Genomic DNA, 72,089 nt, shown 5'->3' on the forward strand with positions numbered 1-72,089 from the left:
AAATTCACTAGGAATCAAGGGAAGACATAGACCTTTGAAATTCTAAAAAATAGGTAGAAGTTCACATGCCAAATCAAATAAAGAAAGGCAGGAATCTTTCAGACAAGTCACATGGAAGATAAAGCCAAACAAAACTCACCTGACTAATATATCCAAGGAGACACAACAAAGTGGATCATATGGTGAATGAAGACAAATGAGTCACATGCTGAATAAAACCAAAGTGGTGACTATGTTGTTAGTTTCAATAAATCAAAATATAAAAAGTTTATTGTCTTGTAATAAGAACCTTATCTTTTAATTTTATATATTTTAGTTCCGAAGTTGAAATCCACTATTTGCCTATAAAAGAGTGCAACAATGATTCATCCCACTAAAAACATCACCACTAATAGCACTAATGCATTAAAAAAGTAAAAAAAAAAAATACAACTCCAAGACCAAAACATCACATCATTAATGGTGGGACCCACTGCCACCTAATTAGTGGGAGCACTAATTAGTGCCCCCAAACATTTTTCAAAAGAGTGTGTCTATGTTTTGACATGAGACGAACACAACTCGACATCACCCCTACTGTAAACGCTTCCTTTTCTTGTCTTTAAACTAAAAGCAAAAAATTATTTGGTAAATTATTTTCATTTTCATTAGAATTGATTTCAAAATTTTTAAAATAAAAAAGAAAAAAAATATATATTGTATTTTTTTATTTGTTATGAGAATAATATACAGTAACACAAGAGCATTTGATATTTTTCCCCTTTTTAGCAACGTTTCAATTATGAAAAATTATTTGGTATTGGACAAATTTACTTGGTGTCCCAACTTGATATTTAGGCCAAGTTTGACAAGTTGTCAAAAAGTCAAAAAGTTACTCAAAAAGTTAAAAAGTTATCACTATTCACCAAAAGTCAAAAATTATAGCTGCACAACTCCCAATTCTAATTTTTCCCTACACACTAATTCATACAATTTTTTAATACACATTTTTTCATAAAAATTCAAAAAGTTAACCCAAACATTCATATTTTTTTCTCAAATTTTTAGTTCAAAAAGATAAAAAGTACACTTATTTAGGACATCCCAAACAACCCCTTAAAGGGTGTTTATGATGATCTAAATAAGTATATTTTTTGACTTATTATAAAAATATAAAAAAATAGAAATGTGATGTGATCCAAAAAAAAAAAAAAAATTTTTTTGTAGAGATGTCAAATAATGCCTTATTGATTATTGGTTAAAGGTGTAGGACTGAATACTCTTGGGCCATTTCCCAATATAAGCCATTTTTGTATCGTATTTCCAAAACTAGGCCAACTTCTGACGGAATTCTAAAACTAAGTTAAAACGCTATTACTATTCGCGCTTTCACTGTTAGGAGCGGAAAAGTAGGTGAACAGTAAAATCGCTATTACAAATAGCGACTTTGATTAATAAGTCGCTATTACAAATAGCGCTTCTAGGGTTATTTTTTTCCCAATAAAAAACGCTGTTCTTAACAGCGCTTTTCACACAAATTTTTGTTGCAAAAAAACGCTATTATCAATAGCGATTTTAACAAAAACAAATTCCCCAAAAAACGCTGTTTATAGTAGCGATTTTAACATAATTTTTTTTGCAGAAAAAACGCTATTCATAATAGCGATTTCAGTTAAAATTTTGTTCCAAAAAACGCTATTCCTAATAGCGATTTTAACAGAAATTTTTTTTTTACCATAAACTTTGTTGGAATAAAACGCTATTTTCAAGATAAAACAAAAGGAAAAAACATAAAGCAATTATCATGTTAAAATATGTTTTTTTTTTCTTTTTTTTGTTTAGAATGTGTAATTCATAAATTTTACATAATATGAAAAAAAACCTCTTCTCATATATTAATTTTACATACTATTTTTCATATATATAATTTCAAAATCATATTCATGTAGATTATTGAATTTTTTTTGGGAAAATTTTACATAGCGATTTAGCTATTATAAAAAATGTAATTAAAGCTCATTTAGCTATTATCAATAGTATATTAATTTTACATAGCGATTTTTCATTATTTCATAGCGAATTGTTTCAAGTTAAATGAGCTTTAATTACATTTTTTTAATTACATTTTTTTGGGAAAATTTTTTTTGTTAAAATCGCTATTGTTTTACAAAATGTAATTAAAAAAAAATTTTCGTCTTCACTAAAGTTGTTTTCATGTAAAATATTTTTTTGCTTATTGTTTTGTGTAATTAATTATTTTTTTTTCGCTTTACTAAAGTCGTTTTCATGTAAATTTTTTTTTTCTTTTGTCTTTATTTTGGGTTGGAATGTGTTATTTTGAAAATTATTTTGGCTTTACGAAAGCCGTTTTCATTTAAACATAAATATATATTTATTCTTTTGTTTTGGGTTAGAAGGTGAGAATGTAATTCAGAAAATCAGTTTAGTAAACCAGTTTAGTAAAACCGTTTTGTACCCGTTTTCATTTAAATTTATTTTGTTATGGGTTAGAATGTGATATGCATGCTGTACAGTTCGAAGCACACCCACACATTGTGCAACTCGACGAGCAACGACGAAGGGTGAGACGCGAAGACCACCGCGGAGTAGGCCAAGAAGACAAAGGCCACAGCGAGAGCTCCTAAAATAAATTTTCTCAACATTTTTGTAATAATACTTAATACATAATATACGAAGTCAGTACTTTACAAAATACTCTTACGGGTATGAAAACAACATAACTGAAGTTGCAAATGTAATAGTTTTCAGTTACGTAGGTAGTACAGACATAATTCTCCCACAAAAATACATTATGGACACCATGAACTGAACACACATTACATACATCCTGGACACTCTTAACTGAACACACAATACATAAACATAACAGTTAGATAGAGAAACACCTAATTCATGACCTAATATTGCATATTAGTAGCCGTAACATTTGACAGACACAATACATATACATAAACATAAACTTAAACATAAACATAACATAACATAACAGTTATACTTACTCTAACACAGACATTACATATTAATGGAAGTTGTTATATTGCCGAAGTGTAGACATTAACACCTAATTCGCGCTTAAATCGGCAGGTGGCTCAGAATCTGAACAATCCGAAAGCTCAGCGTCAGAGACAAGTTCAGGATCCTCCATGATAGCCTTGATAGCCGCAACATTTGGTTCTGTTTTGTTCTTCTGGGCATCCTTCTTAAGTATGAGTAGCTGCATATCGCGGGCCAATCTACGACCCATTTGAGAAATCTCACGTTCTAGTGTTTGACATAGTCGATCAACATTATCAGGATCTTCCTTTTGGATCTCAACAGAACGTGCTTTTGGCACCTTCAGTCCTCTTTCCCGACATAATCTTTCGTTTTGCACTCGCTCTATAAATAGTGCGGGCCACTTAAGAAGTCTAGCCTTTGCATAACCATATCCTGTTTGATTTTCTGATGGATCCTCCACCAAACCACATGGATCTCGATAGTACTTGGGCATGACGAAATGTCGCTTCCCAAACCTATCATGATAAGCACAAGAGGCATCCAAGAAAGGAAATGGTGTTTCATCTTCAGCATCGCCACTTCCCCTTCCCCCTCCTCGTCGTGAACTTTCACCCCTTTGCAAGTTCCTACCACCTCTGCGACCCCCACTCCCTCCTACGAACCATGTAGCCATGCTAATTTTTTAAAACAAATGAATAATAATTTCGTAGGGCGAAATGAGTTGTAAGGTTGTGTCTTCACCTTGAGTTGTAAGGTTGTGTCTTCACCTTTACTCGTTTATATAGTTGATTATGAACGGATAAATGAGAATCCCACATATATGCATGCTGACTGTAAGGTAAATCAGTAGATTCACTGTTGCCATGTGACTTTCTAAATTGAGAATCCCACATATATCAATACGAGATGAGTTATCACTGTAACAAAAAAGTCGAGCAAAAAATGGAGAAAACCAAAGCATGTGGACCAAGTCACATCACTTCACAATCCATCTGCATATACGAACAAAATAAGGGCATGGTGACTGTAAGGTAATTCAGTGAATTCACTGTTGCCATGTGACTTTCTAAGTTGAGAATCCCACATATATCAATAATAGATGAGTTGTCACTGTAATAAAAAAAATCGAGCAACAAATCGAGGAAACCAAAGCCTGTGCACCAATTCACATGACAAAGACCATCCATCTGCATATAAGGACAAAATAAAGGCATGCTGTTGTTAACAGATGACAAAGAATCTCACATATATCAATAACAGATGCGTTGTAATAAAAAAAATCGAGCAAAAAATCGAGAAAACCAAAGACTCTGCACCAAGTCACATGACTTCACAATCCATCTGCATATACAGACAAAATAAAGGCAGGCTGACAATAAGGTAAATCAATGAATTCACTGTTGCCATGTGACTTTCTGAGTTGAGAATCCCACATATGTAAATAAGAGATGAGTTGTGACTGTAATAAACAAATCAATAAAACCGAAGACTGTGCACCAGGTCACATGACTTCACAATCTATCTGCATATACTGACAAGTCTCTCCACGATTTGACTACTCAATGTGTGAAAAAATGAAGGTCATGAAGCTTACGACCCGCTATTTGTATTTCATTGAAAAGTATGACTATTTGAATTGTTCTTGTCATTTGGGAAACTATTCACCGACCTACCTGTTATGTTTTATGTGTTGTTGAAGGCGGTAGCTCGATTCACCGAGTTTAGTTTTTTGTCAACCCCTCATTCATTACCGGAGTCATAATTTTTACTGGACTTTCAATAATTGTAAGGTGACTCTTTCTTCTTTCCTGATGGAGATTGAAATTCGTTGTGATTTCATCCCTATTTCAGCAGCCCCAGTTAAGGGAACCTTTTCTCCGAGTTGCCTGATCTATTTTATGTGTTTTAAGTATTCACATAATTGAACATACATTAATCCATTAATTAATCCAGAACATTCATGAACAAATTGCAATTCAATAAAGAAAGTCATGAACTCATAAATGTGTACTTATAAATGTAGGTATTTCATAAACTTCAGGTGCATAACAAAAATACTTGAAATACATCCGTACGTTACACCAACAACAACGTTGTCTTACACTCCAGGAACGAACATATGAAAGATAACGGTGTTTGATTTCTTATTCATCATCTGACATGTAGTAGTCAGAGAGATATTTTTCATTGTTGAAGACATTATTTCGCTCAACCATTGTCAAATCTCTGTTGCTTGCTTCTGCCATTTCAGTGGCTAGCTGAAGCATGAAATGTCGACATCTCCGCATCAACATCCTGTTGTTCTCCTTCTTAATTCTGCTAACTGCTTTTTCATAGTCACTCACATTTCGTCTAGCCATGGTCAATGAACGACGATGAGGTACCGGTGCCCCAAAGTTACGTAGATCATTATACAATCCTTCTTGCTCCGTTACCCTGAACGCCCATTCTGCTCGGATACCAGCATAATAATCCTTCGGACTTGAGTACTTTTCGCTCTTGTAGTCATACATAAATGGAGGTAGCAGCCACACTTTCGGATTTCTTTGCTGGCGTGAACTTCCTGCACCTCTTGAAGACATTGTTAATAAAATTAAAAATAATAATAATAATAGTAATTGTATATCTATTACTATTGTTATGCCTTCAACAAACATCATACTGGGGTATTTATAGACATGATAGTGGTGCTAGGGCACTATGGAATAAGTGATACACGTGATATTATTTGATGTTGTTCATTTCATGTAATTTTGATTACCCGTGACTTTGTGTACCTGTGATGTAGTCACGGATGTGGTTGTAAGATAAAATAATAATTGTAGGCTATAGAATCACAATGCTATCCCTTCATATTCGAGCAGTGCGTTGTCAAATAAAACAAAATGCAGTGAGTTGTCACATCTGCACATGAAACTATTTTGTCATGCTTACTTTTGTAATACAATAAGTACTCACTTGGAATTGACGATTTCAGTACGTATAAGTGTTTTCGAGAAATTATAAATCAAATCGAAAAATGAAATTTTCTTTGTATTCAAGTAATATTGTTCATAAACTATCATTGTTTTTCTCACCAACATAACAAAATGGTCACCTGCTAGGTAAACACGATTGGAACGTTGGTGCCTATATTTTATCTTATTTTCAGTTAAAGAACTTCACAGTCATCCGATTTTTATTGTCATTACACAATCGTCCATCATATTTTTTTACCAACATAATAGCATTTCTGCTTCTTTTCACAGTCATAATAATGTGACTTAGATGAATTCTGAAATGTGCGGAAAAAACAAAGCATGTAAGTTGCACTGCAGAAGTCACATGCATCACGTAATGTCAAGAAACAAGTCACAACGTATACAAGCATGGCAAAGTAAGAAAGTCACATGCATTACTGCATCACTGCATAAAGTGACATGCAGCATTGCATCACTGCACAAAGTCACATGCCTCCTACGTACTGTGCCCATTGCAATTATGCACAAAGTCACAGGCATCGCTGCATCTTCGGCACAATAGCCGATGCTACAGGCCGTTGATTCGTTCATGACTGCACAAAGTCGAGTCCTGACAGCCGTATCCACTGGATAAGGTCAGTGGCATGCATGTGATCGAACAGGAAATTGCATACACACAGGTACCATGTGTGTATATGGTATAAATATCGTAGCATACCACAACAAAAGTTTTACAGCTATTTCTACCGATATGATCATGACATATACGGTGGTTGATCTATATTCAGCAATGGGTCGCTATTGGGTTGCAGATGGAGATGAATTTCAATACCCATTAAATCCAAATTTGCGTTACTCACGTGCCACCGTCAATACCATGAGAGCTGAGTGGGAATTTCGCAAAACTCGAGCAAACGTTCTCGTTGAGCTATGCCGTGAAGTTAATCTTAAATTTCCTCGCCGGTTAGCCATGCGTATGCCAACTGACACTCCACAGTTGTTGCAAAGGGCATTGCATCGTATCCGCGACGAGGTTAATCGCATGACACAACGTTTGCAGAGGTCTGAACTAATGAAGACCGCAAATGAGCGTGCCGAAGATGGGTTAATGGATGATGCACACCAGTACTACGCCTGGAGCATGGATGTTATGTATGAATCTGATATTGAGATGTCAGATGATGATGATAATGAATGAAATTGTTTGGATGAACGCCCAGGGCATTTCTGTAATGCATGCAATTTGTAATGCTTATCCATGACTTATCAATAAAACGAGATATTTCAATTATTTTTAGCCTTCAACGAACATTTTTTTTATAGCTTCTTTACACATTTTGTTCAAACCAAACGCGTTTGTAATTTATGTTCTCCTAAATTACGGATAATGAGAGAGGGGTAGAGATGTGAAACAGATTTGTGTGATTCATCAATATAAATAAGAATAAAAAATTGTGAAATGATAATTGCGAATAAATAAGTATGACACTTACATCAGCTGTACAAGTTTGACACATACAAACAAAAAAGAAAAAAATAAAAAAACCTATATAGTCCATATCGCAACCGCTAATGCCCTAACCTGCCCCCAGTCCCACAACCCCGACCGTGGATCTCCCTCCTCGGTCTCCTACGGTAGACTCTCTGAATATCTGGCACTCTCTCCCCTGCATGCTGCCCTCCACTGACTGCCTGCGGAGCCTGTGAGTGTGAGTGTGACCCCCCCTCTCCTGTATCTGATGCCCCTGATCCTGCCTGTGCCTGTAGATCATATACTGCTGTGAGCTGTGAAACTCCCACTCCCTCGTCTGGTGCAACTGTATCACGATCTGCAGCTCGACCACGACCTCTGCCTCTGCCCGCACCCCGACCTCGGCCGCGACGTCCCCCACGACCATAACCTCTCCCTCGCGCTCTGGGGGGGGGCTCAATATGGCCCTCATCATCAATGTGTGAGATGTCAGTGAGAACTGCATCATGTGTACTCCTGGGCGCGGTCGAAGTAGTCCCCATAAAAGCAGGTGATAACTGGGTGGGTGGGGTAGCAACATCATGCATGAACGGGGGGGCGGTCGAAGTACTCCCCAGAAAAGTAGGATGTAACTGGGTGGGTGGGGTAATAACATCATGTATGAAGCGGGGCGGTGACCAATCAGGGTCAGGGTCAGCATGCTGGGTAAGATGTACGTGTGGGGAATATGGAGAAATGTATGGGGTATCATGTGGTGGGGTGCCTGAAGTCGAAGGACCTGCTGTGGCTGGCGCTGAACTGGAAGACACTGACGTGGACGGGACTGATGTGTCTGGAGCAGCTGCTGCAGTGTGTACACCGTAGTCCCCAAAATGCAGACGATCTACCCGATGGGCATGCTGGATCCCCTCGTACAATAACTCTCTGATCTCTACAAGGGCCTGCAGACCAAGCTGTCCATCACGTCTGAAAATAGCATCCTCAGCCAAGTGATATGACCTCCCAGCTCGAACCACCTATCAAAAAAATAGATATATTAGGCTATAGTTGACTGAAAATAATCAATTATGATATTAACAATTATCGGAGATATAGTACGCTACTCACCAATGACTCGAGAGAAGGCCCAACTCCCTGATATCCGTCCTCGGACAGGTGGCTCGGATTACCGACAAGTAGGTGTGTATGTCGCCGATACCACAACATGTAAGGGTCGGGAGAGGGGAGGACCCCATCGCTCCAGTCAGCCTGTACAATAGTGTCGCGACGGGCATCCCACAACTGTATGTATCGCATATGATGCTGACTCCAGTCAGTGCTGCCTCGGCCACGTCTATCCGTCGCATGCAACCGCCACTCGGTGTCACATCGATCCGGCACGGGCTGGACCCGACCAAACTGTCGGAGGACACGATCAGGGAGATGCCACTCAACCACGTCATAACAAATGAGTGGTACTCTCGCCATCCATATATCCTCACCTAGGCGGCAGTAGTCTGGGAGCGTGTGCAGGACATCAGCATAAGGCTGCCAGATAAACTACAATAACGACAAGTCTATTAAAAATCGGTCATAAACGTATACAGTCCATATGACAATTAAAATTTAGGTATATAAATTTGATACCTCGCCGTCTATCATCCGGTCAAGCTGGTCTCTATACACGACCACTACGTGGGTCGATACGACCTCGTGGCTCATGTCAACCCTCCATCGGCTACCTCGAGGTCCGGCCGGCATCTGCATGTCTCCCTGCCCGATGGGAACCTCACCAGGAGCAACTACTTGCCGCCTAGCCGGGGCAATGCGAATCAATCTCTCCCACGCCCAAATCTGCAATAGTTTGAACGCAATTACAATACTGATATATGCCATACAATATGAATTGACATGTAATAAAATTCTTACTAACCTGTAGCAAGACAAGGGGTCCTCCGATCTGAGTCACACCCACCTGAGTGGCTCGACATAACATCCTATACAAGCATGCCAAAGCCGCGGCGCCCCAGCTGTACTGGCCGATGACGTCAATGTCTCTCAACAGTGGCAAATACATCAGCTTGAGCAGGTTCTGTGACTTATCAGGGAGAAGTACCCCCCCAATAAGCCACAAAATATATGTTCGCGCATGCTGCTGTACTAACTCATCTGCAGCATCATCTGGAAAATCGCCCTGAAAATGCTCCGACAGCCACCTCACCCTCACTCTACCTGCCTGTAAGTCTGCAGGTGTAGGTGCTACTCCCAATAGCTCAGCACATAGCGCTATCCACTGCTCCGTCGTCAATGATGGGTCAAGTCCAGTAACTGCTCGCCCATCAATCCGTAGACCGTATAGGACAGATACGTCCTGCAATGTGACGGTGGCCTCACCGGTCGGGAAATGAAATGTATGAGTCTCTGTGCGCCATCTCTCGACGAGAGCAGTAATGAGTGGGTGGTCCAGTCTGATATGGCCTATACGATATACACCATAGAATCCCGCGCGTAGTAGACACTGCAAGACTCTATGGTGCAATGGACGATCCCACAGGCCGGAATCTCCCCGTCGGCATGCCACCACGGTGCGTGACTGGTCCTGCATAACAGAATGAGTATTTTAAATTATAGCATTATCAAGGAAATGAAAAACAAAATGCAGTGTATTTTCATTGTACGCGTAAAGTCCAACAAACGTTATTGCATACCGGGTCCTCCCATATACTGTCAGCCCGATGTGGATGACTAAAAAGGGGGACCTCATCAGGTAGATGTGCCATGAAGCCTGTACAGTTGAAAAACAAATACATTTTGACAAACTGTATTGGTGAGCATGTAATTAAACTATATCAATTAAGCTGAAATTATTATGTACATGACGACTTGAAAAATAAATGTGGTCGATTATTTTAAAAGTATAAATTTGTGTGCCATTAACTAAAATCAAAAGTTTGCATATTATGTGCCCATTAAATATGATAAACAATTCAACATAACCTATCGTTATCTATGCTTCAGACTAATATAAAAATCTTTTACAAAGTCATTTTACGATATCAGTTACATAAGCTTAATAATGACCAATAACATGTGGATAGTTTTTGTATGTCAATATTTACAAACAAAATGGAATGATCAATTTTTTTTTTTCAAAACTTCATTATTGATTTTGGCATATTTGACATGGTGTCATTATTGATTTTGACATATTTGACAAAATTCGTTACATTTATGGCATATTCGACAACTTCATTATTGATTTTGTAATTTTTGTTTTGCAATAAAATAAAAAATTTGTAAATTACGTACATGTAATTCACAAAATTCTGTAATAAACATTTTCAATGAAGTAGAGAATAAAAACTATGATAGTTGTAAATTTCGTCAAGCAAATAAAACAATTACAATATATAAAGAATTAAACAACAGAAATGATATATTACAAATAAAAAATGTTCTATTACATGTATGGCCCCGTTTACAAATAATGAATTACAAAAGAAAATAAAATGATCTATTACAAATAAAGAATTACAAAAAGATCTATTACAATATGTAAGTATTACATAGTCTTCATCGACCAAGTCGCGCCGGACATGTTCGCCTGTCATGACCTGTCTGCTGGCACTCACTGCAACGAGCGGTCAAACGCCTATCTGATATGTCCATCTCATTCGGAATACGAGACATAGATGCACGACCCCGTTTCACTTGTCGCAGACGCAGTACATTAGGCATTAAAGTCCACTGCGGATCAGCCCAATAATCTTGATGCGGTATTGGATTGAATTTAGTTTCCCAAACTCTAATGTATACAGGAAGCCTATATACTGGATCAACGTACTCGAATGGATTGTCACCGCATTCAGACATTACAGCAAGCATATGAGAACATGGATAGTGTCGTATCTCATATTTCCCACAACTGCACGTGGGTTGATTCATCCGCACAATTTGTGTATTGCGACCTCGTCCATGGCGAAAAGATGTTTGCACCTCAAACACGCGGCGTGGCCTATAAAAAAATTATAGTAGAAACTAATGAAGTTCATGTTTTTAGGTGTAGTTAAATTGACAACATAATAACAATAATTTAATTTATATTACAAACTAACCTGTCATATGATATCAACTTGAAAGTATTTGCCCTTGCGATGCCATCCTCAATAGTTTTTTGCATTTGTCTAGGGTATTGGAACTCATTTCGTACATCTAGTTCAGCTTGGGCTCCCATCTCGTCAAAATATTTTACAAGCCGCCGAAATGTAAATTCTACCATAGCTGAGATAGGTAAGTTCCTTGCACCTTTCAAGACGCTATTGAAGCACTCTGCATCATTGCTAGTCAATACCCCCCAGCGATGCCCACCGTCATACGAAAGGGCCCACTCCTCAGGATTCATCTTGTAAACCCAAGTGATGGCTTCTTGGTCAATAGCCTGTATTTGTTGTAAGTAACCATTACACTTTCGTCGTTGATGAGCACTTCCTGCTTTCCATAGAAGTTGTTTCAGCTCCTTATTTCTGAACGTAGTGTTAAAGTTACTACAAACATGTCGAAGGCAGTGCCGATGATATCCAACAAATTGGAGCGAGGGATTCAACCAATGCCGCCTCACAGCAGCTAAAATACTCTCAGCTCGATCGGATATCAAAGTCACTCCCTGTCGGTCCATGACAATATGTTCCTTGATATTTGAAATGAAGAACGACCAAGACTCCAAACTCTCCTTGTCGACAACAGCAAATGCAAGCGGTAGTAGTTTGCCATTGGCGGTGACAATCGTTGCTACAAGCAACACACCAGTGTATTTCCCGTATAAGAATGTACCATCTATGGTTATAACAGGCCTACAATGTCTGAATCCATCGATGACGGGTTTGAAAGACCAAAAAACAAAGTGGAAAACGGGCATAATGGTTGTATTTCCGGTATATCTATGCTTCCATTGCACGATGGTACCAGGATTAGATGTTTGTAATGCATACATGAATTTAGGCAACATCATATATGATTCATCCCAATCTCCGAATACCATTCGAATTGCCTTTGCCCTTGCATGCCACGCCTTCTTGTAATGTATAGTATAGTTCATGGATTTTTTTATGTCTTCGATGACATTCTTAATGGGCATATCAGGTTCGTTCTGCATACAACAATACCTATGAGTCAGATTATTTTGGTGTGAACACTTTAAAGACACAATTTTGGTGTGAACACTTTAAATGAACAATGTGTATATAAATGTAAACATTTATTTTGTATACTCACCGCAACTTGTCCCAAAAGATGAGAAGCAATGTAACTGGAGCTAATATTTGTGTGGTCCCTATTCGTTCGTGGGTATAAACAATGGTGAGGACCCCTATACTGCTTTATTTCAAAAAGCCCATGTCTCTTACTAAGAGATGCACGCAACCACCATCTACAGTCGTGCTTGCAAGCACACACCCAAACGTCTCGCTTGGAGGTTACGACTTTGTACTCTCGATTATTTGTTGCATGGTACAATTTGACAGCATGTACGAGTTGCTTCTTATCAACGAAAACCATCCCTTTGTCCAACTCTGGATTTTCAGCATTCCAGATTCGGTTACGGGGAACGACATCGCGGTTACTAATGTCAAAATCACCACCCATGTGAATGTTTTCAAAGAAAGGGATTTCAGGTCTAGGTGGAATGGGGGCATTCTGAATATCAACGGGAGCGTCGACATCATCTTCTTCATCATCATCATCATCTGATCCGCCCAATAAATTTTCTTCATCACACATTTCATTCTCATCATTGTCTAGGGCGACATCAGGACCGTACATGTCACTATCAGCAAACTGCACAAAATTAACCGTTTCAGCCATATTACCAGCAACTTCAACTGGAGTCGTATGATGGCTATAGGTGGGCACATCTTGGGTGTTATTGTGAAATTCAGTCTCGTATCCACCATGTGAACTTGATTCTCCACCATGGCCATGAAATGTCTGTTGTGTGTAGCCAGCTGCATAACATTCATTTGATTCATACATAGGAGACTGAAATGCTGTCGTGTCAACCCCATGTGTCAGCAATGTAGTGAACGGATGCGATTCCATCTGTGTTACATTCGGAAGATTCTGTACAACCTCTTTCTGAATGTACACTTCCAAACAATTTGGTGGTTCGAAATTTCCACCGATACTTAAGATTTTGGAAAGAATAATAAGATTTTGGACAGAATAATTATGATACTTAAAATATAACTCCCGTTTATTTTTTCTCACGTTTCCAAATGCTCAACAAAACATATGAAAATTTATTGGGTGACTTGGACTATCACTTGACTATTGTCGCATTAGCAAATAATAACTCGTCTCTTAAAAGAGGGAATTGAGGAAAAATTATATAGTTTGTTTAGTTTGTAAATTCGGAATTCATATTTCAAAAAATAAAAAAAATTATTTTTATTGATTTTTTTAATATTTTAAGTATTTGTTTTAATTTTTAGATATATTTAACACAAATACTTAAAAAGTATAATATTTATGATTTTTTTAAAAAAATTTACTAAATATAAAAAAATATCAAAATTCAGTATATTTTTATATTTTTGTGTATTTATTAATTTTTTAAAATATTTTTTTCCAAATATTTTACATTTTAAATACATCTAAATAATGTATATCTAAAAAAGTAAAAAGATTACTTCAAATTTTAAAATATTCACTATAAATAAAAAAATATGAAAAATAAAAAAAAATTCAATTTTCAAAAAATTAAAGCCAAACATTGATTTCTTCTTAGCACATAAAAGTGATTCTCACCAATCACAAATTATCATTTTTTTAAAAATTATTTAGAATGATATATATTTTAATTTTTTATAAAAAAATATACAAAAAATTAAAGAAATAATGTGATAAATGATATTACTCAAATAAATACATTTATCTAAATACACTTATATCAATCATACTAAATAACTCTATAATTTTGTAAATTTTACCCATTTTTGACCAGAAGCGGGGTCGCTGCTGTGACCCCCACTGTTGTGTTCCCTGCTGTGCCTAAAACGGCACAATTTCAGCCTCTTTTTTTATTTTTTTATTTTTAATGTTCTCATTATGTTTTTTGGCGTGATAAATTACATTTTTTTAATATTTATTTTAGGATTTAGGGTTTAATTCTTAAAATTTATTTATTTTTTAGTTTAGGATTTAGGGTTTAATTCTTAAAATTTATTTATTTTTTATTTTAGGGTTTAATTATTAAAATTTATTTATTTATTTGTTTTAGGGTTTAGAGTTTAAGGTTTAGGGTTTAATTCTTAAAATTTATTTTTTATTTTTATTTTAAGGTATAGGTTTTAGGGTTTAATTATTAAATTTTATTAAATTTATTTTTTTATTTTAGGATTTAAGGTTTAAGGTTTAGGGTTTAATTTTTAATTTTTTTTAATTTTAGGGTTAGAGTTTAGGGTTTAATTCTTAAAATTTATTCAATTTATTTTTTTATTTTATGGTTTAGGCTTTAATTCTTAAAATTTATTTATTTTTATTTTAAGGTTTAGAATTTAGAATTTAGGGTGTTATTTTTAAAATTTACTTTTTATTTTAAGGTTTAGAGTTTAATTCTTATTTTTTTAAAAAAAATTTTATATTAAGATTTAGAATTTAAAATTTAAGGTCAAAAAATATTTAAAAAAAATAATCTGAGGCTGTGCCGTTTTAACCACAGCACCGGGTCACAGCAGCAGTGACCCAGTGTCCTTTTTTACCAATCGCAACACTACTGTTGCGGCACCTGACGATGATCCGGGCCAACCAATAACTTGTCGGAACTGAGGCACCTCACTCATTCCCATTCGTGGGGACTGAGCTTCCTACGCAGAAGGCGTTAGCAAATAGACTGTTTAATCACAAACAAACAAGCTCTCTCTCTCTCTCTCTCTCTCTGATTTCGTGGATCTTCTTTCTCTAGCGACGTCAAAGGCTTCATGATCGATCTTCTCCGACGATGCTGATCTTGCTTCACGCACCCACTCTTCCTCGTTAAAGGTACGATTTTTATTTTGTTAAAACTATATTTCTAGTTTTTTTTTTTTTCATAAAAATTTGGGGATTTCTGTTAATTTTGTACATTTATGTGTTGTGTATGTTGATTTGGAGGAATTTTCAAGAATTTCATGTAAGGTAGTGTGAAATTAGGGTTTCTGATTGAGTGATAGGTAGTAGAAACTCATACAATACGAGTATTTGGGATCGAATGTGTTATGATTCTGCAATTTGAGTTTATCACCATGAGAGGGCTGCTCTCTGTTAAAAAAAGCTAGGTTCATGGAGTCTCACCTGATTGGGAGTGATGCTCTGGCTGTATATTCAAGTGTGAAGTCTTTAACTAATAAAATGAAAAATAAATAAATAAATAAAATAATATTTAGAGAGTTGTTATATATTGATTCAATGTGTTGCAAGACTCAACACATTTATAATATAATAAAAGTGAAAAGCTTGACGATATTTAATTCTTCATAGAGAGTTGTGTGATACACAGCTATTTTTTAGTATAGAAAATTTATTTACAAAAATAATTTTATATTATATATATATATAATTCATTAATAATGATGTGCTGATAATATTTTTAAAATTCTATGTTATAATCATAATTGTTTTAATTCAATATGAATGAACAACAGCGAAAAAATGTCATTTTGTATGCAATACATTTGTCTAACTCTCTCAAATACCTTTCTATTTTATAAGCTTATTTAAGTTATTTAGTCAAATGCAGGAGTTATTTTTTTATAATCGGGTGTTCGGGCCAACTTATAAACAACTCAAGTAATTCTAGGAACCAATCCTACCGTCTACTTGTGAGGGTCCCATTTAAAGTCAGGGCAAATACCTTGTATGTACAGGTCCCAAGACACTTATTGCAACTAGCAAGTATTTAACATGCGACCTGAAAAGAGCATACCACCAGGCCCCAAGTAGTGTCCACTAGGCCAATTAATATCAACCCAAGTTGTGCCCAGTAGGCATAGAGTTAATATCTACCCTCTTTCTTTCTCCTTCCAACCATGACAAATGACTCGTTATAATCTTAAACGCTGGAGAAACCATCATTCCTTGACCTTCCTCAGAATTTTCCCACAATCCAAACACCAAACCCATTCCTTCTCTGCTTCCAAAATCCAATACCCAGATGCCAACTCCATCACAGTACCATTTCCCGCCACTTCTTCTCCACTCTCAGCACAGCAAACCCATGTTTCCAACAATTCTACACCCTCTGGTCAATGTAAATTCACTGACGTAATTTCATCGAACAAGATGATCACCAATCACATTCGGTCTGGTGATCTAGATTCAGCCCTCAGAGTGTTTGAAAATATGACAGCTAGAACCACAATTACATGGAATTCAATCTTGGCTGGGTTTTCAAAAAAACCTGGGAAAGTTAAAGAAGCCCGCCAATGGTTTGATAGAATTCCTGAACCAGACACTGTTTCTTTCAACACAATGTTAGCTTGTTATTTACACAATGCTGATATTGGGTCTGCAAGGACTTTCTTTGGTCAAATTCCCAACAAAGACACTGCGTCGTGGAATACTATGATATCGGGTTTTTCTCAGAATGGGATGATGAAGGAAGCCCAAGAGTTGTTCTCAACAATGCCGGTGAAAAATAGTGTCTCGTGGAATGCGATGATATCAGGTTATGTCGAGTCAGGGGATTTGGATTCGGTATTGAAGTTATTTTGGGCAGCTCCGGTTAAGAGTGTGATTGCATGGACTGCAATGATAACTGGGCATATGAAATTTGGAAAGGTTGAATTGGCTGAGAAATTTTTTAAAGAGATGCCAGTGAAGAATTTGGTGACATGGAATGCTGTGATTTCAGGTTATGTTGAAAATTGCCTATCAGAGGATGCATTGAAGCTATTTAGGAAAATGGTGGAATTGGGAGTCAAGCCAAATCCATCAAGCTTGAGTAGTGTTCTATTGGGTTGTAGCAATTTATCTGCTTTGAAGTTGGGTAAGCAAATTCATCAGCTTACGTGCAAATCTGTCTTGTGTTTGGATACAACCGTTGTGACTTCATTGATTAGCATGTACTGCAAGTGTGGAGATTTAAATGATGCATGGAAATTGTTCCTTGAGATGCCACATAGAGACATTGTCACGTGGAATGCGATGATTTCTGGGTATGCCCAACATGGGGCAGGTGAAAAGTCTCTAAGTTTGTTTGATGAGATGAGACATGAGGGAATCAAACCAGACTGGATTACCTTTGTTGGAGTTTTATCGGCTTGTAATCATGCAGGATTGGTAGACCTTGGGATTAAATATTTCGATACAATGTCAAAGGATTATGGGGTTGAAGCTAAGCGAGATCATTATACATGTATGGTTGACCTTCTTGGTCGAGCTGGTAAACTAATTGAAGCTGTAGATTTGATAAAGAAAATGCCTTTCAAACCACACAATGCCATATTCGGGACCCTTTTAGGTGCTTGTAGGATCCACAATAACTTGGACCTCGCCGAGTTTGCTGCCAAGAACTTGCTTGATCTTGATCCTATGAATGCAGCCGGTTATGTTCAACTCGCTAACGTTTATGCTGCAATGAACAGATGGGACAATGTTGCTAGAGTTCGACGATCAATGAAGGACAATAAGGTGATTAAAATACCCGGGTATAGTTGGATTGAGGTGAAGAGTGTGGTTCATGAGTTCAGATCAGGAGATAGAGTACACCCAGAATTGAAATTGATACATGAAAAATTGAATGAGTTGGAGAAGAAAATGAAGTTGGAAGGCTATGTGCCGGATCTTGACTTTGCATTGCATGATGTTGGGGAGGAGCAGAAGGAGAAGCTACTCTTATGGCACAGTGAGAAACTTGCAATTGCTTATGGGTTGATGAGGATACCGTTAGGGACTCCAATTCGAGTGTTTAAAAACTTGAGAGTATGCGGTGATTGCCATCGTGCCACCAAGTACATTTCGGCAATAGAAAGGAGGGAAATCATTGTGAGAGACACTACAAGGTTTCATCATTTCAAGAATGGGATTTGCTCTTGTGGTGATTATTGGTGAAACCTGAAAATTGAAGTTATTTCCTGAAATTTTATGGGGAAAGAGGAATTAAAATGAATTTAAATTTCATTGAGAACACTACACTAATTTGGCATTAATGCTGGGAAATGAAGGTTTTCTCAACATTCGGTTTGAACACCCTTTTTGCCCATTCATGGGCATGTGTTTGAAATGTCAGGGAGGTCGCCCCACCCTGGAAAGTTGCATCACCCGGTCTGACACAATCCTCAATGTTCGCAAGCTTTTTACCGGAGCCCAAATGGAATTTGAAAGAGAACTGAAACTGCAAACCTTCAGGTTTTTCCCTCCAACTCGGCAAGATTTTCATTGCTACTGTGAGTATTATTTACAACAAACTTTATATTGCTGCACCTATCACATGACACAAGCAATTTGGTTGTACAATTCAACTCTCACGTTGTGCAGCTAATTAAGAAAATCTGCCATTGGTTATTTACCTTATTCCATTTTTGAATAATAAGTTACATCAATCAGTGGTGCTATGTTCTTGCCTTGGTTTCTAAGAGGCCCATTATGGGTTATTTGTCCACTTTGATGATCTGATTTGTTTATATTTTCGGTTACTTAGTGCTGATCATCCATGAAAAAAAATTAAATTGATCTAGCTGCATGATTTTATCATTATTTATCTCCAAAAAATAGACAATCTACTTCAAACTCATACTCGACATTTATTTTTTTGAAGACAATTATAATAAAGTCATGTGGTTATCAGTTCAATCTAATTTTGTTAGTAAATAATTTACCACCTAGTGACCTGAAAAATGAATAGATCAAATTTTCAAAGAGAAACCCATAATAAGCCCCATGAGCCCAGATAACACCGTCATGTCCACATGGTTGACTAGAGACTTATCGATTCCTATTTCATATGTGATTTTTTACAAAACAATCCATTAACATTATTCATTAGTTCTGAAACACTGTTTCATGTGCATGTGGTATTCTTGATCAAAGAGAATGCACAAAATAAATTGAATAGGACCAACTTTATCCCCCATCCAACTGATCATTTGAAATACTACATGCATTGAGAGAAGATGATAGAACCTAATGTGCTTCTGGCCACCATCTCTAACCGTCAATAACCATCTTCGTCCACCCCTTTCACTTGTTTTCAAAACATAATTTTAAAATGGAAGTATACCAAACATGGTTTTTTTTTTCCCCAAAATTAAACATAAACATGTTTATTGTTTTCTGTAAATAAAAACAGTTTATTACAAATTTTACCAAATGGCACCCAAGCATTTCTAGTTTTTCAGCTCTCTAAACCGATTTCCTAGTGCTATGCCTTAAAATGGTGCCTTCACCGTAAATGCTTATTGGTGAATGATCATTGCCTGTAAAATTATTTTTCGAGTAAGAAATTCCATTATTCGATGGGTGCATTCGTCTATTGGGTGCTTATTAGAAATGATGTTTCACCTAAACCAAGAAATTGCGATCAAGATTTGTTGGAAATTTGTGTTAATGTATATAATATGATAGTGGTGTTGGTGAAGGATAGTGGTATGTATAGAATATGATAGTGGTGTTGGTGGTAGATAGTGACATGTATATAATATGATAGTGGTGTTGGTGAAGGATAGTGGCATGTATAGAATATGATAGTGGTGTTGGTGGTAGATAGTGGCATGTATATAATATGATAGTGGTAGATAGTGGTAATATATAATATGTAAGTGGCATATAATGGGTTATAATGATGTTTGTAATATCTCCTATATAAGGAGTGTCATTTGGTCTTGTAAGATAAGAAGTTTTGAATATAACAGAAATATATTCCTTCTTCCTCATATTTTCGGAGTTCTTCTTCCTTATATTTTCTAAGTTGTTCCTCATATTTTCGGAGTTCTTCTTCCTCATATTTTCTAAGTTGGTATCAGAGCAACAAAAAACACAGCAGCCCTAAAACCGTCATAGCCATGTCGGAAGTCACGTCCGAAACCACTTCAACCCCTGCCGTTGCCATTCCGGTGAAAACGTCCAACTCTCACTCTGTCCAAATCACCACCATCCGCCTAAATGGTGATAATTTTCTCCGCTGGTCACAATCTGTCCGGATGTATATCCGTGGGCAAGGAAAGATCGGTTACATCACTGGTGACAAGAAGGCTCCTGCTGTTAATGATCCGCTGTTCGACAGTTGGGATGCTGAAAACTCCATGGTTATGACATGGTTGGTCAATTCCATGGAGGAGGATATAAGCTCTAATTACATGTGCTATACTACTGCACAAGAATTGTGGGATAATGTTAGTCAGATGTATTCTGACCTAGGAAATTAATCTCAAGTTTTCGAATTAACTTTGAAGTTGGGAGAGATTCGTCAAGGAGATGATTCCGTTACCAAATATTTCAATTCGTTGAAAAGGTTGTGGCAGGATCTTGACATCTTCAACATATACGAATGGAAATCGGTTGACGACTGCAACCACCACAAGAAAACTGTGGAAGACAGCCGTATTTACAAGTTTCTTGCCGGCCTCAACATTGAGTTCGATGAAGTGCGAGGAAGAATTATTGGCAGACCTCCTCTCCCATCCATTGGCGAAGTATTTGCCGAAGTCAGAAGGGAAGAGAGCCGAAGGAGCGTCATGCTTAAGAAAAAAGGTACTGGTGAATCAATTGAAATTTCTGCTTTAATTAGCGATGTTGCGGCCAACAAGGTTGCAAATTACCAGCGCAGGTTTGATGATAAGCCACGGGTCTGGTGTGATTTTTGCAACAAGCCTCGCCATACACGCGAAACGTGTTGGAAGATCCATGGCAAACCTGTCAACTGGAAAAGCAGCAAACAAGGAGAGAAAAATCGTGGCTTTCCTACTGCTAATGAAGCCGATTCAGGTCCCTTCAACAAAGAGCAGATTGATCAACTCTTAAAGCTGATAAAATCCAACTCCTCATCCGGTACTCCTAGTGTTTTGTTGGCACAAACAGGTAGAAATCCTAAAGCCTTCTCTTGCCTAAACTTCTCTCCGTGGATCATAGATTCCGGTGCCTCCGATCACATGACTAGTTTTTCCCATTTATTTAGTACCTATTTCCCTTGTTCTGGTCATGACAAAATCAGAATAGCCGATGGTAGTTTTTCACCTATTGCAGGAAAAGGATTTATTAAACTAACTGAGAAAATTAATCTCAATGCTGTTCTTCACGTCCCCAACTTAGCCTGTAACCTTTTGTCTGTCAGTAAACTATCTAAGGATTCTAATTGTCGTGTTACATTTTTTGAATCCCATTGTGAATTTCAGGACCAGAACTCAGGGATGATGATTGAGCGTGCTAGGATGCTTGAAGGTCTTTACTACTTTGATGAAGTACCTGTTAGTAATAAAAAAGCTCAGAGCTTTAATAGTACTAGTTCAATCTCTGTTCAAGAAAAAATAATGCTATGGCACTATAGGCTAGGACATCCTAGTTTTCTTTATCTGAAACATTTATTTTCAGAATTATTTAAAGGGATTGATTGTTCTTCTTTTCATTGTGAAAGTTGCATTTTTGCAAAATTTCATCGCTCTACTTATTTGCCAAAACCTTACCAGGCTTCCAAACCTTTTTATTTGATTCATAGTGATGTTTGGGGCCCTTCTAAAATCACTACTCTTTCTGGTAAAAAATGATTTGTTACATTTATTGATGACCATACCCGCTTATGTTGGATTTATTTGATGAATAAAAAATCTGACGTGAAAAATTTATTCACAAATTTTTACAATATGATTGAAAACCAATTTCAAACCAAAATTGGTATTTTACATTTAGATAATGGAACAGAATATTTCAATGAGCAGTTGGGTGAGTTTTTGAAAACAAAGGGGATTTTTCATCAATCTACATGTCGGGATACCCCTCAACAAAATGGCATTGCAGAACGAAAAAATAAACATCTACTTGAAGTAGCGCGTGCTATGATGTTTTACATGCATGTTCCTAAATATTTATGGGGTGAAGCAATTTTAACAGCCTCTTATTTGATAAACAGGATGCCTACAAAGGTGTTAACATACAAAACACCTTTTGATTGTCTCAAAACTTTTTTTCCTGACACGAGGTTGTTTTCTGATTTACCCGCCAAAGTTTTTGGATGTACTGCCTATGTTCATGTTCCCAGTCAATTTCGTTCAAAACTTGACCCCCGTGCTATAAAATGTGTTTTTTTGGGTTATTCCTCAAACAAAAAGGGGTATAAGTGTTTCGATCCTCAAACCAAGAAATTTCATGTGAGTATGGATGTGTCATTTGTGGAAACAAAATCCTATTTCCTCAACACTTTTCTTCAGGGGGAGACAAGTGGAGTAGAAGACCGTTTTTGGGATATTTCTATCCCGCTCCCCAATGTCATTTATCCTACACAAAAATCACATCTGTCTGATAATGATCACTTAGGAGAACCAAGTTCTATGGTGCATAGTCAAGAAGATTCTTGTTTAGGGGGAGAAGTACTACAAAATGATCTAAATCCTGAGCTTCAGGTTTATACTAGGAAGCGATTTCATCTGAGGAATAATGACCCGAATGTCCATCCTAATGACCCGAATGTTCACCCGAGTTCTGGCATCGAAATTTTAGGTAATCCTATTCCTTCTATTTCCGACCTTGATGTTCCTATAGCAATTAGGAAAGGTGTCCGAAATTGCATTAAACATCCTATTGCAAATTACCTCTCCTATCAAAGACTGTCTAAAAACCATAGAGCTTTCACATCTAGGATTTTACACTTGTTTGTTCCAAGGAATATACAGGAAGCATTGGATGATCTGAATTGGAAATTAGCAGTCATGGAGGAGATGAATGCTTTAAGGAGAAGTGGTACTTGGGAGATAGTTGATCTACCCAAAGACAAGAAAACAGTTGGGTGTAAATGGGTGTTTACGATAAAATGTAATGCAGATGGAAGCGTTGAGAGATACAAGGCGAGACTGGTGGCTAAAGGCTTCACTCAAACTTATGGGATCGACTATCAGGAGACGTTTGCTCCTGTTGCTAAAATAAATTCCATCAGAGTACTGTTATCTCTTGCAGTAAATTTAGATTGGCCTCTACATCAACTTCACATTAAAAATGCATTTCTCAATGGTGATCTTGAAGAGGAGGTGTTCATGAGCCTACCGCCGGGATTTGAGCAGAGACTTGGAAGCGACAGAGTATGCAGATTGAACAAGTCATTATACGGACTCAAACAATCACCAAGAGCGTGGTTTGAACGCTTTGGGAAGGCAGTTATCAGTTGTGGCTTCTCGCAGAGTCAAGCAGATCACACAATATTTTATAAACATTCAAAAAACAGTAAAATTGCAATTTTGATTGTTTATGTTGATGACATCATTTTAACTGGTAATGATGAAGCAGAGTTAGCAGCCCTCAAAGAGAAACTCGCAAAAGAATTTCACATTAAGGATCTGGGAGCCCTCAAGTATTTCCTCGGAATGGAATTTGCAAGATCCGAGGAAGGTATATTCGTTAATCAGAGAAAATATGTTCTTGATCTCCTTGGAGAAACAGGTATGCTTGGTTGTAAGATGGTGGAGACTCCGATCGAGCCTAACTTGAAGTTACAAGCTGCTAAGGCTGAAGAAGTCAAAGAGAGGGAACAATATCAGCGACTTGTAGGGAAATTGATTTACTTGTCTCATACGCGGCCTGATATTGCCTTTGCAGTCAGCATGGTAAGTCAGTTCATGCACTCACCAGGGGCAGAGCACTTTGAGGCCGTTTATAAGATCTTAAGATATTTGAAAGGAACTCCAGGGAGAGGCTTACTGTTCAAGAAACATGGGCATCTTCAAGTTGAAGTATACACAGATGCAGACTGGGCAGGAAGTGTTACAGACAGGAGATCAACATCCGGATACTGCTCCTTTGTAGGTGGGAACCTAGTTACATGGCGGAGTAAAAAACAGAATGTGGTAGCTAGAAGTAGTGCAGAAGCAGAGTTTAGAGCTGTTGCCCATGGAATCTGTGAAGTAATGTGGATTAAAAGAATTCTTGAAGAATTAAAGCTTTCTCACCCGACACCTATGAAGGTCTATTGTGACAACAAAGCAGCTATATCTATAGCTCATAATCCAGTTCTACATGATCGCACAAAACATATAGAAGTGGATAAACATTTCATCAAGGAGAAAATCAATGCTGGCATAATCTGTATGACCTACCTTCCAACAGGTGAACAATTAGCTGATGTGCTAACGAAGGGACTACACAAGAAGCAATTTGATAAGCTGACTAGCAAGCTGGCTATGGAAGATATCTTCAAATGTATATAATATGACAGTGGTGTTGGTGAAGGATAGTGGCATGTATAGAATATGATAGTGGTGTTGGTGGTAGATAGTGGCATGTATATAAAATGATAGTGGTGTTGGTGAAGGATAGTGGCATGTATAGAATATGATAGTGGTGTTGGTGGTAGATAGTGGCATGTATATAATATGATAGTGGTAGATAGTGGTAATATATAATATGTAAGTGGCATATAATGGGTTATAATGATGTTTGTAATATCTCCTATATAAGGAGTGTCATTTGGTCTTGTAAGATAAGAAGTTTTGAATATAACAGAAATATATTCCTTCTTCTTCATATTTTCGGAGTTCTTCTTCCTCATATTTTCTAAGTTGTTCCTCATATTTTCGGAGTTCTTCTTCCTCATATTTTCTAAGTAGATTCATACTGTTATTCCAGTGATCATGCAAGACAAAGAACCTATTGAACATTTGGGGGCAAATTACATATACACCCCTCCAGGTTTGGTTAAATTACAGATACCCCCTTGAGGTTTCGGAAATTACATCCCGCCCCCTGAGGTTTGTATTTTCATAACAATTTACCCCCTGAGGTTTATATTTCATAACAAATTACCCCCTAATTTCTTATGCAAATATAGCATTCAGGGGGGAATTCGTAATTTCTCAAACCTCAGGGGGGTATCTGTAATTTTGTCAAACCTGGAGGGGTGTATATGTAATTTGCCCAACATTTGGAGGTTAAATTGAGCATGTTTTGGGTGCTTTCTGTTTAAACTGATAGCTATCAGTGGAATAAAATGAAACTTGGGGATAGTAGGGTTAATCAGAGAATTCTAAACACATTGGCTTATGTAGAAACTAAATAATGGTGGGCACTAGTCATTACAAGCTATGCTGAATCCAAATTATCTCACATTGTGCAGGATGATGAGGCAGCTGTGTTGCAAGGCAAGAAAGAAACTGAGAAAATGATTGTAGAAGCTTATGCAGCCCTTCTTGCATTCCTTTCAACTGAAAGGTTTGTCATGGATAATATGTGTTTGGATATTTTCTTAATAAAATTTGTTGGCGTTTTGCCTCTCTCAGTAAGAGCATATGTAATGCTATTGTCGATTGTCTCCCGGATCACAACCCTACAGGGGTGTTTGGCTGAGGAGAAAAAGGAAACAGTGTCTATGATTGTTGAGAACCATATTCTTTGGTGCATGAAGGCCATATTTGTGGTTTGGGTCATTCATGCTGGTTTCTTAGCTTTAGACCTAGCCTATGAAGCACGGACACCTCTCCGGAGGCAATGTATAGGTGTCGGACGTGTGTCAGACACAGACACGCGTCGGACACACGGTGAACATGTGTCCGACACTCTACCAAAGGTGTCCTTTTTGTTTTTTAGAATTTTTCCAGCCAGATACACTTGGGACACTCTATTGGACACGTTATGGACAGAGAGGGAGAGAAACCCTAACCTATTGAAGAGAGAGAGAGAGAGTGAAGAAGAACCTCTTGAAATGAAGCCTTAGATCAGATATGTTCTTTATTTCTTCAAATCTCTTCTTCAATCTTCTTCTTTTCTTCTGTTTTTCTTCATTTCTCTCTCTCTCTCTCTCTCTATATATATATATATATATATATGGTGTTCCGACTCTCTCTCTCCCCCCTATCATTTGCCTCTCAATATCTCTTTTCTGTTCTATTTTTTTTTTCTAATAATATATATAGATATATATTATATACTAATATATTAATATATATATTTGAACAAAAACTTTTTTTTCCCCTCTTTTCCTTTTTTCTATTTTTTATTTGCTTAAATAAATTATTTTTATTTATAGGAAAATTTTAATTTATGAATGATATTTGATAATTAAATAAATAAATAAATAATATTTATATTTTTTAATTCTACATGTAATAAATAAATAAAATTATATATATTGAGCGCGTTCCTAACATGTCGTGTTCTCAATTTTTTGAAAATTTGTGTGTTCACATTTTTATATCGTGTCCCGTGTCTGTGTCCATGTTTATGCATCATAGGACCTAGCCCTTCAGTCTTGTACTAAGTCAAACTCATTTTCTTAAGACACGGATTAACAGGACCCGGTATGTTGGGTGCATGCTTTGGTTCATTTATGCTGGTTTTCTCAGCTTTAGACATAGCCGTTCAGTCTTGTACTATATCTAGGGCTGCAGATGAACAGAGCCGTTCGTGAACAGGCTCAAGCTCGGCTCGGTAAGAGCTTGTTCGAACTCGGTTCGTTAATTTTTTTTTTGCATTCAAGCTCGAGCTTGAACTCGTTAAATTTTTAATAAACAAGCCCAAATATTCTAAAGCTCGGCTCGTAAACTCGGCTCGCTTAATATTTATTATTTATATATTTAATAATATAAAAATATGTATAAAAAATAAGAGAAATATGCTATATATATATTTTAAAAATATAAATGTAAATAATAATTAACTATAGATAATACATTTATATAATAGTGATAGTAGCCAGTGGCGGAGCCACAGTGGAGCCAAGGGGTCACGTGCTCCCATGTGTTTTAAATTTTTTTTTTTTTTTTTTTTGTGTGCACACATAAAGAAAATATTTTAAATAAAAAATTATAAAATATTATTTAGAGTGAAATATCAATGACATTTTTAAAATTATAAGAATAATAATGGTTGTTTTTTTATTAAAAATAAAGATATTACGATAAGTCAATATTATTATCTATGAAAATTTCAATACAATGGTGATGTCCATCATTATTGATATATAATTATTATTAATTTCAATAAAGATATAAAATTTATTAAATTGTTAGTAACATTTTACATTTGGGGTTTCTCCTTTATATGTTTCTTTACTATTGGTGGGTGATATTATATGTCAATGATGACGTAGTATTACTATTATATTGAATTTTACTAAAATTTTGTATAAAAAATTACTTTATCATTATATAATTTATTTTAAAACTTATATCCATGGTTCTTTTTTTTTTGGTTCATGATATACCTGTTACAAATAATATATATATATATATATATTATGTTTCTTGAAGTTAATTGTAAAAATTTATGTGAAACATTTTTGTAAAAATTTTTAATGTTATAATTAATAAGTGTCCCCTCTAATTTAATTTTTTGGCTCCGCCACTGGTAGTGGCTATTATTATTTTATTAAAATATAGACTTTTTTTTAGTATGTTTATATATATTGTATATATAATTATGTAATCAAAGTTTTAATTATAACTTTAGTCTCATATGCAAGTATGAATTTATAAATTTTTTGGTTCATTAAGGCTCGTGAACAGGCTCGAGCACGAGTTGAGTTTAAGCCAACTCAACTCGAGCTCGGTTCGTTAAATTTTTATTCAGCTCGAGCTTGAGTTCGTTAAAATCATAATAAACAAGTTCAAACATACTAAAGTTTGGCTTGGTTCGGCTCGGTTCGGCTCGTTTGCAATCCTAAATATATCAAATTTTTCTTCAGACACGGATAAACTGGACCAATATGTTGGATGCTATACAAGGTTGGTAAGATGAGCCTTGTAGACTTTGTTTTTCGCTTATGTGTTAATAACGTTGTGTTTGGTTGAGGGATTTAAGAAGGAATTTGAAAAAAAAAAAAAAAAAGTGAAATGTGAATAAAATATATTTATATTTTACTTAATTTTACATATTTTTTTTTAAATTATTTTTTTAAATCTTCTAATCAAATACAACGTAAGAGATTTATCGTGAATAGTTATGTTATGTATTATTAGCTAAGGGTAATTTGTGGGGCTTTGACTCCTTTAGAACCTAGTCGAAGGAGTTCCCTTGTAGTTAGGTCTTTAAAATATTTTTATACTTTTTTTTTGCACACGTTCTTATAGAGAATTATAATTATTTTTATTTTAGATTTATTAGTAAGTACATTTAGGCCCTATCTGGCAACATTTATTGTTTAGAAAAATGTTTTATACTTTTTTATGGTAATAAAAAATTTAAAAACTATAAACAAAAATTCGGTTGGTGCATATGTTTTTTTTTTTTTTTAATTGATTGGTGCTTATGGTTATTTTCAAAAAAATGATAAACAGCTAAAAATATTTATTAAAATTTCGTAATAAAAAGATTTAGTTTCATTTATTTAATTTTTTTTATTTTTTATTTATTCTCCTTTTCTAAACCCATCAGGTCCACCATCCACATTTGGCAATTCCTGCATCTTGCCCGTCACTAGCGACACCAACTCAAGATAAAAATTATCTATGATTGTCACTTTTTGCTAGAAACAAACTATGATCATCTGCAACTACTTTCAATCACCACATCTGATTAACAATCACATTGTGTTACTCTTCTTCATTTATTTTAAAAAATAAGTAATTAAAATACATGTGTATACCAAATATTTTTTTAAAAAATAAAAATAAATTATATGTAGGGCTATGTTTGATAGGTATGAAAGAAATAAGCAATGAATATTAGTTTAATTTAATTTAACATGTGAATAGGTAATTTATTTTTTCGGTTCTTTTGTTAAAATATGAAACGAAAAAAACTAGACTACATTTGGTTTAATTTTGAAATTATTTTTGACTTTTTACAAAATACGTGCAAAAAATAAAGAGAAGAAATTTTTTTGACTTTTTGTATAATTCTTTAGTCTTTGGACTTTCTTAGTAATTTTTTAGATATTATAGAGATTAGATAATGGTAAATTTTTTTAGAGGACAAACTTTACTTTACCCCGTTGTGATTTGGGCCATATGTAGTTTATCACATAATATTTGGTTTGTAAATTGAAGTGCACCGTTAGGACCGTTAACGATTTAATAAAAAAATATTAAAATATTTCTCTATTTTCATCATTTGTTTAAAAGACAAAGTACACTTTACCTCTTGCACTTTATTTCATATGCAATTTATCCTATTGAAATTTGAAAATGAATATATAATCTCTTTAAGTTTATCACATATTTCATACTTGTTGTCACGTTGGACAAAACATTTAACGGTGTTTAATGGTGCACTTCAGTCCACAAATCACGTGAGGTTATGTAGTTATTTCTAAATGTTAAGGGGGTAAATCGTAAATGACCCAAATCATATAGGAGCAAAGTGAAGTTTGTCCACTTTTTTTTTGTCATGACATGTTAACATGGCATAAATTAGACATGAATCGAAAATGACATGATATGATAATACGAAATAATAAATAAATTAATTTAATATTAAAATGATTCTATACGAATCTAAAATGACCCGACCTGCCACGGCATTCACCTCTTCCATTTTTTGTTTTTAAACTAGAAACAGAACTTCTTCGATAAATTATTTTTTTTAAAAAATTAATATTAATTTCAAAAATTTTAAAAACGAAAAAGAAAAATTTGTAATAACACAGTATTATAAGAGGGTCTCATAATTTTTTCCTTTTTAACCAGGACGACAGAAAGTTTCACTCATAAAATACTTCTGAGAGAATTTTAGTATACACATTTTCATATTATATGTATTTTTAGTTACGTCATTTTCTTTTTTAGTTACGGATAATTTTTTTTTAATTATGATATTATTTTAAAATATTTAACTATAACTTTTTTTTTAAATTATGTCATTTTCTTCTGTAATTATAAGGTGCATATACCATAGTCTTTCTCAACACAAAAAGTTAAAATAAAAAAAAATAAACGTGAATGGCTAAAATGAAAAAATGGTCAAATCTACATAACCACGTGTAGTCCAAGTCACCTAATAATTTTCGCCGTTAAGAAGTAGGGAAAGATTATGGTGCACAAAAAAGTCATGACCAGATATCTTAAAATAATATCATAATTAAATAAGAAAATTAATCATAACTAAAGAAGAAAATATGTAATTTAGGGTGCATATGATATATGAGTGTGTATAATATAATTCTCCTTTTATGTTTTAAATTCTTTCTAATTTATTTCAAAAGTTAATTTGTGTCCAAAATTACGTAAAAAATAAAAAAATAAAAAACATATTAACAGTCATATGATATAAAAATATTTTATTACATATAATTTACACATCTTATACAAATTCAAACTCAAATATAATAATATATTTTTTTCTGTTATGCGACAGTTAATATGATATTTTCTACCTAATTTTTAACAAAGTTTAACTTTAGCAATAAATTAGAAAAAAAAAACTTAAAAGATAAAGAATTAAAGTGAAAAAAAAAAACACGTAAAGGGTCAAAATAGAAAACAGTTAAACATAAAAGAGGTAAAGTGTAATTTACGTTTTCTATTACTTTTTCCAATTCTTTTAGGTAATTTGAAATCTCGTTGCTCCGAATGGCTCAAATGTTTGGCATCCCATTTTTTGACTTTTGGTCAGTTACCACAAACATGCGCAAAATCCACACATTTTCAAAACAAAGAAAGAGAAGATAGAGGGCCATGATTTTTGTTTGCTCTAAAGCCATATCCAGCGTTTAACCAAATCCATCACCAAATTTAAATTTAGTGAAAAAGTACACTTTTTTTTTATCTCCAATGGCTTCATCAAAGCTGTATCAAATTGAGAACATTCTAAATCTTTCACCAAACTGAAGACCTGACCCAGCTTCCACCAGTTTACTATGCGTGAACGTTTGGGGTGGGACCCACTGGCCGTCTGGCCGGTTGTCCCCCGATCATCCTCTTCTGTGAACAATTTCCACAAAAATAGGTAACATACAGTGTTGGAAAAATGGTTTGTGTAACCATGACTTTTGGCTAACTTTGAGCCTAAATTGAGATAGACTCCGAACATCGATTGAGGTGTGTCTAGGTGGAAACGCGTTCTTTACCGGGTGGTATTCACTTCGTATATTTGGTTGTTCAAACCATGTTCCAAGTGAATGCGAAATTGACTCTAAAAGAGGCTTCGGCAACACAGTAGTTGTTCTGTTTTCTTCATCATCATTTAGCTTTTTGCATTAGAAATATGAAGCAGAGTATGTATGTATGTGTATGTGTGTGACCTTGGGAAACAAACAAAGATGTATGTGTATATAGTGATCCAAACAAAGAAAATAGAAGACAATAGTAATTAATAAAAACAAAAGGCATCAAAAAGTTGCACGAGTGCATAAATATCAGTATAGAGAACTTTTTCCTTAAGAAAACAGTAATATAGAATCTAGAAATTGAAGATATGTATATATATATATATAGAGAGAGAGAGAGAGAAAAGATGAGTTTGTGTTGGTAAGAAACATCTTCCCCATAAGACCAAGAATTTAGGGTGTTTTTGGTTTGTGTTTTAAGATAAATTTTCAAAAAAAAAATTGGGAGAGAGAGTTTAGAAATTTTTTTGGTTTGTTGGTTGTATATTTTGAAAATAGTTTTGGAAATCACAGGGTGGTTGGCCTAGTGAATGACAACTGGGGCTTGGAGGTTTACTCCCTCCTAGTTCTCAAGTTCGAATCCCCTAGTCAGCAAACGCATACCTTAGGGCCACGAACCGCAGGGCGTAAGCCCTATTTCATAAGGCTTGTTCGAGTTGCAGGAATTTAATCTGGTGCGCATAAACTAGCCTAGGATGCAATACATAACCACAAAAAAATAAAAAAAATTGAAGTTTGGGATAATTAGATATTTTGTTGTAGTTGAGTAGATATGTATGAAAGAAAAAGTGATTGAGAAGGAAAGATGAGAAAGAAAAAATGATTGATTGATGTGTAGGAGAGAGAAAGTGATTTTGAAAAAAAAATTCAAAAAATGTGAACCAAACAAAATATTGAAATTTTTTCTCAAAAATTGTATTTTGAGATACAAACCAAACAAGCTCTTAGTTTCTTTCAGTTTCAGAGGGATGGAAGCCAGTGCAAGTTTAGTTGCTGGTTCTCACAACCAAAATGAGCTTATGGTCAGACGCCCGGACGGAGAATCTGGTGTATGTTCTTATTCTTGATGTTCTTCTTCTTCTGTAACTCCTAAGTTCCAAACCAAACAATTCGACTGTTGTTTTTTTATTTTTTGCATTGCTCGGTTGACTGACCAGTGGTTTGATGAAAAGCCAAATTCCTCTGTTGGAGCATGCAATATCAAAGAGAGTTTTTACTCAAATTTGGTGAAAAAAGTAATGCACCGTTGGAGATGCCCTAAAATCCACCATTAATCCTAACCTTCAAAGCTCTCTTCACCTTCTATTAGGGGTGAGCAACGGATATATCGATCCGCCAAAACCGACCGAATCGATTCGATTCGCCGCATTTTGAACGGATGCGTGATGACGAGCGGACGGTTGCGAATTGATTTTCTCCATTCTGCCAATCTGGCGGACGTATAGCGGATATGAGATTCCTTTGGCCGCAACCGAACCGCCAAACCGCGAACACCCCTAGTAATTTATATGACTTTGTATTTTCAGTTTGTTTAAATATTCTGTTTGCGTTTTCAATTAAAAAAGAGTTTAAATATTTTGTTGAAGTTTTCAACTCGAATATCTTTTTTGAATTGAAAAAAATAAACGTATTATTTATTTATATTTTTTGATTTTTAAATCTATCTCTAAAAATAATAAATAGAAAATATGATATATGCTGGTTGGTTTTTGTTTTCAAAAACAAATATAGATGTAACAATACTTAGACATACAATCTCTACTACTGCTTTATTAATGGTTTTGGTGGTTTGAATTGTTTTTATATTTTAAGAATCACAGATTGTAATACTTTATGTAGATGAGGCATGCAGTGATTGTGATATTCTAAAATTTCAAACTTTCTTACTTTGGATGAGGTATGCAGTGATTGTAATATTTTTTTAAATCATTAACTGTAATACTTTCTTCTTTTTTATTTTTTTTGAGGAAGTGCACAAGTTGAATTATGTTGAAAATTTATAAAATTTTAAACCGCCAAACCGATTTGCATCTATCTGCCAAACCGCCAATTCGCTCAATCCACATCCGCCGGATTAGCGGACAGATGCAAATTGATTTTCTCCAATCCGCCAATCTGGCAGACGGATGGCGGATTGGAGGTTCCGTGGTCGTAACCGACCGCGTCTACCCCTACCTTCTATTGTTCTTTCACCAACATAATTTATTCAACCCATCACATAGAGAGAGAAAAAGAAAGAGATCATATAAACCCAAAATAGAGAGAATGTGTGACAACCACCACCGTAATTAAGTAAATTAATTATATATTGATTACGAGCTTAATTTTAATTATGTGATTATGAATTGTTAAGTGTTATTGATTGTCATGTGATTTATTGAATTGTGTTATTGAGAACAAATAGGTTAGAATGAGAAATGAACCTGTAATTTTTAAATTTTAACAGGCTCTAATTAAATTATTGAATAGACAATTAGAGCCTAATTCACACTTATATTATTAAATTTAGTGTAATTGAGATCATAATTTGATGAAAAGTAATTTAATTTGAGGGAATATAATTTAATTTAACTTAAAGAAAATTATGAATTAATTAAAGCCTTAGACAAATTAATTAGTGAATAAAATAAAAATTAGAAATATCCTACTCAACACTTGAATAGGAAGATGGGTGTATTATTGGGGGTCATTTTTGGAGCTCTTGGGTTGTACATGTAGAGAGAGAGGAAGGAAAGACTTCAACAGAGTGAGTTCATCAAAAAAACAAGGAGAAGAAGAAATTGAAGGAGAAACCTCGAATAATTGAGGATAAATTCAAATCTTCACAAATTATTCACTCTAGGTGAGAATTCTTCTCTCCAATCTTATGAATTTGAAGTAATGTACTCACAACATAAGAAATTCAAGAGTGTTTAAGAAGATCATAAGCTTAATTGTAAGATTTGTTGATATAAATGGAAACTTAATATATGCATGGCATAATTCTTGAACATGCATGATCATACATTCATTTTATTGCATAGATTTTCAAATTGAAGAAAAACTCCATGGGAGTTGAGATGTGAATCAATATTTCAAGTTTTATGATTATACATTCAATTCTTAGAATGAAATTGGAGTTGAGAATATATGATCATAAAGATGAAACATTAGTTGATTTGATTCTCAAAACTCAACATGCATGGCATGGTCTTGTATATATACATGATTTCTTACATGGTTTCATGACTTCAAAAAGATTTAAAGACATTATTTTATGAATTTGGAGGTTAAAGCTTGTAATCACATGTTCTTAATTTTAACTTGATTTTAGAATTATGATTCCAAGCTTTGATCTTCTAATTGAGTATTTGAGCTTGGTGATTTTGGATTATTTTGTATTTGTTGTTGAGAATCCAAACTTACGTTGTTTTTAAGAGGTTTTTGAAAGTGTGATGCATGAAAATCAAGTTTAAAGTTGTAAAATTCAGCTCTAAAACTTGAAGTAGATTTCGGACTGGTTTTGAAGTAAAACTGCACGTGCGGAAAACAGAGCAAAGGAAGGTGACAGACTCTTCGATTCGCATGTGCGTGCAGTTTCAGGGCACATCTCAGTTTCAGTTTTGCTCCATTTTCTACCGTCCAGGCCTTCTTCTTGCACGATTTTAAAGTATTCTTCACGTACATTTGCATTACATGAGTGCATTGGAATGAATGAACGAATGAGAAGTTAGAACCAAACGAGTGAAATCGAAGAGAAATCAAATAAGTAAACAATTAGACTGAATAGAATTGATTAAGAAGTGAATGTAATTATTATGGTTGTGTAGGTCGCTTGCACGAAGAGTACCATCCGGCCAAACATGGTGAGCAATGTCATTGTAAAGAATATTTTCGTATTCATGGTATTGAAAATGCTAAATTGTGAAATATATGTTTTATTTACCTAATGTCTGATATGAGAAGTAATTTTATTTCCGAAATGTTAAATTAAGCTATGGAAGTTCGAAGTGGATATGAAATGACAAGTTTTCTGAGAAATTATGTTTGATACTAATGAATGAGATTCCCTATTGATCATCAAACGTGACACCATGAACATGTGCTTGATTTTCAGAAATTTTCGTTATGTTTATGTCGATCCATAGTGATCGTTATGTCTATGTCGACCCGTTGCAATCGCTATGTATATATCGATACATTGCATCGTTATGCCTATGTTCTTGATCCATTGTGGACGTTCTGCTAATTTGCTAACCAACTATTGGATCATATCACAAAATGAAAGTGACACTGAATGGTATGAAGAACTTTATGACTTTTGAATGTATAAGTTTGATAAATACTTCGTTTCGTTATGAACGTTTTATATAGTATTTTGCTAAAGGTCTAGTAACGCTTTTGACAACATATTGCGCTATGTGTTGAACTTTGGAAAGTTTACTGAAGGTTTATGGAACTTAATTCATTAGTACAAGTATCCGGAAAATATTTTGAACATTGTTTTGCTTATATAAGTTGTGAATCTCATTCATCTAACCCCTTATATTGGGATTATTCACTGGGCTCTAGCTCACTGCTTATTATATGTATGTAGGTGATCGAGCATTGGATCGGGCTTAGTGGCATAGACCCAAACCCTGTTTTGTTAAGCCAACTACTGTGCTTCACCGCGAGGTTCTAACACGTGTCAAGGCTAATTAAGAGGTTTAGTTTACCCCTCTGAGGTTGTATTAAGGGTTTGTTACTACTATTTTGGTAATGAGATTTAATTCCCTAACTTAGGTTTTGCTTTTGGATTTTGCTTTTGTATATAAGTGAATTGTGGACTTAAGTGTTTGTGAATATATGACTAAGTATATGGAAGTTTGTTTTCAGTCTTCACAGCTCATTGGACGATATTTCCTATTACTGATTGGCTTTCGCCAATCCCTTTTTATTGTATTATTTTCATTATCGTTAAGCAGGCCTTTGGTAATCATGGATTATTGGCTAGTTACGATGCTAAACTTGTAAGGGCGGGTTTGGGTCGTGACATAATCAAAATTCAATTTTGATCATTCTTTGTTTTCACTCTCACCATGAAAGTTTCTTGAACCTAGTCTCTCTCTTCACATATAGTTGTATACCCATCAAGCTTTGTTCTTTGTGCTTTGCTTGTAGTTTCAACAATGGTTTCTCTTCAAGATTCTTACTCCAATTCAAGTTGTTTTCTTACAACACGACCTTTCTACAGTCCATCTTCTCTCTCTTCTACCAAGATTTAGAGATCTCTGGGCTGGTCTATATGAACCATCCGGTCCAACTTTTATCAAACCAACCATAGCTATTCCTTCCCTAGCTCGACCACCGATGTCATTTTTTGAAAACCTCATTAACTCCGTTATCGACATGCAACTCGGTGAACTCACTGTCTGGCCTAATAACTCGGCGAAGTCCTCCTCGTCGTCTTCTGACGAAGTCCTCAATTTTTTTCATGCCTTTAGCAAGTACTCGGCGTAGTCTACTTGTAGTAACGAGAGAGTTTTAAAAAAGAGGAGAGAGAGAGAGAGAGTAGAATGTTTGAGTCTAAGAGAGAAGAGAGAGAAAAGGTCTATCTGCGTGAGTCCAAAATGGAGAGGGAGGGTGCCAACATATTCGGGTCATTCGAGGGGCTAAAATTCAAGCTACAAATAATTTATATATTTTTTTGGATTTATTACACTTTATAATTCTAAACTATTACCTAATTGTCTACTCTACTCAGGAAATATCGATTGAGTCTACTAAATTCTAAAGTATAAAAATCATAATCTATTTAATTTCTAAATTATTGATTAAATCTATTAAGTCTCTCTATAATGTTTAAAGTTTATTGTTTAATTGAAACCTATTTAGTCTTTGTAAAAACTATAAAAATAAAATATATGTCCATAAGTGTTATAAGTTAATAAAAGACACCACCTAATTAATTAAGTTTTTATTACAAGAAAATCTTAAAATTTTATTTTTCCCTTCAAAATTATTTTATTTCGTTAATTAGTATTAGAGTCTGATTTTTTTAGTCTTGACAATAAAATTAAGAGTATTAGATATATTGAAGAAAGAAAAAATAAATAATTTAAATAATAACATTTCATTACAAATAATAATAGAATAAAATAATACATTAATCAAGTTATAAAAAAATAGTGAAAACTAAAAAATAATTAATTATAAATTATAAATGAAATATGATATATAATAAAAGATAAAGACAAATACATAACCATTGTAGAAAATAAATATAAAAAAAATGCTATAGATAATTAATTTTAGAGAATGGTTTATCTTCTGTTGAAATTTCAACTGGATCAGATAATTGAATTATTAAACAAATGACTCTAACTAGTAAGAGTCATTAAGAAAAATGCTTGGGAGCACTAATTAGTGCTCCCACTAATTAGGTGGCAGTGGGTCCCGCCATGAATGATGTGATATTTTGGTCTTGGAGTTGTATTTATTTATTTTTTTTTTTACTTTTTTAATGCATTAGTGATATTAGTGGAGATGTTTTTAGTAGGATAAATCATTGTTGGAGTCATTAAATAGAAGACTTTTATAGTAAGAGTTTTTGAAAAATTCAATTAGACCATATTTTTATAAATTTTTACCAGTAAAAATCTTTCATTTAATGATTCTTACTGATCAGAGATCTCAATTGTTTGGTTTAATTTAACTTTCAATTGTCTAATTTAATTTATCTTTTAACCAGAGACAATCAAAATCCTTCTTATCCCTATAAAATAAAATCACCATAAAAATAAAATAAAATTTTAATTAAATAAAAATATTTTATTAATTTATAATAGTTATCGACATGTTTTATAATTTGACTAACTTTTTTTTCACATGTGCTACTGTGACGTATATTTTTTTAATTTTATTTAAATTATATCATTTTTTTTATTTAAATCACATTATATTTCTCTCTTGCACATTACTCTCTCTTACTCTACACACTTTACATATTTTTATATAAAGTATAAAAAATATAATCAGTGTGTTTGGTTTGAGTTTTCTGAATTAAATTTTTTAAAAATTGACTTTTTTTAGTTTTCTTATTTTTTTGTTTTTAGTGAATATATTTTAAATTTTAAACATTTTTTTTTTACTTTTTTAGATGCACCTTACTTAGATATATCTAAAAAGTAAAATTTTTTTTAAAAAATATTTTAAAAAATTAATAAATACATAAAAATATAAAAAATGTACTGAATTCTTGTATTTTTTTTTTATATTTTTGGCATTTAGTGAATTTTTAAAAGATTTTTTTTTATAAATTTTTTACTTTTTAGGTGTATTTATGTTAAATGTGTCTAAAAAGTAAAAAAATTGTTTAAAATATTAAAAAAATTTAGTAAAAATAAAAAAACACAAAAAATAAGAAAATAAAATTTTCTTAAAAATATTTTTTGAAAAGTGAAAACAAGCAAGGTAATTTGTTTTTGATCCTCCTAAATAATTCGGGAAATTAGAGTTTTTTTTTTTTTTTTTTTTTTCTAAATTTTCCTGGAGTGATGTGTTGTATAGTTGAGATTTAGTGACAAATCACATCAATTTTTTAACATTAAATCTCACCCATATAACACACCGCTTTAAGAAACTTTATCAAAGCCTTGTTTGGAAAGACTAAATAAGTCCATACTTTTTATCTTTTTAAAGTTACATCAATCAACATCTCCTCTCTACTTCTCTACACATCTTTCTATAAAAAATAAAAAAAATACACTTATTTAGAATCTCCCAAACAACTCCATACAACAGACCACTTTAAGAAATTTAGTTAAAAAAAAACTCTAGATACTTGGGCCTTGTTTGGTTTGTGTTTCTCAAAAAAATTTGAGAAAAATTCTCTACAAATAAGTTTTTAAAAGTAATTAAACCAAACAAATTTTTCAAATTTTTTTTTCTAAAACTTGTTTGGTTTACAAATTTTTCAAACAAATCTCTCTCTCATACACATCAAATCAATCACTTTTTTCAAAACTTTCTCTCAAAATAATTTTTCAAAACATCTTTTGAAAAAAAATCAAACCAAACAAATTTTCGTACTTTTTATCTCAAAAAAACATGTATTTGACCAAACAAATTTTCGTATTTTTTATCTTAAAACACGTTTGTCAAATACAAACCAAACAAGGCGTTGGTGTTACAAACGACCATCAAGGTCTCTCTCTCTCTCTCTTCGATTTCGATGATCTTCTCGCTCTAACAACATCGAAGGCTTTCATGGTCGATCTTTTCCGACGACGCTGATCTTGCTTCACACACCCATTCTTTCTCGTTAAAGGTACGATTTTTATTTTGTTTAAATTTGATTTCTAGTTTATATATATATATATATATATAAATTTGGGGATTGTCTTAATTTTGTACATTTATGTGTTGTGTATGTTAATTTGGAGGAATTTTGAAGAATTTCATGTAAGTCAGTGTGAAATTAGGGTTTTTGATTAGTTTTGCGGTTTTAAATGTGAACTTTGTTCAATTCAACCTGAGTTTTTATTTTATTTTGTTTGTCTTAGAGCATCTGCGATCCCCTCTCTCTCTCTCTCTCTCTCTCTCTTCTGTTTATATATTTATTTATCAAATTTTAGTGAAAATTTGGTTAAATGCTTGATCTGATATGGAACACTTCAATTCTTTTTTTTTTTTTTTTTTTTCTTTTCATCAAATCTTTTTGAAAATTTCAAAATTATCCTAAAAACATGCTTTAACCATTTTTGATGAAAGAAAATCATCTCCAATCCTTATTGTTTTTAAAATTTCATCAAATTTGACTAAAAATATGATTGTTGGAAATTTGGTGAAGGATTTGGTTCATCCTTGATTTGGTGAAAATTTTGCCGGAGCTCACTTTCAGCTCTATATTAGTCAAATTTTAATTTGATGAAAGAATTGGTGAATGATTGGAGATGCACTTACATATGAACTCTGTGTCTGCAATTAAACGTGAGATTGTTTGATTCGTCTTAGGATCCTTCTTTATTCTTCAAATTTGCTAAAAATATTATTTTCTTTATTTTAAATTACAGAGATAAATGTGAGTATTTCGACACTATAAATACTAACCATATCAATATTGTGAAAATTTTGTTTGGATGATGCTTTGGTACCTTTGCAATTTTTTTTACTTGGATTATGTGGGAATGTTACATTATTCAAGTGGATTTTATGTTGTGCAAGATGTTCATTCCCATCAGAAGATGGAGATCATGTCTATAAAGTTGAATATGAGTTGATTGTTTCTTGTTGAAAAACTTGTCAGATTTGTTTATTTTATGCAAATCCAATTTTTTGCAAATGAGATCTTAGAAAATAATATAGTGATTGAGTTTTTATGGCACCGTTATCCTTATCCAACTTTCTACTTTCATTGCATAGTGTTACCTGGTTGTTGGTTGTTATATAGTCCATTTAGGCTAGGGCTGTTTAAATATCCAGCTGATATGACCAACCTGCCTGACCCGACCTGGGCTAACGACCCATGGATGGTTTCGACAACAGTTTTGGTCAACCACAAGTTAAGATCACTGATTTTTTTTGATTTTGCTGCCGTGTATCGGATTAAGAACTCCAAAATTGTTTGTCCCAACTTGACCAATATATTAAAGAGGAGAGCTCTCTTGTCAAGTGTCTTCTTTTTATTAGCTAAAGATATTGCAATCTTATCGTCTTGACAAAAAAACATTGCAATCATATTTTCTTTTTTGAGTGCTTATTTATCCACAAAAAAAAAACTTTTTTGAGTAACCCAAGATATCATTACACTTCTTCCATGTTATTCAACTTTTTCGACTTCACCATCATAATTACAATTCCAACTTTTTATTTGCACCACATCATAGTTACACTTCTTTTCATTTCGAAACTCAATCTAAAACTTTCATTTTGTTGAAGATTGTTTGTGATAGAAACAAGAAAGAACCTTACTTCGACAAGGGCTTAACTATCACCGCTACTTCTTGCTGCTTCGCCCTCGCCTTCGTCTTCACCTTCACCTTCACCATTGCTACTGCTTCTCATTACCGTTTTGCCTTTGCCATTGGAGATCATGTCGCCTTCGTTGTCATCTTTGGAGATTGCTTTGCCATCTCGTCGCGTCTCAGTCACAAACCTCCCTCCTCCCTCTCTGTTCTCTCACCCCTCCCCCTCCCTCTCACTCTCACCCAAAGCTCCTTCTCTTTAAAATCAATCTCTCATGCTTCCCCTTTCCCCATAATCTTTGTTTTAAGTTTTGGGATTATAAATTGTCATAATTTTTGGGTTAAACTCTTAACGTTATGGAGTGGTCGATTTCAACATTCTGATCGAAAATGATTCAACTGGAAACTGTCCGGTTTCAAGCACCTAGTCTATTGAAATTGGATGTTTTCATCTTCTGCCCAATATGATTGGTTCAGGTCGTGGGTATATGATAAGTCTGACCTGAGTTGATCTGTGAACACACCTAATGTAGGTTATGTTTGGATCAATGTTTTGATCTCATACCAGTCATGGGTAATATTTTTATTGTTGGTACTGGTAATAGTGTTTTTTCGGATATCATTATAAATATTGTAGTTTAAAAATATTTACATACTAGTAGAATTTGACATATCAAATATTTTAATTTTTGTGTACAATTCATTAATAAATATGTCAAAGCATGTCAAAATAAGTAAGTATTAGATAAATAAATTAAAGCATCAAAATCTCGACAATAAATACATCGAAGCATTTCCTTGGGTGACCTGCACTGCATACTTGATATATCCAAATAAATAAATCAAGTTATTGATTTATCTTACGAGTGTTCAAATAATTGATTAACCTGATCAACTTGTTTGACCCGCTCGACCCAAGTTGCTTTTGGATGGTTTCGTGAGTAGAAATTGTTGGCAACAGTTTGGTTTGTCATAAAAGTTTTGGATCCTGGCCGTCTGGCAAGTGAGGCATGAAGAATCCTTTTAAACCAAAATGATGAACTAATATTTAAAAGATAAAAAAAAGAAATACATAAGTCACCATTTCATTTGCTTAGTGGATTTTCATCCTTATCTCTCTATCAACTCAATCATGGCAGTCTTTCATTTTCGACTCTGTATCAAGCTCTCTTACTTTTCTTCATTCTCACCATGATCTGAACCTAAGCCATCATTTCTCTTATCTCAATATCTCAAAGCCGTCCCTCATCTTCAAAGTTCAATCTACACCTTTGAAACCCCTCTTTCTTACCCTTTTTTCGAAACCCTAAAGTTGAAGATCGGCAGACTGCAAAGTAAGATTGGCGGCAAAATGACAAAGCTGAAGATGAGGATTGGTGACATAGTGATGAAGATGATGATGGACAATTGTGTTTGTTCTTGGTTTTGTTGGTTAAAGACTCTCAAATCTGTATATGTAGCTATATGGTTTCCTTTTTTTTGTTTTTGTTTTTCAACTCTCTCATATTTGTATTCGATGTTCGACCAAAACAGGATGGGCTAGAAATTCGAGCTTTCAATGATTTATTTTGTATTGAAAGCTAGGACTTTGCGGTTCTTAGAGATCTAATTCATTGAAATTCCATCCAATAAAATAGAAGAATTACAAATCTCCAAAATAATTGATGGCTGAGCCGTATGAGGTAGGAAACTCTCAAGTACAGTTTTAAGGGAAGGAATTGACCGACCTATTCCGACCTGGGAGAACAAGCCATTTGACAGGGAGATTCTGAAATTGATATGATCTTTTTTTTTTCTTCTTCTTTGAAGACTCTTAGATCTGCATTTGTATGATTTTCTTTGTTTTTCCCCCCCCCTAACTCCTCAGATCTATACATATTATATACATAAATATGGTTTTCTTTGTTTTTTGTCTTTCAAATCTTTATATTTGCACAAATATGTATAGATTTGGGTTTGGAAAGAAAGGCAAGCTCACCAGCTTTGCCCAATTGTACTCAATTGAAGTTTGATTGCCAAAATTGGTTTTCAATAGTATAGTTTCAAACGGTTGTATGATTGGAATCGGTTGATGAAATTTCCATTTTGAAAAATTTAGTTTGGGTGACGGGCCAAAGCAAAACCCGACTTGACCTGACTCGTGAACACCCCGATAAATGGTTCTCACTTATTGGGAATAGGGTGATTGGCGACAATCATTAGTAAGAAAATGAAAACATGTTTACTTCTCACAAAAGATCTTGAAAGATAACACATGGTTTGTGAACTTCAAAGTTAGAAACATTAGGTTGTCATAGTCGGAATTTGGTCTTCTGAAGCCGGAGAAAAGATGAGTTCCATTTGTTAAAGAATTTACCAATCCATTAAAATTTTGTAGTTTGAAGTCGTGAAAAGATGAAGTGCCATTGTTTGAAGGTAGAGGTCATCTGACTTCACCGATCTATCGAAACTCATTCGTTTGAAACTAGTGAAAAGATTTAAGTGCCATTGTTTGAAGTTAGGGAGCGACTTCATCAATTTGGAGTTCTAGATTTTATTGGTGACGGGCCAAAGGAAAACCTGTCTTGACCCGGCTCGTGAACACCCCGGTAAACGTTTCTCACTTATTGGGAAGAGGGTGACTGGCAACAATCATCCGTAAGAAAATGAAAACATGTTTACTTCTCACAAAAGATCTTGAAAGACAACACATGGTTTGTGGACTTGATAGTTAGAAGCATCAGGTTGTCATAGTCGGAACTTGGTCGTCTAAAGCAAGAGAAAAGATGAGTTTCGTTGTTAAAGAATTTACTAATCCATCAAAATTCAGTAGTTTGAAGTCGTGAAAAGATGAAGTGTCATTGTTTGAAGTCGGAGGTCATCTAACTTCACTGATCTGTCGAAACTCATTCGTTTGAAACTGATGAAAAGATTTAAGTACGATTGTTTGAAGCTAGGGAGCGACTTCATCAATTTGGAGTTCTGAATTTTATTGGTGTCTTTGAAGCCTTTTCATTTTGTTTTCTACTCGTTCTTTTTTTTTTTTTCACCAATCGGTAGCTGGAATGCCCCATATATGTTCAAAAATTGGGCGAAATAGCCTGGTATATTCGAGATCATAAAATACAAGCTACAAAATTAATCAAGAGAGAATTAGACATTAATGCTACCCGTTGCTTGCTACAACGGTGCGTTATTGCCGGTATCCCTTCAAAACAAAATGAGATTTGGATGGCAAGAATGGAGAGGCTAGGTGGGAATCTCATTCCAAATCGATTTGGATGGCAAGAATGGAGAGGCTAGGTGTGAATCTCATTCCAAATCTCCCTCATTCCGTTGTTTGAGAGCGTCAAGAGATGGAATGTGATTCTTAGTTACCTTCTGAAGGCATAATGACTTTACCACTAAGTGGGAATTTTATTCCTATAACTCCCTTGGAAATCTTACGTTCGTTTAGAGTAAAAAAGGGTAGATAGGCCCACAATATTTAAATTTTTTTTCTTCCCAACTAAATCAAATGCTTGAATTACATTGGCATAGGAATTTTATTACCAGTATTGTTACTTTTTTAGCTCTTTTTGATGGCCTAGCGATGGCATTGAGTATGTGAAAAGTGTAGACCGACAATTAAATGCATTAGACTTGGTTGTTATAAAAAATCCAAAATTGTTAGTTTTCATTGATACCATCAAACAATCGTGCAGCCTTGCCAAGTTGTGGAGGAATCCATTATTTTGATTTGTTGCTTGTTTTGTTAATGAATTGAGTGGATTTCTTTCATATGCAAAAATGACCATTTCGTTTTGTGGTTGATTAAAGACAAAATGTTGAAACCTCTCTATATATTTTTTTTTTAGAATTACTAAAATAAAAAAGTATATAGGAAAAGGGATTAACATTTCTAAATCCACATTATTTTTATGTTATAAATGAATTCCGTAAGATGTTCATTTTTATTGGAAGATGGAGATCATGTCTATAAGTTGAATATGAGTTTTTTATGTTATAACCCAAGGTATCTCCCACATAGCCTAGCCAAATTGGGCTCGAGTTACTTCATATTTGGATAGTCGAAAACTAATCCGTGGAGGCCCTAGAGTTAATGACAAGGCAAACCTTTAGTGGCCCTTTGGGAGATTCGAACTTGAGACCTTGGATCTTATTCCCAGGTCTTTACAACTCGGTCATTCCCTTGGAGTTAGTTGAATATGAGTTGATTCTGTTTTGACGGAAAACTTACCAAATTTATTTAGTTAATGCAAATCCAAGTTTTTGCACATAAGATTTGAGAAAATAATATAGATATAGTGATTGTGTTGTTATGGCACTGTTATCTTTAACCTTCTTTCTACATTCACCTCATGATATTGTGTTACTAGGTTGTTGGTTATTATATATAGTCCATTTAGGCTATGTTTGGATGACATGAATGGAGAGGCAGGATGGAATTTCATTCCAGGTATCCCTTTCGTCTTCTTAGAGCATCACGACATGGAATGTGATTCTCAATTGCCTCTGAATACAGAATGAGATTACCACAATAACTGGGAGTTTCATTCCTATAGCCCCATGGGAATTTCACATTCTTGTAGAGATGTGAGTTATTTATTTATTTTTGATCGACAACAAAAGGAATATTATTAAAGATAAAAAAGAAGTGCATAATGAGGACAAGGAGTCTTTCAAATGAAGAAAAAAACAACACCAAGCCGAACAAAGAAACAACTCATACCTCACAAATATAGTTCTCCAATCTATATAGATTAAAAGCACGTAATCCCTTAAAATGCAGGCAAAATGTAAGCCCAAAACAATTCCAAGTAAAACACACTCTATCCCACAATGATTTTATTTTATGTCATCAAACTTGTCCTCAAAGATCCTTGCATTACTTTCTAACCAAATAACCTAGAGGATTAAGAGTACAACGCAATATCACAACACTTTTGCTTTCTTTTTACCTCCAAAGCCTCATAAATCAATTAAAATCAAATGTACACAATTGATCGGTACCACACTAAGTGTATCAACCAAATCCAAGAGCCGATGCAAAAGATTCAGTACCACGTGACAATGCAAGAATTAGTGCTCCAAAGATTCCTCACTCCGACACATGATACACGATTGAGGACAACGATACCAATTATGCTTCCTTTTTTGAAAGGTATCATTAGTCATGGTTCTTTCATAAGCCAAAGGCACTGCTACTTTCCAATTTTTTTTTTTTTGGTGTGTGAATAGAAGGAACGTTGGGCTTATCAGTGATTTTATCAAATGACTTGTATGAAAAGATGCCAAAACAAAAAATTGAATGAACCAAATCCACTTATGATATGCATTTTGAGACAATGAAAAGCCATTAAGCAAAGGCAACAAAACATGCCAACTCAAGAGTTTCCCTATCATTAATATTTCTAATCAAATTGAAATTCCATGAAATCAGTGCCAAGCTAGAATAAGCTAAAGTAGCAATGGAAGCATTATGCAAAGGAGCCACTAAGTATAAATGTGGGAATACCACATCAAAAGAAGAATCACCCACCTAAACATCCTCCAAAAAATGAACATTTTCTCTGTTACTTGTTTTCAAAGAAAGAAATCTAGACAGAAGTAGAAGCATTCGAGAAACAAATTGTCATGGAGATTGACAAATACCCTTACTAACCATGACCACAAGAGTATCTTTGCCATTAACTTGCATCCCATATTTTACGTTTAATTATGGAATGCTATATTAAATCACACTCAATGGTAAATCTCCCTAACCATTTTCCAAGAAGAGCAATGTTCCTAGCCACAATGTTGCCAATGGCTAGACCTCCCTTCTCCTTGGGGAGAGAAACTACCTCCCATTTTAGTACGGCAGTGTTTGGTTGGGAGATTTGAGAAGAGATTTGGAAAGGGAAAGGAAAAGGAAAAAAGAGATGAAATGTGAATAAAATATATTTACATTTCACCTAGTTTCACACATCTTTTCCCTTTCCAAATCTTTCCTCAAATCCCCTAACCAAATACAACCTATGTGATCCTTCTTCCCCTCCTTTTGACCTTTCCAAAGAAAATCCCTCAACATTTTTTTCAATATTATTTGCAACCCCAACCGGAATCTTAAATAAAGACAAATAGTATATGGGAATTCTACTCAACATAGACTATGCCAAGGTATCTCTCCCCTCTCTAGATAACAATGCTCTCTTCTACCGCTCCTTGTACCAATTTTTCTAACACTGGAGCCCCAAAAGACAATCTTATGATTATCTCTTAACGGAAGACCTAAATACTTCAATGGAAAACTCTCACTGGACAAGCACCTCCGATAACAAACCCATCAACTAATTTAGCCTTCCTTGCTTATCAATTAGCCTCCCCAACAGATCCGCTACCAAGATAAAGAGAAGATATAATGGGTCACCTTGTCTTGTCCCTCTAGATGCCCTAAGGCTATGTTTGGTCCATAGATTTGGGAAGAGATTTGGAAAGGAAAAGGAAAAATGTGTGTGAAATGTAGTTATATTTTGTTCATATTTCACCTACATTTTTCTTTTTTCCTTTTCAAATTCCTGCTCAAATCCTTCAACCAAACACAAAGTAAAGGTATTCCATGCCTTTCGGTTAACAATGCCTAACATATTACAAGTCAACAAGCACCCTTGAATCCATTGTCTTCATCTGTCCCCAAATCCCTTTCTTTGCATTACAAAATCTAAAAATTGCCAATCAACATGATTATATGCTTTTCTGAAATTCACTTTCAAAATGAGACCCTCCAAAACTCTGATGTGCCCATGATATTTAAAATTTTATGAACTAATAAAAACAACTGTTTGAATTGCATTGGTATAGGAATCTTATTACTAGCAATGGGATTAGTGTAATGTGATTGTATTAATTTTCTTTGATTTGTGCCATCAAAACATAGCCTTAAAGTTAAGAACACAAGGAGGGTTTTTTATTTGGACATTGTTTTATTATCATTATTGCTAATTTTTAAAAAAATTTCATGGCCATTAAGTCTATGAAAGTTTAGACCATCAGTTAAATGAGGTAGGAAATCATGCTTGGTACAAAAAATCTAAAAATTGCTAGTTTTCATTGGTACCATCAAATAATCTTGAAGGCTTACCATGTTGGGACCAAAGACAAAAAGATGAAACCTTTATTTTTTTTATTAGATAATATAGTCGAGCACATGCATAAATGTCAATAATAAATAAGCACTTGATAAATGTGAAGTAAAATTTGTTGGAACAACATATCATGCATATACGAAAGTATCAGCGTTTTCATACTACTTTTTTGTCAATTTTTTAAACATGTACTGTATGCATGTAAAATTATTATTTTTTGGGGAAATTACAAAAAAAAAAAAAAAAAAAAAAAAAAAAACCCCTTAGAGTTTGACCCTTTAACAAAACAAATTTTAAATTTTTTCAATTTAAACCCTAATCTTTTGCTTTGTTTTCAATCTAAACCATCAACCGATTTGTACTAAGTAAAATCTATGGCCATCAGTTTTACTTAACGGAATAGACAGATGGTTAAGATTGAAAACAAATCAAAAGTTTAGGGTTTAAATTGACAAAATTAAACTCAGTTTATTTGGTTACAAATGTCAAACCTTAGAGATTTTTTTTCCATGTAATTTTCCCTTTTTTTGTGTGTGTGTGTGTGTGTGTTATCATGATGCTTCAACATTTTAAATTTCTCTAACCTTAATAAGGTGATGCATGAAACACAAAATGAGTTGCAAGTGTACACAAAATGAGCATACACATATTCTAAAGATAAGCACTGGAACATAACTCGGAAGTGAGTTATTGGCTGATAAAAAATAAATACATAAATAAATCGGAAGCTAGTTATAGGCTTACAACACATGTTGAAAATTCAAGCTAGTGGAAAAAAAACATTTCCATGATGTCAATCTCTAGTAGAGAAAAGCAAGTAATTTGAAAATTTAAAAAGTTGCTAAAGCTACTATATTGGAAAACATGCTATAATTCTTCGATATGGATTGTCAATTGTTAAAACAAAGTAATGACACATCTTTAAGTTTCTCTATTGCTCTAATTTATGTTTTGTCTCTCTAAATTGTTGCTTTCTTCAGTTATGAGCTATGAAGCACAGATATTCTAAAAATGTTACTATACAAGTACCGAGTATATACCGGGTGCGGGTACGCATATCGGTACGATTGCACACGTACCGAGTATGCCAAAAACGCACCAGATACGTGGTATACGATCAGTATAATGATGGGTACGTGATGGGTACGTTTTTGAGTACTCCGAGATAAAAAATGAGATTTTCTACAATTTAAAGGGTATTGGAGCAAAATTGTTTGTCTATTTTAAAAAATTATGTAAATTTGGGGTTCTTTTGTAATAAATAAAACTTGAAACAAATTAAACCTAGGGTTCCTAGTTTCATTCGATCATCTCATCTCTTTCGTAGAAATATAGAGAAACGGTGCTGGTCTCATTCGATTTTTGATTTCTACTTCATTCGATCATCTCCTTCGCAGAAATACAGAAACTCCTTCGAATGTGCTGATTCCGATAAGTTTATCTTCGATTCTTCCTCCTCTTCGTCTTCGATTCTTCTTCCTCTTTCTTACATTTTTTTTTCTCCAGATTTTTGTTCTCTTCTTCGCAGTAAACAAAGAACGAAGAGGCCTTTTTTTTCCCATCGTTTTTCTTCGATTCTTCTTCCTCTTTATTTCATTTTTTTTTTCTCCAGATTTTTGATCTGTTCTGTCCTCTTTTCTTTTCTTTTCTTTTTTTCTCCCCCCCCCTTCGTTTTTTGATTCGTTTCTTTCCTTTTTAATTTTCTCTTTCTTTGATCCTTCTTCTTCTTCCTTTTTCTTGAACTCTCCTTCATTTTATTTTTCCTGATATATATATATATATATTTCTCCACAACCACTGGAATTTCATGCCACTTGCAAGTCTCTAGAGCCTTCTCTGTAATAATCTTCAAAAAAAGAAAAAAGAAAAAAGAAAAAAAGGGGTAATGCAAAATGGCCCTCTGTTATTTAACTTTGCTTTCTTCTTACTGTTGTAGATTGTATGTAGTAGACAATAAAAAAATTGTTACATATTTGAAAAGTTATATACTCAAATGAAGTGAAATAATCCACAAATTATTTTGTTAATGGTTATATTATAGGAATATGAGTTCATCAGGAAGTATAGGTTCAACTGCAAGTGCCCTTTCTATTGACACTGATCAAACTGGGGATGAAAATGCTCCTCTTTGGAGTTAAGTTACAAAAATAGCTAAAAGGGGTGAACTTTAAGTTGTACGTTGGATGTTTAGCTATAAAATAAAAAATTGCCGTACCCCAGCCGTACTCGTATTTTATTTTATTTTTTAAATTTGCCGTATCGGCGTACTTGTACCGTACCTGTACCCCACCCCACCCGCACCCGTGCTTCATAGGTTATGAGACAGATAGAGATATATACTGTCCTATTATCCCATAAAAAGCGTCTACTTGGTTTGCTCTACATTGTTATATACATACAAAATATGTATATCATTTATTGATAATAATTAAATATTTAACCATAAGTGAAGCAGAGAGGGGCTTGATGCTTGTGCGAGTTTTCTCCTATTTTTCTTATTAATATATCTATTTCATCCTCACCTCACTTTAATAACACTTATCTTCCCTTCATTTATACAAACACTCACCTCTATATCTTTCTCTAGAACTACCTGCCACAGAGCATAGTTACCGAAACAGATCTCAAAGATGGAAAACAGTTCTCCTCCTCCTTCCATTGATCTGAATAGTGGTTTTACCAATCTATTTTTTCCAGTTAATAATGTTTTTCATTTGTGCTAAGTGGTGGACATGTGTGTTTCCCAAGTGTTTGAAGCGGATTTAAAAGAAAAAAAGAAGATATGTTTGCTTGTGTGTCTGACACCTATTAGGAAGTGTCCAATGAGTGTTGGTGTCCGACACCATCCAATGTATCTGACACAGACACGACATATTCTTTGAAAATTGTATGCTTCATGCTTTATACTGCATAGTTGTAAAGATATAAATGAAATAAAAGGAGATGTGGAGTGATTTGCTTTGCTAGTTTTGATGATTGGTATATAATTGGAATCAATAGCAACAGCAATGGGTATAGTAGTAAATTCACATATGGCTTACCGAAGATACACCAACTACGGCTTTTATATACATCTGTAGATATTTGTGCATGTTTTCTTCATTTTTTCTTTGCAATGTCCTCTGGAAGTATGTACCCCATCATTTTTATTTATTTTTTGAATCTGGAGGTATCCCCCACTGTATATTGGAATTATACCAATAGTTTGTAGATTTTCAATATTTCTGGCTGTTGCATGGAAACATTGATTTAGCCACCTGTTGATTATTGAAAGCAAATACTGATCTATTTTTGCCATTTAATACTGTTTTTTTTTTCTGAAGATAACACCAAGATTTTCAAAGGGAAAAAGAAAAAGAAAAAGAAAAAACTATTTGTTGTCAGGTACTTTATTTTCATGAACCCTCCATCATGTTTATATCATTGACTTGTGGACTTTGCAAACTAAAGCTGAAGTAACTTGGCCATGCATTTTTATGTCTCCTGACTATATCAGAGGTGTAGGGTATTACTTTTTCCCCATGTGATCAAGAGGTGCTTTGCAATCTTAGCACTTCTAAAGTCATGTGGATTGATAATGCAGGCCTGTGGTTATTTTTTATTGTTTCTGAAAATATGGAAAATAATATGCTGCAGTATACATTTTTCTTCCCTTTTCTAGTCTTTGTTGATTGTTGAAATACTTAATGAACATTTGCTACCTATTTCAGGTGGGTAAAATAATTTACGCAGCAATTCATGGCGGACTTAGAAAAGTTGCTTCTGGAGGCAGCCGGAAGAACCAGTACAGCAGGGAGGAACCGTCATTCACCTCCAGCATCTAGACGGCGACACAAGGGTTCATATTCTGATGATGGAAGTGACTCAAAGGATGATGACTCAGATGATGATCGTGGCTATGCAAACAGAAAGCCCTCTGCATCTCAAGTTCCTTTGAAAAAAAGGCTAGACCCTGCAGAAAGAGACGATGATCAGAGCAGCCAGGAAGAAGGTGATGATGCTGGTTATGATCATGATGGTGACAGTGGTGATGACTCTGTCGGGAGTGATCTTTACAAGGATGAAGCTGACAGGCAAAAGCTTGCAGAGATGACCGAACTTGAAAGGGAGCTCATATTATCGGAACGTGCATCGAAGAAAGATGATAAAGAATTGCGTGAAAAGATGAGATCGAAGCGGAATGACAAGAAGATGCCCCAACCTAGAAAAGAGAAAGAGAGTCCGCGTCGTACGTCCTCACGTGGTGTGCGCTCCTCTGCCAGATCAGCTGACAGAGCTGCGGCAAAGGATGATGCGCTGAATGAGTTGCGAGCAAAACGACTAAAGCATCAAGGTCCGGAGGCTCAACGGAAATTGAGGGATGCAACTAGGGGAGGTTCAGGCAGCAGGGGGTTTTCACCGATCAAGAGGAAAGCCTTCACTGCAGCAAGTATAAGTAGCTCCAGCCGGAGTGAAAGTGGTTCCCATAGTGATGATGAAGAGTCAACAGGGGATGGGGGAATGGTTGACAGTGATGAAGACAAGACCTCGCCTGGTTCAGGAATGCCAAAATTTGAGGATATAAAGGAGATCACTATCCGTCGGTCAAAGCTGGCTAAATGGTTTATGGAGCCTTTCTTTGATGAGTTGATTGTGGGATGCTTTGTGAGGGTTGGAATTGGAAAATCGAGAACCGGGCCTATCTACAGGCTCTGTATGGTTCGTAATGTTGATGCCACAGACCCTGACCGACAGTACAGGCTGGATAACAAAATGACACACAAGTATTTGAATGTTGTTTGGGGCAATGAGAGTTCTGCTGCCAGGTGGCAGATGGCTATGATTTCGGACTCCCCTCCTCTCAAGGAGGAGTTTGACCAGTGGGTTCGAGAGGTGGAGCGCAGTGGAGGTCGGATGCCGAGCAAACAGGATGTGCTTGAGAAGAAAGAGGCCATACAAAAAACCAACACATTTGTCTACTCAGCTGCCACTGTGAAGCAGATGTTGCAGGAGAAGAAATCGGCCACGTGGAGGCCGTTAAATGTTGCGGCCGAGAAAGATCGGTTGAGGAGGGAGATGGAAGTGGCGAAAAGCAAGAACGACGAGGCAGAGGTGGAGAGGATCAAGGCAAGACTGGTGGAATTGGATGCGTCCCGGCAAGTTCAAGAGAAAGATGCGAAGGCTATAAGGCTGGCTGAAATGAACAAGAGGAATAGGGTTGAGAATTTCAAAAATGCATCGGAACTAAAACCCGTGAATACGAGTTTGAAAGCCGGTGAGGCCGGGTACGATCCGTTTTCAAGGCGATGGACTAGGTCAATGAATTACTATGTTTCAAAGGGCAGTGGTGGAGGAAATGAAGCTGCCGCTGCTGCAGCAGCGGTGAATGATGATTCTATTGCAGCGGCAGGTGTGGATTGTAAAACAGTGGAGGCTGGTGTTGCGGCTACCGCAGCGGCCTTGGAAGCTGCAGCTGATGCAGGGAAGTTGGTGGACACAAGTGCTCCAGTGGATCAAGGAACAGAGTCCAATACGATGCATGATTTTGAGCTACCGATCTCTTTGGCTACGCTTCAGAAGTTTGGTGGTCCCCAAGGAGCCCAAGCGGGGTTCATGGCGAGAAAGCAGAGGATAGAAGCGACTGTTGGATGCCGGGTCCCGGATAATGACGGAAGGAGACATGTGCTGACACTTACAGTTAGCGATTACAAGAGGCGCAGAGGGCTGCTTTGAAGTGTGTTATGCTACTCCCCAGGTATGTTTTTAAGTTAGAAATTCTGATTTTGTGTCAAAATAAGTTAAGTGTCCTAATAAGTTAAATTTGAATTGGGAGTACTGGGATTTAAGGGTAGTGTTGTTGTGTAATTTGTAAGCTGTAAAATTATTATAATATATTTTTTTCTTTTTGGAAGAAAATTAAGTTGTACTGAAACTTGTTATCTTTCAAATGTAGTTTGAAGTTTTGGAGAACATGAATGTTGTTTTGGTAAGACTTTGAAGTTGATTTTGGAGATAAATGCCTGTGAATTTGTTTTGGTGAATGTCAGTTCCAGTGCCATCATTTACTTGTTGAGCTAATGGCTATTTCAGTTGGCTATTTTACTTGCTTATCATGTCCTGATTTAGTTAAAAATAAGTTGCTGATAAAAATAAAAAAAAGTCAAAAAAAAAAAATTGATGTTATTAGATTGGGTAGTTAAAATTAAGTTGAGGAGAAAGGGAAAACAAAAAACCATAGCTACTAGGGAACACAACTAATTCTCATTTTTAGTAGATCATTCATGTAAAAAACTATATTAATCTGATATCAGTAGTTGGGTGGACTGCAATTCTAGTGAGATAGGTCCACTGTTCTGACTTGATTGGAAGCTGAGGACGGGGTAATCTTTCAGCAGACCTACGGTGATCTCGAATCACATTCTTTCTTGAAAAAATTGACAATAGTTTATTTTTAAATTTACATTTGTCTTTTAGTTTTTAAAAGACAAATATGATCCGATCATATATGGCTATCGATGCCTAATCAGCCTAATGTTTGGGGCAGTCTATATTTCAAATGAGAGAAACTATTCAATGTTTTGTAATAAATCTCAACTGACTATTTGTTCATGTCTTTGAGGATTGAATAATTTTGGTTCAAATAGTAATAATTTCTAAGAAAGAAAAAAGTGGACTATTATCCTACTCCCTAGGTATTTTGTTAGGGTAAAAATTCTGACTAAGAAGCACAGACACTTCTAAAAAGGTAACGTATCTATGTCGTGTTCGTGTCGGACATCGATACTCTTTGGACACTTACCCGACACGTGTCCGACACTCTTTAAAACATATCATATTTTTTAAAAATCCGGGCACTCTTTGGACACTTAGAGGACATACGTGTATATCACTTAAACACACGTATCTATCGATTAGACACACGTGAAACTAATTATAAGTATGAACAAAACAACTTAAAATACAATAATAAAACAAAAATCATATAAATTTATAGGGATTTGTGTCATATTGTATTTTTTTATTATCTCTGAATGATATATTCATATATATAACATATAATAAATATATAAAATTATATATTGTATGCGTGTCCCCTATGTGTCGTGTCTTGTATTTTTTAAAAATTAGCATTCGTGTCAGCATGTTCATGTCGTGTCACATGTGCACGTCCATGCTTCTCAGAATTCTAAGTTGTGTCATAATAAGTTGAGTTGAATTGGGAGTGGTGGGATCTAAGGGTAGGGTTCTTGTTGGGGACTTTGTAACTTGTTATAACACACACACACTCTCTCTCTCTCTCTCAAATAAAATTAAGTTGACCTTGAACTTGTTATTTTGCAAGTGTTGTTTTAAGTTTCAGAGAACACGCATATGTTCTTTTGTTTGAAGTTTTGTGGCCTTACTAGTCGCGTCAAAACTTTTAAGTTGTTTTGGAGATAAATTCCTTTGATTTTGTTTTGGTGAATGTCTGTCCCAGTAAGCACCAATTTAATGATCATCATTGTATGAACTTATATATATGTATTTATGCGTATCTGTCCCCGGATTTAGTCAAATTGTATAGAGATAATAAACCAAATTGCTTTTCGTTCACAAGAAGATACAGAACAATGCCACCATTATCAACTCATTTTTAGCATCGTTGCAGCCTTTTGTAGCGTCTATAATTCGGATAATTGAACCATTATTATTTGCAGCAGTCATTCTTTAGAGTTGTATTTTACCACACCTTGCATTGACTTATCGTCTCGTGTTTTCTCGGTTACATTGATATAGGAAAGTCATAATGTTATGTGCACATAAAAATCAGATTGGATAGTAAAGATAGATAAGAGAAGATTCAAATCTTGGACTCAATTTGATCTTCTCAGCCCTTTTACCACTTGGGATAAGGTTCTTATTATAAGTGTAACTTCGAATTATAGAATATGATATCTTGCTCACTAATTTTAATTGCTGGTTGTCTTTTTCAATTATTACTTGGGTAAGGTACTAGTTTACTTGTTGAGCAAATAGTTATTATTCCAGTTGGCTTGGGACTATTAGGTTGTGTTTGGATTTTTGGATTGAGAATGGATTCGTAGAGAAAATAAAAAAGAAAAAGTGAGTGAAATAGAAACTACACTTTTGTGACTTGATATCTCTGCAAATTTTAGGTCCCAAATACAACCTTGTATTATTCAAATGATTCGAAAGAGAGAAGAACTATTTTACTTGTTTACCATTCCCACACACCCGGCTCGCTGGCAGGAAGGCTTCAGCTTATTGTCGCTGCTGCCTCCGGCAAAGTTGGATTTTGGCATCAAGTAACCAGTTGGGAGGACTTTGATGTTGTATTCTGATCTGCTCATTTGTTTTGTTTGGATGATGTTTTTGATCCTTTATTATTATTATTTTGTTCTCATTCGGGGTTTGTGCGGACAAACCAGTGAGGTTGTGAGACCTTGAAAAATGATTGAGGTTGAGACTGGAATCATAATCAAGACCGAAATAGGTTGATTCATGGAATACTAGAGAAAAATGGGGAAAATGGGTTTGAGGGGAGAGAAATGTAGTAGGGTTTAGAAGAAGATTGAAGAGAGAGTGAGAGAGAGGGGCCTCTGATTCACTTTGGATTTTTGTTTGGACATATGACAAGTGGATATTTGATGATTTAGAGTATTACTCCGCACCATTCATTGAGGGACAATTGTTCAATTGTCCCCCTTAAAAGAGATAAAACTAGTAACTTCTACTATTAACTTGTAAAACGGTGTACCAAACTGGCTCGTTATTGAGTTTTCTGAGCTTATTTAACTATTCATTTTATAAAATTTATTAAGTAGATGACTTATATAATAAAATAAAAAATTGAAAGCGATCGATATAGTGACAATGCATTCTTGTATTCGATTTTCATAAGAACCTTGTGGTTTTACCTTTGGAATATTGTTACTCATGTTTTGACCCTTATTTGGAACTTCTTCCTTAGCCTTTCTCCTTGGGCGAATGTCTCAACAACACATCCTTTGCCTTTCTCCTTGGGCGAATGTCTCAACAACACAAAACGAGAGGGTTTTGCTTCTTATAGGACTTAATCAAACATCTCAAGACATGAGCTGATGACAGTTATGTGCATTTATAATTATATAATGAAATTATATTTGTTTTAAAAAAATAGATGATAAGTATGATTTTAAAAATAAATTATTTATTATTTTAAAGATAAATGTAATTTGATCCATCAATATATGATGATGTACTAAGTAGGAGACCAGATGGACTATTTGGATCATTGAGTAAGTCTTAAATGGTTTAACTGAATCCAAAACCACCTTTCTAGCTGGATGCGCAACTGAAAATGAATCTATTTCACATGTTATATTTCAGATGAGAGAAATTATTCAATGTCTATGTTATAAATAACTTTTATTTACTTATTTATTTGTGTGTTTAAATATTTAAAGTTATATTTAAATTATAAATTTAAATATAAAAAAAAAAAATCAGAAATGAGAATAACGTGAATAAAATATAATATACATATTTTTTTATTTCCCTTTCCCTTTCGCTTTCGCTTTCTAAATTTTTAATAAAATCAATAATTCAAACGCAAATGTCGGTGACAAATCATGTATCAATTATTGGGCCCAAAAGAATATGTTAGTGCATGGACAACCTACTTTTGCACTAGCTGAATCAGATTCTTATTATTATTATTATTGTCGTTATCATCATCATCATCTCCTTTTCTTTTTTTTTTTCTTTTTTTAAATTAAAATTTTAATTTGTCACTCTTTTCTTTTTCTTTACTAATAGAAGTGAAACGGTTGGCCATGAGAATCAAAGTGGGCTACTAGTATGTTTTTTTTTGTTTTTTTGGAACAAGCTCACCTAAGTATACTTTAAGGGATTATGATATTCAGAGACTGTCATGCATTGGAGTTTGAAAAAATTGATATAAAACTCTTTTATTTGAGCCATTATTGTTTCATGTTGGATTCAATTTATATTTATCAATGAAAGAAAAAATATATAAATACTTTAGTTAAATTAATATATTCTAATGAATAATATTATATGCATCAATTAGTATATTAAGTAGTGTACCAATTGATGATATGATACAATTTAAGAGATTTTTTATATTTGTAATTTATATACTGAGTGAGATCAATAATAGTATTATAACTAATGTTAGTATATTAGTTAGTATACTATTAGTGCAGGTAGCACCACCGAATTCTAATATACTAGGTAATTTGTTGAAATAATTTTGGACTTCAAATGTGGGACTGACCAGTGCAGTTTCGATTTTTGTTTCAATTTTCTCCCAAAGCAATATAATTTTTTACAATAATTACAAAAAAAATATTTTAAGATTTGACCCTTATAATAAAATAAATTTTAAATTTTATCAATTTAAACTCTAATGTTTTGATTTGTTTTCAATTTAAATCATTCACTTATTAGTAAAATCGACAAAAAAATAGATTATTTTTAGCCATTAAACTCAGTGTAAATACATAAAATATCTAAAATTTCATTTTTCATTAAGTTTAATAATTAAAGTATAGTTTTTTCATTAGTTTTACTTAACGAAAATATACAAATAGTTTAGATTGAAAACAAATTAAAAGATTAAGATTTAAATTAATAAAATTAAAAAGTCAAAATTTATTTTGTTATAAGGGTCAAACATTGATTTTTTTTGATAAAATCAGAAAAAGATTAGACAAATAGAATGGAAATGGTTAATTAATGAAAATAGTGGCTATTGTGAATAGATTAATGTTTAATTAACTAATAGTTCAATTACTTATCGTTATCGCACTAGGTGGTCAATGGTTTAACTTAGTAGAATTTCTCTTTTGATATTGGTTTTGAACCAAAATAAATAATATTTTGAAATAAATAACGTTTTCTTTCCACAAAAGCCTTTGTTAATAGAGATGGCATTAGTGAAAGTATTTCCAAAAACTTTTATGAAAATTTACCTATAAATTTTATTTTGAGGAATGATAATCCATTTAGTCTCAAAGATTCTTTTTATAGGCCAATTAGTCTCATTGATTTTGAAAAGGTAGATTTAATATATTATTTATAAATTAAATTTAAAATTATACCGTTATTATGTTTCCTTCTCTCTCTCTCTCTTTTTTTTTTTTTTTTTTTTTTGTGTGTGTGTGTTAAAACGGTAATGTACACAATTTATAAGAATCAAATTTAAAATAAATTTTTATATGAGAATTTTTTTTATTTGGAAAACATTTCAAAAAGAGTACAAAAATGACTTGAAAATCTTTCAAACGTTTCAAAAGGATGTGAGATTCTTCAAATATTTCAAAAGGAGTATAAAAATCCCTTAGTAAACTTTAGACAATATAGCACTCAAACGTAACACTCCAATGTAACACTCGAAAAAAAAATGTTATTGTACTTTTTCCAAACGTAACACTTCAAAAAAAATTCTTAGTGTAACATTCCAATGTAACACACACACACACACACACAAAAAAAACTCTTTGGTATACTTTTTCCAAATGTAACAGTCCAAAAAAAGGATGTGAGATTCTTTAAATCATTCTAAAAGGAGTACAAAAATTCCTTAGTAAGTATTGAGCAAATATATAATTTCAAATTGTAAATATTACGTTTAGACAAACTATATTAAGAAATTTTTTACTATTTTTGTGTGTGTTACATTGGAGTGTTACGTTTGGAATTACATTGATTGGAGTGTTATATTTAGAAAAAGTATACTAAGGAATTTTTTTTGTGTGTTACATTGATTGGAGTGTTACGTTTAGAAAAAAAAAATACACTAAGGAGTATTTTTTGTGTGTTCAATTGGAGTGTTATGTTTGAAAAAAGTATACTAATGAGTTTTTTTGGAGTGTTACGTTATTACGTTTGGGAAATGTGCACCAAAGAGTCACTATGTTTGGGAACCTATGAGAGAAAAAAAAAGAAATGATTACTTAAGTTATAAAAGAAAAGAAAAGAAAAGAAATGATTGTAAATTCTCTCATTCTTGTTTGGATAAGTAAGAAATAAAAGAAAAGAAATGATTGTGATTTCTCTCATTCTTGTTTGGTTAGATTTCAGAAGAGAAAAAAAAAGAAAAGAAATTATTTTATGTTATATTACTAAAATAACTTTTTTATATTTTCAATCATTTTATTTCTTTTATTTTTACAGGGACAAAATTGGTATTATGAAAATATAAAAATCTATTGGTTTCTTTTCTCTCACAATCTTTCCACTTTTGGAAAGATTGAAAATGAGGGTTATAAGAGAAATGAGTTTCTCTGTGTTTCTCTCTGTTTCTCTTTATTTCTTCTCATTTCTCTCCACTTTAGTTATCCAAACAAGTAAGAGAAATATATATCTCTCAATTTCTTTTCTTTTCTCTTCAAATCACTCAATCCAAACATAATGACTGTGTTTTACATTGGATGTTACGTTAGTGTTACATTAGAGTGTTACGTCATGAGAGTGTTATATTTTTTTCGTAATGTGAGATTTGTTTTAAGAGGGAAAACCTCTATAATGCGAATTGCCCTAATGTGTAATTTTATATTTAGAGAAATCCACTTTTATCCTTAGAAAATTAAACCCAAACATGTAAGTGACTACCTTTTTATGTAATTTTCACTTTAATGAAACCTTTGGGTTCATAAGAAAAAAAAGAGGACTAAACTATTCACAAGATCACACTTGGAAATTTATTGGTGCTTCTCCCAACTTTTATTACTTAATTTTTCAACATTAACAAATGAAATGAGTACAAGATATATCAAAGGCTTAATATGAATTAATAGTTTTCTTGGCGTAAACTTTTTCTTTTCTTTTCTTTTCTTTTTTAAATTATTTTTAGGGTGCCTTAGAGTATCCCCATCTCTTCTCTTATAATACCTCCTTAGTCAAAAAAGGAGTTTTTTTGTCGAAACATATCTCTAGCGGTTCTCCTATCCAACCCCCCAATATAAGTATTGTTACAATGACTCTCTATTTGTAGAGAGTCACTATAATTCTCTCATATCTGATAAATTCTTATTTTATTTCGTTGAAGGCGCAAAAGATATCCTCCCGAACGTCCCCCCGAATGTCTCGTGAAAACTCTAAAGCTAAAGAAGGAAAATGTGCAAAATTAGCTTGACCGGTCAACCGCCCGATTATCCGGCCAGTCGACCCCCCTGTTTGTTTTCCTCTTCCTGTTGTGTTGTAGCATGTTGTATTGTTTGTCGCATGTGTATTTATTATTTTATTATTAAGAAAATATTAAAATTTAAAAGTAATTAAAAATATTATTTTAATAGAATAGAGAAAGAATAAGGAATTTGTTGGGAGAAGTAGAAGAAAAAGTGATTCTTAAAATAGTGAATAAATTTTTAATAATATTTTAGAATAAAATTTATTTAATCTGATAAGGATGCTCTTTATCAAACAAATTAATGATTAGGTAGTGATTGCCAACTTACCAAACAGTATTTTCAAAATAATTAAGCATCAAATTATGTATTTCAAATCATAGTTCATATCACTTTACACACCATTTCAATATTTTTTTTTGTGTTTAATTAAAAGATTTGGAAAGAGATTTAAAAAGGTAAAAAGAAGAAATGTGTAAAAGTAAATAAAATGTAAATATTTTTTATTCATATTTTACCTACCTTTTCTTTTTTTTTTTTCAAATTTCTTTCAAAATTTCCCAACTAAACACAACTTAAGAGTTTTTTTTTAATTGTATAATCATGTATGTTAGATCGACTTGGATTTGGACCAAATCTCTCATCCAAATAACAATAATAATAATAATATTTTCAGCTAATGGTTGAAGACTTTCCATTAAAAAATTGAAAAACAAAAAAGAAAATAAAAATATTGCATCACAGTTTTTGGAAGGGAGAGGCGGGCATACTAAGAGCATTTGGAGGGAGGTTTGGTCAGATTCACTTGGGTTTATAGATCTCACTGACGATTTAAGTCGTCCATCTTACAAAATTTAATGGATAGATTTTTTAAGAAAATAAAATTAATTTGATAATCATAATTATCTAATGTTATATTAATTTTTAAAAAATAAATGTCTATTTTAAAACAAAAAATTAATAATAAATAATCTTTATACATAAAAACTTACAAATCGTGACGGGACCCAAAAGTCTAATTAAATAAAATTGGACCTCTTCTACTGAATAGAAGTGAGTTTTGTTTTTGTTTTTGTTTTTGTTTTTTTTCTATTTTTAGGGAAAATTATACTTCAGTGAAGTTTGGAAAAAATATTTACAGATTAGTGATAAATATTATAAATATTAAAAAGTAAAATCCTAAACATATAAAATTATAAATATTTTCATGATTTTGTAATTAATTTTTAAAATTTCTCTGACTTGTAATTTCTGTTTCTTTTTAACTCAAATGGTGAGTCCCACATTTTTACTGAATTCATTAACTATAGTTTATTGGTTTGTTGGGTAGGGCCTGTTTGGTAACATTTATGTTTTCAGATTATATTTACAAAAATTTTATAAACTGGTTTTTGTTTATTTTTTGTTTATTTTTAGAAAAACATAAACTACAAACGCGTTTGGTTTAAACAAAATGTTTACAAAAATTTAAAAATATAAAAAAGAGTGAGAAATGGCAAGTGGTGGCGGGTGGTGACAAGTGGTGGCAGCGGAAGACGGTGGTGGAAAATGATGGTGGGTGGTGGTGGCGGAAGACGGCGATGGAAAATAGTGGCAGGTGGTGAGTGATGGTGGCAGAAGACGGTGATGGAAAATGGTGATAAGTGGCGGGTGGGTGGTGGTGGCGGAAGACGGTGGTAGAAAGTGGTGGCAAGCGGCGGGTGGTGGGGGCGGCAGAAGACGGTAGTGGAAAGCGGTGACGGGTGGGTGGATGGTGGTGGCAGGTGGGTGGTGGATGACGGGTGGTGGTGGGTGGTGGTGGCGGGTAGTGGTTGTGGTGGGTGGGTGAGCGACGGTGGCAGGTGGTGGCGAGTGGTGGGCGGTGGTGGCGGGTGGGTGGTGGGTGATGGTGGCGGTGGCAGGTGGTGGGCGGTGGTGGTGGTGGCAGGTGGTGGGTGGTGGTGGTGGTGGCAGGTGGTGGGTGGTGGTGGTGGTGGTGGTGGCGGGTGGGCGGCAGGTGGGTGGTGGCGGCGGTTGGGTGGCAGGTGAGTGGCGGTGGTGGCGGCGGCGGTGGTAGTGGCGGGGGATGGGTGGTGGTGGCGAGTGGGTGGCAGGTAGGTGGTGGGTAGTGGTGGCTGGTGGGTGTGGTGGCGGGTAGTGGTGACAGGTGGGTGGTGAGTGGTGGTGGCAGGTGGTGGTGGGGGGTGGGTGGTGGGTAGTGGTGGGTGGTGGGTGGTGGTGGCAGGTGAGTGGTGAGTGGTGGTGGTGGCGAAAGACGGTGGTGGAAAATGGTGGCGGGTGGTGGCTAGTGTTGGGTGATAAAAAAAAAAAAAAATTGAAAACTCAAAACGGAAATACATTTTTTGAGTTTATATTTTTTGGCCAAATTTATAAACTGAGACCACTGATTTATAAATTAAAAATTTACGAAACAAATTTTTATTTGAATTTTTTAAATTTTTGTAAATATAAACTGAAAACGTAAGAATTACCAAACGATACCGTATTTAACTTGTAAGTTGTAAGCGTGTGACCAATAATGAAGGATGCTGGTAAGAAATCACTTTCACAATAAGCAAAAAAATGTAACAATGCCATATTTTTTAAGCCAAAACAATGTTCATACAAAGAGCTTGTTTGGGAACTAATCAGAAAAATTTTAAAATTTATTATAAAAGGTCAAACTATTTTCTCTATTTTTGTATGTATTTTCATAATATTAAAAAATTACTTAATAAAAATAATTCCCAAATACCACTTTTATGTTAATTCGTTGTATGGTGAAAGCAATGGAAACTCTCGACAAATAAAAGATGACCATAGGTCTATATAGGTGGTGTTTGGTGTAGCTGTTAAAACAGATTATAGATTATAGCTTAACAGATTATAGATTATGACTTTAATCAGAAGCTGTTAATCTGTTTGGTATAGCTGTTGGATTATAGATTTAAGTTGCTGAGTAGTGTTTGTTAAATAAGCTGTGAAGTAGCTTTTTCAATTAATTTTTATTTTTTATTATTCACTATTTGTCTACATTTTTCATAAAAAATAATAATAATATTTAATAGTCCATTTGAGTCTTTTTCTATTTTTAAAAAAATAAAAAATAAAAAAATCTAAGAGTATAACCGTGAATTAACATGTCCACAGCAGAAGCTGATAATCAGAAGTAAGGGGTGAGCAGCTTCTCAGAATCAGCTTTTTTGACTTAAAATAAGTTGTTAGAATCAGAAGCTGTTTGAAATAAGTTTAACCAAACAGTCCAAAATAACTTTTTAAAAGCCAGAAGTCATAAGTTGACTTAAAAAAGCTGCACCAAACACCCCCATAGACACCTCAACCAACTCATGTAGACAATTCTCAATCCAAGGACAATATCTTAAATGCATTAAGATGTTGACTTTGTTTTTCTTTTATTTGCTAATCATACAATCTATGCATAGGTAATGAGGTTTACAAACAAAAGAAAAAGAAAAGAAAAGTAAGATTGAAAATGCATCATCTAATTTAAAAAATAGCTATCTACGACAATTATTATTGATAAATAAATTTTATTAACATGTGTTTTAAAGATGGATGTTAAAGAGTTTTAAGAGTTTACACATTTCGTATAGAAAAACATGTAGTAAATAATGTATAATATTTTTTAAGGTAGACTTTTTTTTAAGTTTAAATCTGTACTTGGGTGGTTCGTATAGTGCACTATGAATTCTATTTTAATTATTTAAATTATTCATTTTGTAAAACACTCGGTGTATATCATCTATAAAAAAAAAAAAATTAGATTGATATGATAAACGTAATATTTTTATTTTATCATGTTTATTTTTGAAAAAATTAACGATAAGTAAATTTTTAAAAATAAACCTTCAAACTAGTAATTTTTAAATCATCAAAATAATATCTATTATCGTTTCCTCAAAATTTTTCAAGTTCACTTTAGAAAAGACATAATTTTTAACTTCCTTTAACGTAAACTTTAAAGACACACACTAACCAAACTCTTGAATCTTGATAAATTCTTATTTAAAAAAAAAAAAAATGCTTCTTTAAATCATGGACACACGAGACTAAAGAAATGAAAGTTCCTAAAAACATTAAAAAAGAAAAAAGTATTTGAGAGATTAGATATGCAATGCGCATTATATACAATATTATTATAAGATTAAACAAATTTTTAAGTAGTTTTATAAAAATATATAAGTTGAACATAAATTTACATAAATTCACTTTCATAAATAGATTTATTCCTTCATTTGAGAAGTGAGTTAGTTTTTTGACTTTTAACTTTTTATCTATTTTAGCCTGGGTTAAAAAGTCTAATTTGGGATGAGTTTTTTGACTTTTTTAATTTTTGTGAGAAATAAAATAAAATAATTATGATTTAGATTCGACATTTTATTTTATTAACTTTTTAATCTATTTTATTTTGAGTCCTGTCTTGTGGGTGTTTCACTTGTGTGTTCTATCTATTCATCTATCTTCTATTTTGTTTTTGCTGTTCCTCTGTATTCATTTATGTGACAAGGGGTAATTTTAGTCAAAAAATTAAAAAGTCATTAAAAAAGTTAAAAAGTTAACAACTTATACCAAAAAGTTAAAAATTTTATTTTCTCTCTACTTTTTGCACATCTTTTTATAAGAAACTAAAAAATAATTCTAAACATACTAAAATTAAGTTGAATGACTAAAAAACTAATCATTCTATTCTCATCATTTTGTGAAAAAAGTGGACTATTATTCTACTCCCCAGGTATTTTGTCAGGGTAAAAATTCTGAGTTGTGCCGTAATAAGTTGAGTTGAATTGGGAGTGCTGGGATATAAGGGTAGGGTTCTTGTTGGGGATTTTGTAACTTGTTATAACTCTCTCTCTCTCTCTCTCTCTGTTTGAAATAAAATTAAGTTGACCTTGAACTTGTTATTTTTCAAGTATTGTTTTAAGTTTCGGAGAACATGCATATGTTCTTTTGTTTGAAGTCTTGTGATCTTACGAGTCTCGTCAAAACTTTTAAGTTGTTTTGGAGATAAATTCCTTTGATTTTGTCTTGGTGAATGTCTGTCCCAGTAAGCACCAATTTAAAGATCGTCATTGCATGAACTTATATATATCTGGCCCCGGATTTAGTCAAATTGTATAGAGATAATAAACCAAATTGCTTTTCTTTCACAAGAAGATACAGAACAATGCCACCATTGTCAACCCATTTTTAGCATCCTTGCAGCCTTTTGTAGCGTCTATAATTTGAATAGTTGAACCATTATTATTTGCAGCAGTCATTCTTTAGAGTTGTATTTTACCACACCTTGCATTGACTTATCGTCTCGTGTTTTCTCGGTTACAACTTACATTGATATAGGAAAGTCATAATGTTATGTGCACAGAAAAATCAGATTGGATAGTAAAGATAGATAAGAGAAGATTCAAATCTTGGACTCAATTTGATCTTCTCAGCCCTTTTACCACTTGGGATAAGGTTCTTATTATAAGTGTAACTTCCAATTATAGAATATGATATCTTGCTCACTAATTTTAATTGTTAGTTGTCTTTTTCAATTATTACTTGGGTAAGGTACTAGTTTACTTGTTGAGCAAATAGTTATTATTCCAGTTGGCTTGGGACTTTTAGGTTGTGTTTGGATTTTTGGATTGAGAATGGATTCATAGACAAAAAATAAAAAGAAAGAAAAAGTGAATGAAATAGAAACTGCACCTTTGCGACTTTACTTGATATCTCCTCAAATTTTAGGTCCCAAATACAACCTCGTATTATTCCAATGATACGAAAGAGAGAAGAACTATTTTACTTGTTTACCATTCCCACACACCCGACTCACTGGCAGGAAAGCTTCAGCGTATTGTCGCTGCTGCCTCCGACAAAGTTGGATTTTGGCATCAAGTAACCAGTTGGGAGGACTTTGATGTTTTATTCTGATCTGCTCATTTGTTTTGTTTGGATGATGTTTTTACCCTTTATTATTGTTATTTTGTTCTCATTCGGGGTTTGTGCAGACAAACCAGTGAGGTTGTGAGACCTTGAAAAATGATTGAGGTTGAGACTGGAATCATAATCAAGACTGAAGTGGGTAAAAATTAATCAAGTCTTGGTGCTAGGCCCAATGTGATGCTCACTCTGAGGTTGAGCTAGGTTGGACCTCGGCCTTATGGCCAACACTTGCTCCGAAGCAAGACAATCATAGGAGCTCAGCCCAATGTACGAATGTCACTCCAAAGTGGGCCGAGCAACATGGTGGACCTCCTGGACGGGCAGTCAACCACTCCGAAGTAAGTTGAGTAACATGTTGAACCTCCTGGATGGACAGACAACCACTCCGAAGTGGGCTGAGCATCATGTTGGACCTCCTAGTTGGACAACCATTCTAGAGTAGGCCAACTCAAAGAAGGCCAATTCACTGAAGATCTTTCTTGGACCCACAAGAGACAAACAACTCTGCTCCTCTCCCTCTGTATGAACAGAACGTGGAGACATGGAGGTGCAGAGGGACAAGGTACATATATGACAGACCTGCATCTGAATGACAGACGGAGTGGTCGTCCTCCTCTAATGAGAGATGTCCGCCAATGAGACAAACAAATCAGACCTACACCCGAGTGTCAAGCGGAGTGGTCATCCTCCTCCAATGGGAGACGACCACGAATAAGACACATTGGACAAATGGCGGAGAGAAAAGGACTTGAACGACAAACAACCTTCTCCTATAAAAGGTGAACACTATTCACTCTTAAGGGATCCGAAATCCACACACTTAACACATATACACTCTTTGTATTCTTTCTTCTTCCTCTCCCTGAGTCCCTGACTTTACTATTGGAGGGGTTTCCGACCAAACCCCGGTCGGGCAGCCTCACCATTTGTTACTCTGTGCAGATCTTTAATTCCCAGAGCACGTTGTTCATCCACGAAGTTCAACCCTTCTTCATAGTGCGGAAATCACCCCCACACAATTGGCGCCGTCTGTGGAAACACCACTGATTGCTTCGTGACGAACTACGGTGATGGGAATCGAAGACATACCTTATTTTAATCTAGGAGAGAGAACTCTGATGGTGGAGAAGACTAGAAACAACGGCCCAGTATTCTCTAGAATGCATGAAGACCTTGCGGACCTTGACGAATAGGCCACCGATGTAGTGAAGCAACGTCATGTCATTGTCGACGGGTCACCCTAACATCTCTTCCTTAATAGAGACAACCGCGACCAAAGTGAGAGAGTTCCATACTGTTCCGTGACAAGCTCCGGTGAAAGGAACGAAAAAGATACCTTTGTTGCAACTTTGGAGAAGGACTCTGTTGACAGAGAAGACAAAGGATAACAAATTAACACTTTGAAGAGTGCCAGAAAGCTAGATCTGCACTGATGGGTATCAAGAGACCAGATCTACACTGACAGATGAAGTCCGAACACGGCGTGCACCACTGCACTATTGTTGTTTAGTCGTTTGAATGCCTTATTCTAAAGGATTCCGATGAAAGAGATGATGATCAATAAAGGACTATATTTTATGAAAGTGTTGGAGGACCGGATCTGCATCGGAGAACAAAGTCCAAATACGATGGAACACCATCGCATCATTGCTATTGACTCGTCTCATCATCTAGATGGAAGGACTCTAGTATTGGAGAAGACGAATGATAAAGGACCAATAATCCTAACAGTGTCAGAATACCAGATTTGTATCAATGAATGAAGTCTAGATGTAGCAAAGCACCACCGAATCCCTACTACTCAGTTCTCCCACCCACTGTATGGAAGAACTTCGATGATGGAGAAGACGAATGACAAAGCATAAATCCTCCTGAGTCTTCCGAAAGATGAGATCTGTATTGACGAATAAAGTTTAGATGTGGCGAAGCTCTACCATATTCTCGCGATCGAGTTGTTCCACCTATTGGAAGGAAAGACTCCATTGATGGAGAAGATGACAGATAAGGGTATGGTACAACCAAAACATAAGTCTAGGTTAATCCTAACCGACTACATTGGTGTGGGCCTAACAAAGGTCTGGACCGATCCCAGCCGACCACCTTGGTGTAGGCTTAACAAAGGTCTGGGCTGATCCCAGTCGACCACCTTGACGTGGGCCTAACAAAGGTCTGGATCGATCCCAGCCGACCACCTTAGTGTGGGCCTAACAAAGGTCTGGGCTGATCCAAATCGATCACTTTGACGTGGGCCTAACAAAGGTCTGGGCTAATCCCAATCGACCACCTTGACGTGGACCTAACAAAGGTCTGGACCGATCCCAGCCGACCACCTTAGTGTGGGCCTAACAAAGGTCTAGGCTGATCCCAGTGGACCACGTTGACATGGGCCTAACAAAGGTCTGGGCTGATCCCAGTCGACCACCTTGACGTGGGCCTAACAAAGGTCTGGACCGATCCCAGCCGACCACCTTAGTGTGGGCTTAACAAAGGTCTAGGCTGATCCTAGTTGACCACTTCGATGTGGGCTGAACAAAGGCCACTTTGATATAAGCCGAATAGAAGCTAGGTTGAACCTAACTGTCCACCCCGAAGTGCGACGAACAAAGGCCACTCTGAAATGTGCCAAACAGAAGTTAGATCAAAGCTAGTCCTTCACTATGAGGTGGGTTCAATAGAGGCCACCCAACATAGGCCACAAAGAAGATAGGTTCAACCTAGCCGTCTACTCCAAAGTGTGCTGAACAAATGCCACTCCGAAGTGGGCCGAACAAGAGCTAGGTTAAACCGAGCCCTCTACAATGAAGTTTGAACAGAAGCTAGGTCAAAGCTTGCTCTCCACTCCAAAATGGGATAAACAAAAGCGTAACCGAGTTAAGTAACGGCCGAACAATGATGATCGATTAGGGGCAAGGCTACTAATCCTATTAAGGCCAAATGGGAAATCTCGCAAGGTTTTCCTATTATTGCTCGACTGGAAGAGCAACTCAATTTTTCAAAGGCATAAGGCAAAGTCTAGCCGAACAACGAAAAATGTAGGGCTACATCCTTGTTGCTCGGCTGGGGGCAAACAACATAAACATGAAGAAATTGAAAGTTCGAGTTACAAGTCCAACACTTGGCAAATTTCGAAGATACTTTATTAACTTAAAGTTTCATTACAAAAGGACCTCAGCCTAACGAAGGTGATACAAAGTAGAAGAGCCACAAAGAGGGATGAACAACAGAGGTTGGTTGGACGCTCAACACCCACTTCGAAGTGGGCCGAGCAACAAAAGTTAATCGAATGTCCAATGCTTGGACAGAACAACAGAGGTTGGTTGGATGCCCAACGCCCACTTTGAAGCGCTCCAAGCAATGGAGGTTGGTTGGACTCTGAACGTCCACTTCGAAGTAGGCCGAGCAACAAAAGTTGGTCAAACGCCCTACGCTTGGGCCGAGCAACAGAAGTTAATTGGATGTCTAACACCCATTCTGAAGTGGGCCGAGCAACGAAAGTTGGTCGGACGCCCAATGCTCACTCTGAAGTAGACCGAGCAATAAAAGTTGGTAGGACGTCCAATGCCTAAGCCGAGCAATAAAAGTTGGAATGAAGTAGACCGAGCAACAAAAGTTGGTTGGACGCTGTAGACACCCCATTTTTGACCGACCTTAAGACTCAGACGTCATCGATTGAGCGCTTGGTGATGTTGCATATCGCGCTCGTTCAGAAGTCTCAGAGTCGTGGTCGTGAGCCCTGCCTCCGAACTTCCGAACCCTCTTTTGTGCCTTGCCTCGGTTTGCGAACCAGGCTCGGTTTTCTCTGTTTCTTTTCCTGAGGAGAGGGAGAGGTCCCGTAGACCATCTCTCAGTGGCCGTGGGCTACATTTTGTGGCCGTAGGCCATTTTGCCCATTTCGGAGTTCGATTTTCGATTTTTCGGGACCATTGGCCGTGTGCCTCGGTTCGGGACTGCCTAACCATCTCCGTTTGTCCCGATTTTTGGCATACTTCTTGTTTACTCCCTTTTGAGGGACACTGAGGTCTGAGAGACCCACTTCGTGGCCGAATGCCACTTTCGGTGCTTAATAGGCAATTTTCGGGGCCTCGAACTGCGCATTTTGGCCCCCGAACATTCGTTTTGCATCGGTTTTCGTTCATTTTTGGCAGGTACCTCTATTTTATCACCAGGAAGGCCGTAGAAGGGCGGGAGGCCAGCAATTGTTTCAGCAACCAGTTTTATTCCTCCGGCGCCCTTCGATGCCCGTTTTTCTTCATTTCCGAGCTAATGTTGAACAACCTGGGGCCATTTTCTTGAACTTTGAACCACATATTTGTGTTGTACACACATGGGAGGACCCTAAAAGTTGGTGGCCGGCCAGTAATTCCACCTGACCCTTTTGACCCCCTCCTAAAAATGACCTATTCTCTCT

At 34.8% G+C, this 72,089-nt stretch overlaps 3 protein-coding genes across 12 annotated transcripts; 2 read left to right on the forward strand and 1 right to left on the reverse strand.

Annotated features, from left to right (window-relative positions):
- Positions 1-11,349: 11,349 nt before the first annotated feature.
- Positions 11,350-13,571, reverse strand: LOC145799214 (uncharacterized). Its single transcript, XM_082888749.1, has 2 exons — positions 12,679-13,571; positions 11,350-12,553 (listed from the first exon to the last, which is right to left on the reverse strand). Exons 1-2 carry the CDS (start codon positions 13,498-13,500, stop codon positions 11,501-11,503), a joined length of 1,875 nt encoding a protein of 624 aa, XP_082744875.1. The 5' UTR covers positions 13,501-13,571; the 3' UTR covers positions 11,350-11,500.
- A 1,521-nt stretch (positions 13,572-15,092) lies between these two features.
- On the forward strand, positions 15,093-25,853 carry LOC114274473 (pentatricopeptide repeat-containing protein At4g16835, mitochondrial). Of its 7 annotated transcripts, none has more exons than XR_014340507.1 (3): positions 15,093-15,441; positions 16,168-18,824; positions 25,688-25,853. XR_014340507.1 is itself a non-coding variant. In XM_082887867.1 (2 exons), exon 2 carries the CDS (start codon positions 16,474-16,476, stop codon positions 18,487-18,489), a length of 2,016 nt encoding a protein of 671 aa, XP_082743993.1. In that variant the 5' UTR covers positions 15,126-15,441; positions 16,178-16,473; the 3' UTR covers positions 18,490-19,534. The 7 variants fall into 7 exon arrangements, 1 of the variants encoding a protein (XP_082743993.1); XR_014340508.1 differs by having other exon boundaries at positions 15,126-15,441; positions 16,168-18,786; XR_003633418.2 differs by having other exon boundaries at positions 15,126-15,441; positions 16,178-18,824.
- Positions 25,854-39,747: 13,894 nt separating this feature from the next.
- Positions 39,748-54,640, forward strand: LOC114322532 (protein RTF1 homolog). 4 transcript variants are annotated; one of them, XM_028269870.2, is made up of 3 exons: positions 39,748-39,902; positions 51,968-52,028; positions 52,355-54,640. In XM_028269870.2, exon 3 carries the CDS (start codon positions 52,383-52,385, stop codon positions 54,354-54,356), a length of 1,974 nt encoding a protein of 657 aa, XP_028125671.2. In that variant the 5' UTR covers positions 39,748-39,902; positions 51,968-52,028; positions 52,355-52,382; the 3' UTR covers positions 54,357-54,640. The 4 variants fall into 4 exon arrangements, with proteins under 4 accessions (XP_028125671.2, XP_028125673.2, XP_028125670.2 ...); XM_028269872.2 differs by having other exon boundaries at positions 52,377-54,640; XM_028269869.2 differs by lacking the exon at positions 51,968-52,028 and having other exon boundaries at positions 39,753-39,902.
- The last annotated feature ends 17,449 nt before the right edge of the window (positions 54,641-72,089 follow it).

This window comes from Camellia sinensis, chromosome 9, assembly GCF_055761805.1.
Source record: "Camellia sinensis isolate YWXY chromosome 9, ASM5576180v1, whole genome shotgun sequence".
Lineage (NCBI taxonomy): Eukaryota > Viridiplantae > Streptophyta > Magnoliopsida > Ericales > Theaceae > Camellia > Camellia sinensis.

Bases quoted from the DNA above. Each gene is read 5' to 3' on its own strand.
- LOC145799214 (XM_082888749.1), bottom strand. From the start codon at position 13,500: ATGGAATCGCATCCGTTCACTACATTGCTGACACATGGGGTTGACACG. The intron at 12,554-12,678 runs GTGAGTATACAA...TGTTGTATGCAG, and splicing joins ATCTTTTGGGACAAGTTGCG to AACGAACCTGATATGCCCAT.
- LOC114274473 (XM_082887867.1), top strand. From the start codon at position 16,474: ATGACTCGTTATAATCTTAAACGCTGGAGAAACCATCATTCCTTGACC.
- LOC114322532 (XM_028269870.2), top strand. From the start codon at position 52,383: ATGGCGGACTTAGAAAAGTTGCTTCTGGAGGCAGCCGGAAGAACCAGT.